Source organism: Lathyrus oleraceus, chromosome 5, assembly GCF_024323335.1.
Source record: "Lathyrus oleraceus cultivar Zhongwan6 chromosome 5, CAAS_Psat_ZW6_1.0, whole genome shotgun sequence".
In the NCBI taxonomy this organism is placed as follows: domain Eukaryota; kingdom Viridiplantae; phylum Streptophyta; class Magnoliopsida; order Fabales; family Fabaceae; genus Lathyrus; species Lathyrus oleraceus.
In genome coordinates this window covers 177,261,244-177,333,332 of record NC_066583.1, presented here as the reverse complement: position 1 = coordinate 177,333,332, position 72,089 = coordinate 177,261,244, and the positions used below count along the sequence as shown (strand labels likewise).

Below are 72,089 nucleotides of genomic sequence, written 5' to 3'. Positions count from 1 at the left end.
TATAAATGGAAAATGCGTACCTTGAGGAGTAATGATTAATGCCACAATGCCATTACCGTATTGATTAACGACTCCATCAAATACCATGCCCCAACGGGAACCAGGTTTTGGCCCTTCTGCAAGCAATGGTTCATCACAGTCTTTCATTTTTAAGTACATGATCTCTTCATCTGGAAAGTCATATTGTATTGTCTGGTAATCTTCAATCGGTTGGTGAGCCAAATGGTCAGCCAAGACACTACCTTTGATTGCTTTCTGAGATCGGTATTCGATATCATACTCTGATAGCAACATCTGCCAACGGGCAATCCTCCCAGTTAAAGAAGGCTTCTCAAAAATATACTTGATTGGATCCATTTTGGATATCAACCATGTAGTATGATTCAACATATACTGACGCAGACGCTTAGCATCCCAAGCCAATGCACAACAAGTCTTCTCAAGCATAGAATACCGAGTCTCACAATCGGTGAATTTCTTACTAAGGTAGTAAGTAGCATATTCTTTCTTTCTAGTCTCATCTTACTGACCTAGAACACAACCCATACTCTCTTCAAGCACAGTCAAATACATGACTAATGGTCTTCCTTTAACAGGCGGAGATAGAATCGGAGGCTCAAGCATATATTCTTTGATACTGTCAAAAACTTTCTGCCAGTCTTCGGTCCAATCACAAGACTGGTCTTTCTGAAGAAGCTTGAATATAGGCACACATGTGGCGGTCATGTGTGATACGAATCTGGAGATGTAATTCAAGCGGCCGAGAAAATCTCTGACTTGCTTCTCAGTCTTGGGCACAAGCATCTCTTGTATTGCTTTGACCTTGGTAGGATCAACTTCAATACCCTTCTCGTGACAATAAAGCCCAACAACTTACCAGAACGAACACCAAAAGTACATTTATTGGGATTCCAACGGAGTTTGTACTTCCTCAAACGCTGGAATAGCTTCAACAAATGCTCAACATGTTCCTCTTCATCAATGGATTTGGCAATCATATCATCAATATAAACTTCTATTTCTTTATGCATCATATCATGAAAAAGAGTAGTCATTGCCCTTTGGTAAGTTGCACCAGCATTCTTTAAACCAAATGACATCACTCTATAACAGAATGTTCCCTAGGGTATAATGAATGTGGTCTTCTCCATATCCCCGGGTGCCATCTTGATTTGATTATATCCGGAAAATCCATCCATAAACGAAAAGACTTTGAATTTAGTTGTATTGTCTACCAACATATCAATGTGTGGCAGAGGGAAATCATCTTTTGGACTGGCTTTATTCAAATCTCTATAATCAACGCATATACGGACTTTTCCATCCTTCTTCAAAACATGCACAATATTGGCCACCCATTACGGATACTCAGCGATAACAAGGAAACCAACTTCAATCTGCTTCTGCACTTCTTCTTTGATCTTTACTGCCATGTTAGGATGAGTCCTCCTCAACTTCTTCTTGACTGGCGGACATTCTGGCTTCAACGGAAATCTATGCTCCACAATCTCAGAATCCAACCCAGGCATATCTTGATAGGACCAGGCAAACACATCTGAATACTCTCGGAGAAGATAAATCAACCCCTTCTTCACTTCTGGACACAGTCGAGACCCAATATTGACTTCCTTCACATCATCCTCGAAACCCAAGTTGACTAACTCAATCTGCTCTTCGAAAGGCTGAATGGATTTTTCCTCGTGCTCAAGTAGACAAGACAATTCATAAGATACTTCTTCATCACTTCCTTCCTCAACTTCAAACACGAGGAATTCAAAATTTGGCGAAGGAGTAGGATTATTGTATTCAATGGGTTTAGCAAACAACCTGCATAATGATTTGATATTATGATTTTAGAGAAGTGATTTGTGACCAAATATTATGCAGATGGACAATTATATTTATTATGTTTTTTGTGATTACCATTTTCCAGAAAAAAGCAAAAAGTAAAAATAAAAACATCATAGATGTGGATGAATAGAATTGAATTTTATTAATGATCAAATTTGAAAATGACAAATAGTGTTCACTTCTCCCTTAGGCATAGGAGAAGGATTTTCAAAAATAATAAAAGCAATTACTTAGAACGATGCATAATAACAGGAACATCAACAACAATCCAATTGTTGCAAGCTTTTCCATGCGTCACAAAATTGGTGCAGTCTTCATCTTCATCACCCTCGACCACGGCAGCTAAGTTTTGTTCATTACCATGAATGAACCCTCCGCTATGGAAACTAGATTTCACATCTTCAGCTTTAAACTCAGATGAACCTTGTTGGAATCCCAAACTGGCTCTGCTCTGGTTCTTGGTGACCTCTACCATTTGGCCCCACTGATCTGAAATGCCGTCTTTGAAAATCTTCTGAGCATCTTTGAAGGAGGACATGGGTTCCCCAACTCTCTTTTCCTCAGCAATAGATAGGGCTTGGAACAAAGTTCCAACCTCATCCTCAGCTTCTACATAAGAGAAAGACGACAAGTGGCTTACCAACAAATCCTTCTCCCCACTGACAATGACATGTTTTCCACTCTTAACAAACTTCAGATTTTGATGTAGCATTGACGTAACGGCTCCTGCCTTACGTGTCCATGGCCTTCCTAAAAATCAGCTATAGGCCGGGTGAATATCTATTACTTGGACAGTAATTTGGAAATCACTCGAACCTATCTTCACAGGAAGGTCCACTTCACCAATCACGGTCTTGCGAGAACCATCAAATGCCTTGACGATCACGCCACTATATCTCATCAGAGCTCCTTGACATGACAATCTAGAAATATTTTATTTGGGAAGAACATTCAATGAAGAACCGGTATCAACCAATACGTTTGACAGAGCGTCCTTCTTGCAATTCGTTAAAATGTGCAATGCCAAATTATGATTTCTACCCTCCTCAGGAAGTTCCTCATCACAGAAGCTCAAGTTGTTGCAGGAAGTGATGTTAGCCACAATATGATCAAACTGATCAACTGTTACATCATGCTTAACATAAGCTTGCTCCAATACCTTTTGCAGTGCTTCTCTGCGCGCTTCAGAATTCAAAGCAGAGACAACACTAAAATTTTGGAAGGATTTTGGAGCAACTGCTCCACCGTATTAAACTCACTCTTCTTAATCAACCGGAGTACCTCATCATCATCATTAGGCTTCAAACCGTTGGATTCACCAGACTGACACTTTGGAGCGCTAATTGGATCAACTACAGGCACTTCAACACTCTTACTGGCAGATACATCTTCTACACTCTTTGGGAACACCGGCCCAAAAACACGACCACTACGGGTCACCTTCGTAACATCAGCAATGCTTACAACAGAACTGGTCATAGGAAAAGGAACCTCTTGACCATTCTCTAACATAGTTGCATTATACTGATACGGGACAACCTTATCGGATGCATACGGGACTGGACCCGCTAACCGTATTACCAACAGTGATACCGATCTATTGCTGACACTATTACTACTATTGTTGTCAAATTGAATCACCACTCTCTCTAGTGTCTTGAACACAGGAACTATTACATTCACATCGTCACCTAAGTGACGGGACTAAAGAATCTGGATCATACCCTTATTCATCAACCTCTAGATGTCTCTCTTCACAACCATACAACCTCTAGAATTGACACTGTAGATTGCACAACCATCATGGTCATGCTCACAATCACTTACCAGACTGATATCCTTGTGCATCGTCACTTAGGACCTTCTAATGAAACAAACATCATATACTTTGAACTCCTCAAGACAACCATCTACCATGTTAATAGAAGGGTTACCATGAGTAGGTAGTGGGTTAGCTTTGACATTCGGCACACGGTCCTGAAAGGACACCATCCCACTTCTAACCATCTTCTGGACTTCATACTTCAGGGGGTAGCAGTTCTCAATATCATGGCCATGAGCCCCTTGGTGAAAGGCATAGTGAAGCTCTAACTTGTACCACTATGGAAGTGGTTCAGGAATCTGTGGAGGATTTCTCGGTTGCAAAAGGTTCTTGAGAACCAAAGATGGATAGAATTCAGTATAAGTCATAGGAATCGGATCAAAAGAGACCTTCTTCCTCTCGAAATTATGTTGTTGATGATTGTTGGTGTTGTTGTTGTTGTTGTTTGTTCTTTGTTGTGGTTGTTGTGTACGTTGTTGTTGAACGGGCATTGATTGATTGTTTGAAAATACATGAATAACAGATGATACTTGATGATGGTGTTGACGGGGTTGTGGACTTCTTCTAATATGAGGCCTCCTCTTCCTCCCAACCGATACTGCATTAGTTTCGCCTTCTTTCTTTCTGGCAAACCCATTGCCATACTTCTTGCTAGACAAACCCTCCTCTTTAGATAATCGTCCTTCTCTGACACTGGTAATCATGTGCTCATAGTAAAATGAGCTCAAGGTCTTGAGAAAAATCTTGGTCATCTCCTTTTCTTCCAAAGAATGGGTAATTTGAGCGGCTAGCTCTCTCCATCGCTGAGCGTATTCCTTGAACGTCTCCTTGTCCTTCTGAGACAACGACCTCAACCAGTCCCTATCCGACGCCATATCCACATTATATTTGTATTGCTTCACGAAAGCCTCACCCAAATCATTGAACGTGCAGACACTCACACTATCCAAACCCATGTACCACCTCAGAGCGGCACCAGTCAGGCTGTCTTGAAAATAATGAATCAGTAATAGATCATTATAAGTTTGCGGCGACATCTTTCTAACATACATGATGAGATGACTGAGTGGATAGGTATTCCCCTTATACTTCTCAAAGTCAGGGACTTTGACTTCATCGGGATCTTGACATTAGGAACCAAGCAAAGCTCTGTAGCACTCTTACCGAACAAATCTTTTCCCCTTAGGGTCTGTAACTCCTTTCGCAGCTCAAGGAATTGATCTTTCATTTCATCCATCTTCTCATAAACATCCGGACCCTAATAAGACTCAGAATGGTAGATGGTATCCTCAACACGAGGCAGAGTGTGAACAATCGGTGGTGGCACGAACACGACCGGGCTAGATGTCGGCATGGAAGCAAAAGTAGGCGCAAAACCTTCAGGCACAAAGTTGGGCGGCATTCCCCACGGGAATCCGGCAGGCATGGCAGGAGCGAAATGAGCGGTAGACATGGTTGAAGAAACAACCTCTGAAATGACAGTCCTCTGAGGAGGAGGAGTTGCAGGCGTTGGAGAAGATTGACTTTGAGCAGCTAGGACTGACTCCATCATGGCAGTCATACGGGCAATCTCGTCCTTCAAGTCTCTGTTCTCTTTCTCTAGATATTCCATGATCCTTGGATGATTGGCGCAGGTATTGTATCGATGAGTCAGCTTGGCTGAAGCACGGGAGAAGAACCAATGAGACATCTAGCGAAAGAGAAACCTGCTTATGCAAATGATGCATGAAATGCAATGCTTGTTTATTTTTATTTTCAAGGAACATACTATTTTATTTGCAAATATATAATAATAACAATTGCAACAATTTGATTGACCATAAAATCTCTTTTTTTATATATAATTGGAAGGATTACACTGAGTACAATTTCATAAACCAAAAATACAAAATACAAGAGAAAGGGAAACTAGTCATCCTAAGGATCCCCTAACAACAGTATCAGACGATCTGGCTGCAGGTGCGTACTTCCTCCGGATGCGTCGAATCTCATACTCAAAAGAAGTCTTCATCTGAGTCTTCTCGAGGTCAAGCTGATCAACAATTTTCTTCCAAGCAATAGAAGGATGAGGCATACTAGAGGAAGATGAAACCTCTGGTTCTCTCTGTCTCTTCACTACTCGGTCTTTAAGAAGCTCAATAAGTGCATCCTTTTCCTTAGACTCAAGCTGCAACGCCTCATGCTTTCTGCTCAAAGCATGGAAACACTCTTCCCACATATCCTTCTCTTGCTTTATCTTGAAGAGTGGGTATTCCAACTCCTCTACATCTTGGTTAGGAAGATTTAATGGCTCAACCACAACCATAGACATAGGACTCTCATAAGCATAAGGCATCTTCAATTCCAAAGCTCTCTTCTTCACCCAAAGAGTATAAGCTTCCAAAGCTACACAATTGCACAGACCAAGCTCGGATCTTCCTTTCCTATGTACATTATGCCAAGCATGCACAAACTTTTGCTTCAAATGTTGGGGATCTTTACCCTCTTGATAGAAAATACCTTTTAACTGTTATTAGGTTTATCTCTCAAGGGGAACCAAGTTGATGACGAGCCAAAGCAGGGTTGTAGTTGATTCCTCCTTGTGTACCAATGAGAGGCACATTAGAGAATTCACCATAATAATCAACAATCTCCAATCTACTCAATAAAGAATCATTCCAAACTATATCATCATTGGTGAGAGACATAAGTCTTTGAGACCACCTTAGACATTGTTTGTTCTCCACAAAAATAGGTGCCTAAGGCAAGTGCGAAGTAAACCACTTGTACAAAAGAGGAACACATCACACAATAGTTCCACCACCTTTAGAATTCCTTAGATTCAAATAGAAGTACATATCACCCAACAAAGTAGGCACGGGATTCCCAATCAAGAAAATTCTAATGGCATTAACATCAATAAAACCGTCAATGTTAGGGAACAAAGCCAACCCATAGAGGAGAAATACGAAGATAGCTTCAAAAGCATCCATACTACCGGCTTGAGCAAAGGTAGTAACTTCCTTGATGAGGAACTCAGAAGTCAATCCAAACAATCCTCCTTTCTTCACCCAATGAGCCTCTATCTTAGACTTCTTCAGATGAAGAGCTTCAGCTAAAATATGAGATCTGGGAATCTCTTCCAATCCACTAAAAGGCACTTTGCCAGAAACAGGTATTCCCAAGAGATGGGCATACTCCTCTAACATAGGCACAAGTTGATAATCAGGAAAAGTGAAGCAACGGTAGAGAGGATCATAAAACTGAACCAACACACTCAAGAGTCCTTCTATCATATCAGCAAACAAGATAGACATGAGCTTCCCATGAGGTTGCTTGAAATCCAATGGATCTAATACAAAGGATGATAGCTTCCTTAACGCTTTCAAATCTGGACATCTAAAACTGTACTTCTTAGTCTTCCTTCGTCCATAATCCCTGGTCTGAAAATATTTTCAATTAAGACCTTAGTTCCTTAAAATTATTTTTGGTGTGATGAATGTTATGATGCGCACGAATGCATGAAAGCAACAATCACAAATAAGGGATCACACACAAGGCAAACAAACAAAGGTCAAGGGATGAATCAAGTCATTGTCAAGATCAATCATCCATTTTGGTGGATTATGGTTTTCACCTTATCAACATCCAAGTTCCATTGATATTGACAAGACTTTATTGGATCAACCAAGAATCAAGGGTTTGTTGTGAGTCATGAGCATGACGTCTGGTTAAGAACCATCCCAAAGGAGCATACTAAGGATAAAACATGTAGATCATGTTCTAAAAAGTTCCCGGAGTCTTAATCCCATCTATCAGATATTACAGGCTATGATGACTGACTCATCAACCCATAATATTCTCAAGAGAAAATCATCTGAGTGTAGTATTGCGTAACAACTGTTATCAAGTCTACACCTGAACAGTCTCCGCACTACATCCTAAATAGGCCAAGATGGGTTAAATGTTCTATGGTCCTCAGCTTCTCGGACCCCTAATCAGAGAGAGTAATGCATAACCACAAATAACTTGTGTGACATTCATAACTCCAAAAGGGTCTCCACTGAGTAGATGGGTCTCAAGCCAACTTGTTAAGGACTACTCCACACAAGTCGAACATGACTATACCATCTTCCTATCTTAATTGCACTCAAGTTTGGGTTAGAACTTATCTCACCACTCAGAGATCACCAAGCACAACAAGCAGATTATATCACACAAACAAATATACATACATCAAATATACAATTATATACACACAAAAAAGTAGGCGAAACCCACTGGAGACTACTCCCTAGTAGAGTCGCCACTTAATTTCTATAGTGGTAAATTCATGACCATTAAGTTATGGATAGACTTAACATCAATTAAACCAGATTCGCCACCGCGCTTTTATTGTTTCCAAGGGAAAAGGGAAAAGTACGAACAAAACCCAAAGATAAGAAGTTTTCAAATCAAAACTAATAAAATGCCAGAGATTACAGGTAAGGGGGTTGGTTATACAGAGGGAAGGTGTTAGCACCCAAAGTGTCCTAAGTACTCCTAGGGAGCCCTTTCTTATGTGCATATGTATTTTTGTACAAAATGATGTTTGCAATAAATAGAGTTGAGGGGTGAGAAAAGAATTCATTAATTATATTTTTATGTTTGACAAGACCTTCGGACTTGTGCCTACGTACCAACATGAAATGAGGGATCAAAACCCCGTAGTTCGTGGTAATAATTTCAAAGTGGATGTATTGCTTTTAACAAAAGTTTAGGTTTGAAATTCTGGTATCAGATATGAGATGTCGAAGGTAATGTTACGACACTGATATCTGAGTAATGCAAACAGAATAAAGGCTACCATTCGAGGTTTCCAATAGTCGTAGTTAGAACCATCCAAAATTTGTGGCCTGTGAACAGATCCTCTATCTCTCTCCATTGTACCAGAAAGTATTGCCCCTAGATCTCACCCAGAATTAGAGCAGGATGCCTGCTCTGATACCAATTGAAATTCTGGTATCAGATATGAGATGTCGAAGGTAATGTTACGACACTGATATCTGAGTAATGCAAACAAAATAAAGATAGAGAAAAGGAATGCAAGATACACACGCAGTCGTTAAGCCAGTTCGGTCCAACTCACCTACATCTGGGGGATACCAAGCCAGGAAGGAAATTCACTAAAATAGAATCAGTTCAAAGACTCTCCGTACACTTCAACAAGTTACAGTCTTTCTCACCTAATCTCTACCCATGCAATTTCTACCTAAGCACTCTTAGATATGAGAACCCACTCACTTCCCTACAATCACACCTGTGATCTTAAACAACAATCCCTTGAGAAAAGAAAACACTTTTCAATAACACACTCTTGATTTTACTTCACAGTTTCAATCAAGAAGACACACTCTTGATCTTGCTTCACAACTTTGATCAAGAAGACACACACTTGATCTTGCTTCACAGCTTTGATCAAGTAGACACGCACTCTTGCTTAACAGCTTTAGAGTGACAAATTACAACCACAAATCAGTCCAATTCAATCATCAAAAGATGACTTGAATGTCTTACAAGTCTTACGACTAAACAGACACAAACCCTAGCTCTCTCACTATATTTCGCTCAGTATTGGTTATGTTGTAAAACAGGTTTTCTAAGTCCCTTTTTATAGAAGCTTTCAGCTGGGCTTGGACATCTTGAAAACCCTAAATCTATTTTCCAATTAAATCTTTTCATAACAGCTGGATAGATCTCCTTGGAAAATAAGTAAATCAGGTTGTAATCCATGATTGAATGCGCCAACTAATCAGATCTTCAATCATACATAGATTGCCATTAATTGTGCAATCACAAAACACCAGACATTCATACTGAATGTTCTGTGTACAGGATGTCATGACATCGGGTCTGACATCCTGGAAAAATCCTGCATAATTCAATAATTCCTTTTATAACTTCCAGCAGGTACAACCATATCAGATGCCATGACCTTGTGTATGACATCTTGAAACAATCCTGCATGAACATGTCTTTCATTTAAGCTCCAGCAAGTACATCCCATATCAGATGCCATGACCTTGTGTATGACATTCTGAAATAATCCTGCATGAACATGTTCTTGAATTCCAGCAGGTACATAGGATATCTTATGTTAAGACATCACACATAACATCTTGTGAACACTCTTTGTTTTACCAAAATTACTGCCAATATTAAGAATCAACAAACTCCCCCTTTGGCAAATTTTGGCTAAAACATATATTTGTCCTTTTTGTTCACAAGGTAAACTATCAGCAGTTAAACAACATAACAGTAGTTTAAACACCAGCAGAAGCAACACAATTACTAGCTTATAGTTACTAGTAATACACACATGCACAAGGGTACTTCTCCTCCCCCTAAATCTGTGCATACATCAAATAACAGTTACTACAACTCCAGCACCTGTACCAGCCAGAATGTCATTCTGACATCTGCTTCAACATCAACACCTGTGCACCATATCAGACATCCTCTTTGACATCTGTAAACAGAACAACATTTTGTTTTAACACCTGTGCACTTTCTTCAATAATAGTTGTCCTTCAGTTCAGCTACATACATCTCACAACTCCACAACTGCTTCCACGTTCCTCATCAACACTATCTTCTCCCCCTTTTTAGTCAAAATTGACCAAAGGTGACCAATTAGACAAAATAAATGTCAATTAGTCTATCAGAGAATGTCAGGACAAATGTTATAACATTAAAAATGTTAAAACATAAAAGTTAGGCAGTACAAACCATCATCATACACAGCTGTGATAGCTGGGATAATGAACGAATCCAAGGAACTCATTAAGAGCCCAAAATATTACAAACAGACATCAATAAGGACTGCCATAAAGACCAGTAAAAACTTCAGCATCCACACATCTTCAGCCACACTAGACCAGTCTTTGCCACAACACACTTCATCCAGTCAGAAATTGTAGGTGTTTAATTGGCTGCATTGTATGGTAAAACACTAGCTGGATTCTAATGTCTTGACTGATGTCATGACATGCTGTGAAGGTGTTTGTGTGACTGCATTGTAGGTTAGAATATCTAGCTGTACTTTGATGTCTTGACTGATGTCATGACACACTTGAGTAGTTTACTGCAGGATTAGCTAATACAGGATTTATTGAATGTCAAATTGGATGTGGTGACATTCATCCCTGTCAGCAGATACTGAGGAATAGAACAGTTGGTGTTCTGTTAGAACTCAGTATTTATTTTCAGTCTGGTGATCAAGGAAATACCAGATCTGACATAAGGCTTACTGTCTGAATGTCAAACTGGATGTTATGACATTCATCATTGACAGCATATACTGAACAATAGACAGAGTGGTGTTCTGCTACACTTCAGTATGTTTATCAGTCTGTTCTTCAAGAGGATAACAGAACTGACTTAAGGCTAAATGTGTAAATGTCAAATTGGATGCTTTGACATTTATTAATGTAAGCTGTTACTGTAGAATGGACAGATTGGTCCTGTACAGTTCAGCAAATTTGTACAGTCTGTTTTCAGGAAAAACAGACTTAGCATATGGACCTTGATGTCAAGCTGAATGTTGTGACATTCATTCCTGACAGCATATGCTAAATTGTAGGTTGTTTAGTTTTTCTGTTTCAGCTTTTTCTCAGGCTATTCTTAAGGGATTCAACAGCTGAGAGAAAATCCAGGAAATCAACAACCAAGCTACATTTAATGAACCTAACAAATAGCTTATTTGTTAGTAACCTAGATATGGAATTTAGGGGAACTCGCATGTCCTTAAATTCAGGAGAATACAAGTACAAGGCCCAAGTACTGCAATATAAAAGGAAGTCATTCCTTCATTCAGAACTGGGGATTTTGAGGCGTGAAGATTTAGTGTGTCCATCATACTTCACTGCTGTATTTTTGTGAGTCTTGTATTAGACATATCTTATAAGCCAAGCTATTATCACATAGATGATTGCATTGGTATAGGTTGTTCATTGAGTTGTAAGTGTTGTGTCACTCTAAGCTTTTAAGCGTGAGTGCTGTGTATCTTGATTAAAGTTGTTAAGCACAATCAAGAGTTGTTTGAAGTGTGTCTTCAAAATTGTCTTTAATATTGATTAAAGGTAGTAATCACTGAGGTGATTGAGGGGGAGTGAGTAGGAACTCTGATCTTCGTGTAAGATTGAAATTGCATTGGGTAGGTATTAAGTGATAGGGTTAAACAGGTGGTTTAAGGTCTGAATTAATACTACTAATAGTGGATTTCCTCCCTGGCTTGGTAGCCCCCAGACGTAGGTCATGTTGGACTGAACTGGGTAAACAATTACTCGTGTTATTTACTGCACTTACTGTTTTCTGCATAATCCTTGTCTGCGCAGAATTGGGTGTCATAACAACCCGCGTGACATCGAAAGTCTGTTAACTAGAATTTCAGAAATAACCTCTGGGATGACCAAACCCAAACTCCTTTGCTTGCTATAGGTTCTCATGAACACAAATCCCCAACTTCCCCCTTAAACATTCAAATTGATTGGCATCCAAAGCTTTAGTGAAAATGTCTGCTAATTGCTTTTCAGTAGTGACATGCTCGAGAGTTATGATCTTTTCTTCTACAAGTTCTCTAATGAAGTGATGACGAATGTCAATGTGCTTTGTCCTGCTATGTTGAATAGGATTTTTGGAAATATTTATGGCACTCAGGTTATCACACTATAATGTCATGACTTCTTGTGTGACATTGTATTCAGACAACATTTGCTTCATCCAGACCAGTTGAGAACAGCTACTCCCAGTTGCTATGTATTCAGCTTCAGCAGTGGATAGAGATACACAATTTTGTTTCTTGCTAAACCATGAAATCAGATTGTTCCCCAAAAAGAAGCATCCTTCAGATGTGCTTTTCTTATCATCAACACTTCCAGCCCATTCAGCATCACAGTAACCAGTCAGCATGGATCCAGATCCATGAGTATACAACATCCCATAGTCACTGGTGCCATTGACATATTTCAGTATTCTCTTCACTTGGTTTATGTGACTGACTTTTGGTTCAGCTTGATACCTAGCACAAACACCTACAGCAAATGTAATGTCAGGTCTGCTTGCTATGAGATATAGCAGACTACCTATCATGCTTCTGTATAGACTCTGATCTACACTGACACCATTTTTGTCTTTGGAGATTTTCACATGAGTAGGAGCAGGTGTCCTTTTATGGCTTGCATTTTCCAGCCAAACTTCTTCACAATGTTCTTGGCATACTTGCTTTGAGATAGAAAGATAGAGTCTTCCATCTGTTTGACTTGTAGCCCAAGAAAGTAGGTCAATTCTCCAACACGGCTCATCTCAAACTCAGATTGCATTTGTCTAACAAAATGTTCAACCATCTGTTCTGACATTCCACTAAGTACAATGTCATTTACATATATTTGTGCCACCATGAGCTTCCCTTATTCATTCTTCACAAACAGAGTTTTGTCAATACCTCCTTTCCTGTATCCATTGTCAGTGAGGAACACTGTGAGTCTCTCATACCAAGCCCTGGGATCTTGCTTCAACCCATAGAGGGCTTTCTTCAATTTGTACACATGTTGTGGAAGATTTGGATCTGTGAATCCTTTAGGTTGTTCAACATATACTTCTTCATTTAAGTAGCCATTCAAGAAGGCACTTTTTACATCCATTTGAAACTGTTTGAATTTCAGAATACATGCCACTCCAAGCAATAATCTAATGGACTCAAGGCGAGCTACAGGAGCAAATGTTTCATCAAACTCTACTCCTTCAACTTGAGTATATCCTTGAGCTACTAATCTAGCTTTGTTTTTAGTAACAACCCCTTGTTCATTAGATTTATTCTTATATACCCACTTTGTACCTATGACATTTACTCCTTCAGGTCTAGGAACCAATTCCCATACTTCATTCCTTTTGAATTGGCCTAACTCCTCTTGCATGGCATTGATCCAGAACTCATCATTCAAGGCTTCCTTGATATTTCTGGGTTCAATCTTTGACACAAAGCAACCATGTGAGATTACTTCCCTTGATCTAATAGTGACTCCTTTATTTGGATCTCCTATAATAAGATCTTTGGGATGATCCTTCTGAATTCTGATAGAGGGTCCCTTGTTGATTTTGACATCTTCAGGTTCATCTTGAGGAGGTTCTTCTTCCTTATTTTTGTCTGAGAAGTCAGCTGGAGAATCATTCAGAGATGTCTCGACATCGTCTGTGACATCAGTCTGTTGGTCATCAACCACAACATTAATGGATTCCATCAATACATTAGTTCTGGAATTAAAGACCATGTAAGCTCTGCTGTTTGTTGAATAGCCCAAAAATATTCCTTCATCACTTTTGGGATCCATCTTCCTTCTTTGCTCACGATCAGCCAAGATATAGCATTTGCTGCTAAATACATGAAAGTATTTGACTGTAGGTTTTCTTCCTTTCCAGACTTCATAAAGGGTTGTGGGAGTCCCTTTCTTTAATGTCACTCTGTTATGAACATAGCAGGTTGTGTTCATGGCTTCAGCCCAAAAATGGTAGGGCAATTTCTTAGCATGAATCATAGCTCTGGCTGATTCTTGAAGAGTCCTATTTTTTCTTTCCAACACACCATTTTGCCGGGGAGTGATGGGAGATGAGAACTCTTGATGTATTCCTTCTGAAGAGCAGAATTCAGCAAATTTGCTATTCTCAAACTCCTTCCCATGATCACTTCTAATTTTGATAACAGAACTTTCTTTTTCCCTTTGAAGTTTCAGACAAAGCTCCTTAAAAACTTCAAATACATCTGATTTTTCTCTTATAAAATTGATCCAGGTGTATTTGGAGAAATCATCCACCACCACATATGCATACTTCTTCCCACCAAGGCTTTATACTTGCATAGGTCCCATCAACTCCATATGAAGGAGTTCCAAGACTTTGGTAGTGGTGTCATGTCTGAGCCTCTGGTGTGACATCCTAGTTTGTTTTCCAATTTGACATTCTCCACAAATTTTTCCTTCATCAATTTTTAAGTTGGGAATTCCTCTAACAGCTTCAACTGATATGATCTTCTTCATACCTTTAAGGTGCAGGTGGCCCAATCGTTGATGCCATATATTTACTTCTTCCTCTTTGGCTAAGGTACACATTGAAGAGTATCCAGTTTCTTGAGAGCTCCACATGTAGCAGTTGTCTTTGGACCTAACTCCCTTCATGATCACTTCATTTTCCTTGTTAGTAATCAGACATTCAGTTCTGGTGAAGTTTACATTTAGACCTTGATCACACAGTTGACTGATGCTTATAAGATTAACAGTTAATCCCTTAACAAGTAGGACATCGTCAAGGTCAGGAACTCCAAGGCAATCCAGTCTACCCATTCCCTTAATTTCACCCTTTGCACCATCACCAAAGGTAACATAACTCATGGCATGAGGGTGAAGTTCAGTTAGCAGATTTTTGTTCCCAGTCATATGTCTGGAGCAACCACTGTCAAAATACCAATCTTCTTTGGCTGAAACTCTGAGGGAAGTGTGGGCTATTAGACTTGTAACCTTTGTCTTAGGTGCCAATATTAAGAATCAACAAGGTTTAACAAAGGCACAAAAGGCCTAAAACATTTTGAATGAGTATTAGTTCTTTTTGTCTTTTGAAATTTTAAGTCAAGTATAGTTAAGTTCATTTACAAATTTGATTAAGAAAAGAATTTAAAAATTCAATGGCATAAGGCCAAAGTTTCTAATTTGCAATATGGTCTAAGTTTAGAAAACTCAAGCAAATAAGATTTTAAAAGGAGGGAGAGATTTGAAATTAAATAAGTGGGGAAGAGATGAAGAGACTAATCCTAAGCAAAAATTTAAAAGTTAAGAGTTGAAAAGATCTGACCAATGGGCTGCAATCCAATAGACAAGAATGTCATATAGAAACTCAAATTTCCCTTGGACTTTAGAATCAAGCAATATCAATACACAAATAGCAAGATGAAGAGCAATGCATCAAATAAAGATAGCCACATCCAAGCTTAGCAACTCCATGATCTTCTTCATAATCTCATGTATCCGATGAATTCCAGGATATGCAATAGACATAGGTTCAAAATAACAACTTCAATAAGACCATGTAGCAGATGAACTCAGATGGGATCACAATACTTGCTTCAGATTAAGTTCCAAATCACAAGCACTTGGTTTCATGAAAGTTGGCATTGGCCAAGTCCTTTTGCATAGGGAGTGTTGCCTAATTCTAAGTCCAATGTCTTAGAGCAAATCCAATTGTCCACACAAATGTCTTTTAGGGTTTGTATTATTATTATGTACATTAAGGTCAAAAGACCACAAACACAAATAAGTATATACAATCACAAAATAATCACAAGATAATGCTCAAATGAGCAAAGTGAAAATGGCATCAAATTAAACAAGTTAAGTGGTATGAATAATGGCAAATGAATAAAGACTAAAAATTAAAGTGCATAAAAGTAAAGAGCTTGAAATTAAATGTTAGTTGTTAGTTGATTAGAAGTTAGTATTGCTTTTGCTTTGTTTTGTTTAAGTCATTCTTTGGAAAACACTCAACCCACTATTCACAAGCATGGATCATTAAACCAAGACATCTTCCAAAGGAAGGAAATACTGCCAAGTTTCCATATAATACCATGAAAGAGGGGAGACTTACAATCTCACTTACTAGAATTCTATGCCTTTTGTGTCAACAATTTAGCGCTATGTGTAAGACCCCAATTTTGACCCTAAGATCCCTCATGGCATCATTACATTGCATTTACATTGCCTCAAGGATCATAAGCATCTTGGATCTTTGCCTTTGGGTGGGATCTCTTGATATTTAGTTTGAGATCACCAAGCATGCTTGAATTGTATATTATTGCTTTTCTCATTTTATTCATTAACCAAAAGCACAAAAATATGTCACTAACATCTTTTGTTTGTAGCTTGAGCAGTCACAAGGTCTAAAGCTTCTAGGAGACCCTATGAGCATTGATATGGCCAAGAGAAGATGAAAGCAAGCATGTCTATGGTTCTCAAAGCTCTCATCCATCAAATATGCCTCCCAAGTATCTCAATTCATTATTTTGATCAAAGCAAATCAAGGGGCTTGAGGCTTGTTTCCCAAGGAAACCCTAATTAATATGTTCATCAACTCCAAGAGAAGATGAAAGCAAGCATGGCTATGGTTCTCAAAGCTCTCATCCATCAAATATGCCTCCCAAATATCTCAATTCATTATTTTGATCAAAGCAAATCAAGGGGCTTGAGACTTGTTTCCCAAGGAAACCCTAATTAATATGTTCATCAATTGTGCCTTGCTCATGAAGCAACCTCAACCTTTAATCAAATGCAATCAAGGTAAGTTCTTTAATTCATCATTCCATGCATATTTGAACTTATTTGAGTGCCCTCAATCATAAATTCATCAAGATATGAGTTTTGGACTTGAGAAGTTGATCAGTCAATTCATCTGACTATTTTGAAATACACTGAGACCTAACTTTTTATGTGTTAGTCAAATGGAGATGACCCCAAGAGCAAAATTGTTCTTAAGTACAATATGAACAACTTTAATGTTCATCAAAATTTTATTTGAATCTTGGAAGGTCATCATCCATTCCCAAAACATTATAGGTCATTTTGACTGAAACCCTAATTTTGGGTCAACTTCCTAAGAACATAACTCATTCATTTTTCATGTTTTTGAGGTGAGACTTAATTAATTGGAAAGATTATTGTGTCTAATTAAAATTTTATGTTGATAAAAATTACAAAATCTCAAAAGAAATACATGTGATAATGCAAAACATTATAGGTCACTTTGGACCAAATGCATTGAAATGTGAAAAAGTCCAACTTCAAGTGCCCATAACTTCTTCATCAAAAATCCAAATGATGCAAAATCTAAGTCCAAATTTATTTCCTTGAAAAGATATACAATTTTCATGTTTAAGGTTTTGTCATTTGGAGCTTTCATCATTGAGACAGAAGGGCTTGAACATTGGCCAATTTTGGAAATTTCACATAGGCATATTTTACACCCTACACTTCAAGCTCAATTTTCATTAATTTCCAAGGCCCAAATGGAGTTTTGATCAACATGACATTTATTCCTTATGCAACAAGCTTTCCAACCATTACTCATAAGGTTGCATTTTGATTTTTTGACATGTCATTTTTGAAGAGGAGAAAGTTTTAGTGCATTTTTGGAAACTCATTAAAAATACATTGCATAAGCTTATGACCTCATTTTTGCACATCCATTTCATCTTAATTTGGTAATAGCTTGCAATTCCAATCAGAATTGGGCCCTCCATGCGCCTGTACAGGCCCATGCATGGAGGCCCTCTTCTCCCATGCACACGATTTTGATCATGCTTGCAGGTCCCTTCATCTATAAATACAATGACTTGGCCTCTCATTTCTTCAACCTGAAGGCGCCCTAAATGCTGTGCAATTGAATCCTCACACCCACACCAAAGAAACTCTCTCTTTTTTCTCTCAAAATTCAGATCTAGAATTCAGTTTCCCCGACTGTTTTTCTTAGATCTAAAGTTCCTAAACCTTCTCAACTTGATCCATACAGCTTTCTGTTTGCAAAAGAATCCAAGGATCTTGACTCAATTCCTCACAATTCAAAGGTTTTCCTCAACTGAATTTTGCTTCGAAACAACTTGTATATGGTTCCATTTGCCTTGTTTTTGTGTGATCTGAAGTCCTCTGCATAGAGGCAACATTATTGTGCTTTCAATTTTTGAAAATCATTGAGTTCACTTGAACACCACAAAACTTCCACCTCTGATTTCTCTCAATCTAGAGATCTAGAGTGGAATTGAGTGGCACAGTGGTGATGTACATCCCCCCACCTTTCGTTTGATACCTGGATCGCGCGTTTTGGTTCACATTTATTTCTCTGTAGTTTTTGGACTTCGCCGGAGCTGGCCGGAGAAGACGGTGGCACTGGCCACCGTCTGGTCTCCAGATTGAATCGTGACCGTGGATTTCCATTTCCATATTTGATCTAGGCCCTTCAATGTTATGACCAAATTAATGGCTAGGTGTGGTTGCATTGACTGAAGCGTTTGGTAGGCACGCATGTGTGATCCGTGTGATCTGCCAGCTCATTTAATGAGCTTCATCCAACGCTTCTCCTTTTTTCTTATTTTTAATTCTGATTTCTATTTTCTTTTATTTCTTTTAATTCCATTTTATTTCTAAAATTCATATCTCTCTCATTATTGGTCCAAAAATTATGGGATAAATTGCATTATTTCTCTTTTAATTTCTAGTTTCTAAAAATGATTTTTAATATTTTTTATTTTATCATTTTCTATTTTTTAGTAATTTTCTCTTTTCTGGTTATTTTTAATTCATTTTAAATAGTTTTTGATATTCAAAAAATACAAAAATATTTTTCCAACCTCTTTGAATGATGATAGATCTATGAAAAATATTCTCATCAATTTATTAATTGATTTGAGATTTATTTGAGATTTTAATTCAATTAGGTTATTTTTATGCATTTTTAATTGATTTAAAATAGTTTCTGACTTTTAAAAATGCTGAAATTTTTTGTCAAACTTTGTTTGACCTTGTTGAACTTGGGATAATTCACTTCGACTTTTCAAAGTTGATTTGAAGTGAATTTGAAGTTTGACCTTTCTTTTATTATTTTTATTCAAGTTTATTTTGAATATTAAAAATGCCAAAAATATTTTTATTTGTTTCTTGACTTCTAATATTCATTTTGTTTCTGTTTTCTATTATTTGACCTTGATCTTCTCTATCTTTGGTCATAACTTGTTGATTGATACATACCATTTCCATTAATGCACTTTAATTCTTCATCTCTTTCTTCTTTTTCTTCTTCTTCTTTTTCTTCTTCTTCTTTTTCTTTTGATCAATGAGTTAAAGATTGGTGGTTAGCATTGACACATGGAGATTTAATCTTCCTTGATTCAAATCTAATTCATCTTGATCATGGATCAAGTGAATGACTTTGCATTAAGAATAGATTGCTTCCTAAATCATGCAAAGGACCTAAATCAATACAAGATCATTTCTCATCTTTCTTTTGGCATGGCAAGTTGTTGGAGTTTGATTTACTAATCAATACCTCTAACTTGTGTTGTTGCCTACATTATTATTGACCGGCCTCAGATAGTTGTGACTTCTACATAAGTCCAATTACGATTGCTTAACATAGCGCTAAATTTGCCTTATGGCACACTAACTATTAACACTAACCATTAACCATTAACATTTACTTTTTGCGCTTTACATTTATGCAATTTACTATTCTTGTACATATTATTCATTTGCTTTTCCCTTTGCTCATTTGAGCACATGTTTATGTTAATGCAATTTGCCTTTTGCTCACTTGAGCACATAATTGTGTATATATTATTGTACTTGTGTTTTGTTTTGATTGTTGTGGACCAAATGCAAAGAAATGTATAAATGGACTTAGTTTCTAGGACTTTCCCTATGCAAATTGGAGTAAAAGGACCTTAATGTTGAAGATGGATTAGAAGGACCAAACCTCTAAACTCACTCTTGTCCATTCTTGATTTGCTTCATAAGACTCTTTGATGTGTGTGGGCTTTTGTGCTAGGGAATCCTATGTGAGCTCAAATTGAAGAACCATTGCCATGTTCATCCAAAGTGAAAGATACAAGGAGCATTGGGGATCTTCTAAGAAGCTTGGTTGGTTATGTTGATGGCTTGAGCTTATTACTTATTTTGCTTGCATATTCCAAAGGATGAGAGCTACTTGGATCATCAATATGATCTCAAGAGATGAACTCCATTTGTGGTCTTGTTTCTTATCCCTTATCTCTTGTATGATTAGGACTTTAGCCATTCTTCTTCTTCCCTCCACTCTAACCCAAGCCAAAAAAAATTATGCAAACATTTAACACTTATTTTCAAACATTAGAAACCTAAGCCTTATGCTTTTGATTTTCAAACTTTCTTTTCATAACACTTATTTTGAATTGAACTTCTAACTCAACTTTGACCATATTTTGTACATACTTTCCATTGGTAAATATAACCCATTCAAATGCTTTTTGTGGTTTCAATGGCCACTTTCTTAATCAAAACTTTTTCATAATCTTTAGCTATTAGGTTTGAGTTATCCTTGAGGTAGATGTAATACTCACCTATATCCTTGGTGATGGACAATGAGTCTTCCATGCTTATTATAGGGTTAACCCCTCACTAGCATGTTGAAGTTATCCTCACATGGTGGATTTGTGGTTTTAGGTTGACTTTTCTCCATTGGATAACAAAAGACCTTAAGGCTTTTGGATCAATCAATTCACCAACTTGTTTTAAGATTTTTATCCCGAACTACGAGGTTTTGATCCTAATCTTTTTTAAGATGGTACGTAGGCAATGGGTTTATCCATCCAAACACAAAATGTAAATAACTTGTATATTCTTCTCTCATCTCTTCAATCATGTTTGCACAAACAAATTTTCACAAAATACCAACCTTACAACAAATGTGAAAAGGGCTCCCTAGGAGTACCTAGGATGTTTTGGGTGCTTAAAACCTTCCCATTGCATAACCAACCCCCTTACCCTGATCTCTGACATTTTTACTAGTTTTTTATTCGATAAAACTTTTAGGTTTTTGTTCGCTTTCTAACCATTCCTTTGGATAAATAGAAGTGCGGTGGCGACTCGACTTGTATGGTTTACCTTAGATTTAGTCAATATCTCTAATGGTAACGAATACCCCGCTACACTATATTAAGCAATCGTAATTGGACTTATGTAGAAGTCACAACTATTTGAGGTCAGGCAATAGAAATTTTAGTGTTAATGCATGTTAGAGATATGGTATTATAAATCATACTCCTAAAGCATACCACACTTAAAAGAATATGCAAAAGGGGTGGACCTAACTCATCCAATGATTTTCACTCAACAAAGTCAAATCAACCTTGACCAAGGCCCAACAACATAATTCAAAGTCAACAAGTCAATATCAAAAGCTCAACACAATTTATTTTGCATTTAAACAATTAAAATCAATTAAATAATGCATTAAATTAAATTATGGTTGGTCAAAATCCTAAAACCTCATCAAAACACCAAATAAATGACCATGAGATTTATCATAGGTCAAACAAGGTCAAAGGACCTTTGAGAAAAAATTCCATTAATTTTGGAAATTTAAAACAAGTTTTAAACAATTAAAAATATTCAGAAAAACAATTAAATCATGAAAAATATTAATAATGATTCAAAAAATAATTTTAATTCAGAAAATGAAAGAGGAATTTATTTAATTTTTTTTTGTGAAACTCTCATATTTTTTGGATCAATATTAAAATTAATATGAATTAATGAAAATAAACCAAATAAAATGAAAATCAGAAAATAGTAAAAAAACGTGGACCACTTGATCTCCCTCATTAATTGAGGTGACATATCAAGTGGTCCTCAGTGTGCGTTCCATCATGGACACGAGTCAAAGTGCTGCAGAGATGGTATGCAAAACCAATGCACGAGATTAAAACATTTCAAATGGGTCATGTGGTTCAGATGAGCGTCAGCACACCACCGGAGCCAAAGCTCCGGTCTCCTTCTCTGATGAGCTTCATCGGACTGATTCACTCACAACCATCACCAAAATTAAAAAGAAGGACATGAATTTAAAGTAAAAATGCTCAGGAGCTCGAATCTGACCTCAATTTTGTCTAACTCCAAGTATATTGAAAGATACAGGGAGTTGAATTTTGAGGATCATGATCTGAGTTGCTTCGATTTTGACCTCAAAGCAACTCAATCTTGTTGCATACATTGGTGGAACTTCTGACAACCAAAGATCAAGAAGAATTATGGAGAGTTGAGTGAGAATCGAAGAGATGAATTTTTTTGGAAAATACCTTCAATGTAGATCTGTATAGACTCGATTTTGCTTCCACTTGCTCTTGATCTTGCTCAGGACACTTGAAGGAATGGAAATGAATCAGCAAAAGGTACAGGACTCTTGGAGATTTGAATCTCAAAACAGTGAGATTCAAACTCAATTTCTAAAGGAAATTATCAAGGTTATCCTTTGAATGAGAGGGTTTTGGAGATTGGGATTCAAAGTTGTCGGGTCCTTAATTCTGATCACAAGGGTCTCTATTTGTAGCCATATGATTGCTAAATGCACACTTGAAATCAAAGCTCCAAAAATAGCATGGGTGCATGGGCGTGTGATAGGCCCATGTAATCATCTCTTCAGGTCCAAAAACAAGTACAAACATTTCTGAAGTCATATTGATAAGCCATGCAATTGTGTATGAAAGTTTCAAGTTCAAGTGTGCCAAATGGTCATCCATGTTCAAGCCATTCGCAAGTCACTCATATCTTGTCCAAATGGGATGAAATTGGACTTTTTGGAAAGGTTAGATCAATATAAACAACTTTCATGTTGAACACTTTTTAGTTTGAAGCTTGGATCATGATTAATTTTGAAGTGGAAGTTGGGAAAATCAAACATGTCAAAAAAAATTCTAAGTGTCAAGCCATATGTTCACTTATTCCATCTTGGCTAACTTTTTATGTGAGCTTCAGATGAAAACAGTTTCTTCATAAAAGTTTTATCTATCTCAAAATAATTAAAAATGTTCAAAAATATGGCCTCATTTGGATTTAATATGAAGGAGTTATGCATTTTTTAAGTTGAGAAAAATCACTTGTTCAATGGCATTGGTCCAAAATGACCTATAATGTATCCACATATCACATGCATATAAAAGTTGATTTTTCTCTTACTCCAAACATCAAAGTTTAAGTAGACATCTTGAATTTGATTTTGAAACTTGGAAATATTTCATCTCATAAAAATTGAGCAAGTTATGGCCTTGGGAAGTTGACCTCCAAATTAGGGTTTAGACAAAATGACCTATAATCTTTCACCATAAAAAATGACTTTACAAGAAAAATTAGATCTAGACCTCAACATTAAAGTTGTTTGGAATGTCATTTAGAGTAATGTTTCTCTTGGAATCATTTTCATATGACAAAAATTGTAGGAGATAGGGTCTAGGGAACCCCAGTTTTGTTCAAATGAATTCCTCTGGTCAACCACCATGAACCAAATTGCTATCTTGCCATTCTCTTGATTTTTGGGACTCATGGAGGATCAAATATGCATAAGATGATGTAATTTTAAGTATCCCTTGAAATATTTGATCAATTGATGGAGAAGTTTGTTGAAGAAGTTACACAAGATACCTAGATGAATAAGGGTTTCCAAGGCAAACCACCTCCAAACTCTTGATTATTTCTTGATCAAAATAAAATGTGAAGATAATGGGTATTCATATATGATGCTTAGAGCCATAGTAAACTAAATCTTGATTGAACTCCTGGCATTGAGGGTCTTAAACCCTAGATGTGAGCTTGATAGATCAAAGGTGAGCACATGCTCTACCTACAAAAAAAGTTAGATTATACAAAGACATATTTTTGGTATTTTGGTTAGTAAAAATGATTAAATACAAAGTATGATACAATCACATGATGCTTGGTGATCTCTCCCAATACAACCCCAATGAATGAGAGGTAAGGAGTATGCCAAGATGTGATCCCAATGCCAATGCATATGATGAGATAGCATGAGGGATCTTAGGGTCAAAATTAGGGTCTTACAATGAGTTGTCTATGATTCCAATGAGAGTCAACAGACTCTGGAAGCACAGGCACAATGTTCAATGTAAGTTCATAGGAGCTAGAAGGAATGATGGTCGTTCTGATTCTTCGTTTGGACATAAGAAGAAAGGTTCTGGTAAAGAGGTTATTTGCTTTGAGTGCAAGGAGCAAGGCCACTATAAAAATGATTGTCCTAAGCTAAAAAAGGACAGAGGGCCTAAGAAGTATTTTTCTAAAGGTAATAAGGGGCTGATGGCTACATGGGACGACTCAGAATCAGAAGAAGAAGAAGAGTCTGACGAGGAACAAGCCAATGTTGCATTGATGGCAACAACAGCTGATCCAGAAGGTTCTGAAGAACCAGAAGGCAAACTGTTGTCATAATCAGACTCCGATTCTGAAGAGGCATTTTCTAACTTATCTCGTTTTGATCTTGAATCATGTCTCTCTGAAATGCTGGAAAAGTACCAGAGTCTTCAAAATAAGTACAAGGACCTTAAACAAGTCCAAGTAGTTGCTTCTGAAAATCATAGTGAGCTTGAGAAAGATATTTCCTCTCTAAATGAAAAAGTATTTTCTTTAGAAAGTAACAATTCTACCTTGAAAAACAAAATTTCAAAACTAGAGGAGGAAATAGTCTCGAAAGCTTCTTATACTGATTACGTCATTAGATATGACAGAGCCTTATAGTACTTTCTAGCTAAAAGCATAGATAAAAGCAAAATGGATTCTTGGATCTATGGAGTTAGCAAAAATGGAAAGAAAGGTTTAGGTTGTACATAAACTATAAAACCTAATGAAAGTCGAAAGGTAGAACCAAAACCTCTCTATGAGCATTTCGTTCTTGTTGGCACTGAGCTTGATGTTTCTGCATAGACACAGAAGCATACAAATAGTAAGAATAGTATTCGGAAACCTAAGTATCATGCATAAATTCCCCATGATTATTCTTCTGCACAAAGACACAAAGTTGTAAGAAACTCTGGGAAAACCAACAAGAGATGACCCAGAAAGGGGGTACCTAAGGATAAAATAATTTATGTTGCAGACATCCTTAGCAACTTAGTTGAAACACCACTTATAGTACTTGGAAATTGGATGCTTGCAACATATGAAGGGCAGAAGGTCTATGTTCCAAGATTTAGAACTTAAGCCTGGAGGCTCTGTTGGTTTCGGAGGAAACCAGAAAGGAAAGATCATTGGCTTTGAAACTATTAGTAACAGTAAACTTCCTTCTATTACTAATGTTCTTTTGGTTGATGGTATGATGCATGACCTTTTATCTATTAGTCAACTTAGTGACAATGGTTATTAATATATTTTTAATCAAAAGTCCTGTAAGGCTGTTAGTCGGAAAGATGGTACAATTATCTTTAACAGGAAGAGAAAGAACAACATTTATAAAATCAGACTCTCTGATCTTGAGGATCAAAATGTAAAATATCTAATGTCTATTAATGAGGAGTAATGGGTATGACATAGACGTTTGGGCCATGTTAGCATGAGAATGATTTCTCGGCTAAATAAGCTTGGATTAGTCAGAGGCTTACCCAACCCGAAGTTCGCTTCAAATCCTCTTTGTGAAGCATGTCATAATGGCAAGTTTTCAAAAACATCTTTCAAAGCGAAAACTGTTGTTTCTACCTCTAGACCGTTAGAACTTTTGCACATTGATTTGTTTGGACCAGTGAAGACCACCTTTATCAATGGAAAGAAGTATGGATTGGTCATCGTTGATGACTATAATTTGTGGAAGACTCCCTATGATTTGTGGGTAAGACTTTTATTCAGAATAAGATTTCTATTATACCTATTTTGTGGAAGACTCCCTATGATTTGTGGAAGAACTGTTGTTATATTCAGAATAAGATTTCTATTATACCTATTTTGGGTAAGACTCCCTATGATTTGTGGAAGAACATAAATCCCAACATCTCTTACTTTCACCCTTTTGGCTGTGAGTGTTTTATGTTGAACACTAAAGAGAATCTTGGAAATTTTTATTTAAAACACAAAAGTGTTTATTGTTAGGATATTCTGAACGCTCTAAAGGCTACAAAATCTTCAATACTGAAACACGAACTGTTGAAGAATCAATTCATGTTAGATTTAATGATAAGCTTGACCTTGAAAAGTCAAAGCTAGTTGAGAAATTTGCAGATTTGAAGATCAATCTTTCAGAATTCAAGGATAATGATTCTGGAGAAAAAAACTCAAAAAGGAAAAGCTAAGGAAACTGAAGCAAATGGATCAGAAGTGACTCAACTAGAAGTTGTCGTGGGTCCAACTATCAGAAGAAGAGTAGACCAAGAACTTCTTATTATGAAGAATTAATTCTAGGAGATAAAGACACTTCAGTCAGAACTAGATCTTCATTCAAACCTTCTGAAGAAACTCTTCTAGGATTGGTATCTTTGATAGAACCCACATCTATTGATGAAGCTCTTCTGGATAATGAATGGATTCTAGCTATGCAAGAGGAATTGAATCAATTCACCAGAAACAATGTTTGGGGTCTTGTTCAAAAACTAAAAAGTTTCCATGTTATTGTTACCATATGAGTTTTCGAAAAACAAGCTCAATGAAAAGGGTGAAGTTGTCAGAAATAAGGCTCTACTGGTAGCACAAGGTTATATTCAGCAAGAAGGTATAGACTATACATAAACCTTTGCTCCAGTTTCTAGGTCAAAGTCTATTTGTCTTTTAATATCGTTTGCAGTCAATCATAACATCATCCTTTATCATATGGATGTTAAGAGTGCATTCTTAAATGGATACATTTCTGAAGAAGTATATGTGCACCAACCTCCTGGATTTGAAAGTTCTCAAAATCCTAACTTTGTTTTTAAATTAAAAAAGTCATTATATAGTCTGAAGAAAGCTCTTAGAGGTTGGTATGATAAACTAAGTAACTTCCTTTTGGAAAATGATTTTACTAGAGGGAAAATAGAAACAACTATCTTTTGAAAAACCTTTAAGAATGATATTCTGGTTGTGCAAATTTATGTTGATGATATTATTTTTGGTTCTGCTAATGTTTCATTGTGTAAGGATTTTGCTAAGTCAATGCAAGCAGAGTTTGGAATGAGTCTGATGCTGATGGGAGAATTCAAGTTCTTTTTGGGAATTCAGATTGGTCAACGATCAGAAGGAACATATATTCATCAAAATAAATATACAAGGGAACTTCTGAAGAAGTTTAAATTGTCAAAATGCAAGCAGGAAAAGACTCCAATTCATCCTACATGTATTCTGAAGAAAGAAGATGTAAGTAGTAAGGTAAATTAGAAGCTATTCAGAGGTATGGTAAACTCCCTCCTTTATCTAACCACTTCTAGATCTGATATTTTATCCAGTGTCTTCTTATATGCTCGCTTCCAATCAGATCCTAAAGAAACTCACTTAACTGATGTTAAGAAAATGTTTAAGTATCTGAAAGGTACTACTAACCTTGGTTTGTTTTATAGAAAATCAAGTGAATATAAATTAGTAGGCTATTGTGATGCTGACTACGCTAGATATAGAATAGAAAGGAAAAGTAATTCTAGATGTTATCAATTTTTGGGAGATAATCTGGTCTCATGGTCCAACAAGAGACAGTCAACAATTGTGATTTCAACAGCCAAAGCTGAATATATTACAGCTTTTGGGTGCAACATTCAGATATTTGAGAGTAACATTCCTATCCTATGTGATAATACTTTTGCTATCTGTTTGTCTAAGAATCCTATCTTGCATTCTAGGGCTAATCATATTGAAATTAAACATCACTTTTTACGTGACTATGTTCAGAAGGGTATTCTTCACTTAAAATTTGTTGATACCGACCATTAATGGGATGATATCGTTATAAAACCCCTTACTGAAGATAGATTCGTTTTCATTCTGAAAAACTTATTTATGGATTTATGTCCAGAATGAAAAGATGAATTTCAGAATGTTTAAGTCTTCATAGCTCTAGATTATAGTCTGAAAATTTATTTGCTTACTCTGAAACATGAGCTTTCTGAAGTAAGGGTGTTTCATGAATCAGAAAGTTTCTGATCAGAAGCAATCTTATCAATTTATCTTCCTGATTTTGAATAGTCATTACATTAAATGTTTTTCATATCGTTTGATATCATGTGGTTCTAAGTGGTGACAGTTGTCCCACTTTCTGAGCATGCGTGATAATAGCGTGCCACATTGGGTTTCACAAATCTTGGAATTAGGTTAAAATCTCTTACGCTTCCCCCATGACTGCATAACTTTTACCTTATCATCATTGAAAAAATTTCTATATAAATCCACTTCACTCACATTTTCAAACTACACGCACAATATTCCCACATTTTTCTTCTTTCAAACCTAAAATACACTCTCTGCAACTGTTCATCCTCTCCTTCAACTTCAATAATGGTTGCTCCTCAAAAATAGTTTCAACAACTACAACTAGCTTATCCTTAATCTCCTCCTAGATCTGTCACCATTGAAAGCACTCCTCCATCCAAAGAAGAAATTAGCGGTAGTAATATCCCGTTGGAAAACTATCTTATCTTCACAAAGATCGATCCATCAAAAGTTTTAGCATAGTACGTGGAGATCTGTATTAAAAATATTAATCCATTGGTGGATCCCTTAAATCTACCCAGATGACTACCCAACTGTACCTTTTTTTGCCTTCTGGCATTCATTAATGAAAATCATGTTTGTTTCTTTTATCTTATTTATTTTGTCTATGTCTTTTTGATTGATGACAAAGGGGGAGAAACATATATAAGGGGAAGAATCATAATTAATTTTGACATACCTATATTCCTTAATAAGAACCCAGACATTCTTTAATGTTTTCTGCTAACAACTACTTCAAAGAATAATTTGTTAATTGTTTTGCAAGGTTAAGTTCAAACATTAGAAGCTATGTTGAAGTTTCAAAGATCAGAATGTAAGTTACCAGTTTCTAAAGAAATAGTCAACTATTTGAGCCCGCAAAAACTTTCATGTTGATGATTAAGAATCAGATCCAAGGACATGAGTCTTCAAGGAATTAATAACCATGTTCTGAACTTGGAACATTAGGTACTTGGCATCAAGTTTTGGAGAATTGAAAATTTCGGCATCAAGCTATGAGGAAGTGTAACTTACATAGTAACCAGACTTGGCAATCAAGATTTTAGGAAGAATTCTTAACCAGGTTCTGAAAGTTCTTTTCAAAGAGATTCATTCTTCAAAGGTAATCTAACTATGAAAGAGAATTTCAAAGAGAACCATAATTCAAGCTTTTGAAGATAACCAGACTCTAGAGCTTCTTCAAAAGAATTAAACCAAGCTTCTGAAGTAAAGTTCATCAGAATGTTTATGTTAACAAACCAGTGCTCTGGACAATATCAAGCAACTCCTAAAGACAAACCAGATTCTGATTGAAGATCATTTTGGTACTTCAAAAAGGTTAATGAGGAAAGTACTCTTTCATTCTGATTTTATCTTTTTAGGATTATACATCTCAGGGGGAGCTTTATGCTTCATTAAGATGCATTCTTTTGTGATTACCCTGTACAAAATTGTTCATCAAAATACATGTTTTGTCATCATCAAAAAGGGGGAGATTGTTAGAATAAGATTTTGTTCTGCATATATACCTTGAGTTTTGATGATAACAATGTTGCATTTGTGTGAGAATAATTTTGGTACCCTGATGGTTTGTCATTGTATAGCTTTAACATCCAATTTTGATTATGAGTATATGATGCACAACGTCATCAGTTTTTGAATGATGAGTTCCAATTCTGCTTTTGCACCAGTCATAAGAAGGTTTGAAAGGTGTTCAAAGTTGTTGTTGCAATGATCTTTATGATTCTGTGATGATTTACTCCTGAGAAGCTTTTGAGGAGACGTTATATTGTTACTGCAACGTTCTCTCAGTTTGTGCTTTTGGACGTGACTCTGATAACTAAGCTTCTGAAGAATGGCAGACTTATGAAGCTGTGTTACTTAGCTGAAGATTCTGAAGATCTCAAGCCATACATTGAGGTTATCAAGGTTCTGAATATAGATTCTGAAGACTCTGAAGATTCTGAAGACACTAAAGATCTCAAGCCAAACTACTGACGTTGTCAAGGTTCTGACCAAAGCTTATGAAGTTTCTGAATTCAGCTTTATATTTCTTCATTTCATGCTTCATCAACTTTCATCAAAAGCTAATGAATTTGAATATAAGATCAAATGGGTACGTGATCAAATAGTACATAGTACAAATCAAATATTCTTTCCACTACCTGATATCATGGGCAAGGATAATACTATACATCACACATGTCACTGAATTTGTGGGCGAAGGATAATATGCAATATCACTCCTTTTACCGTCCAACAGTGGAGAGCCACTATATTTGGTTTCCCCATTTTACCCTCTAACAGCCTCTTTTCTTATGCTATATAAGTGAGACTTGAAGACTTGAAGGAAAAATATGTGAGACATATAGAAGAATGTTAAAGCCCTACAAAACTTGACAAAGTTTAATTGAAAAGCTATCATTTTTTATACATTTTTTCTTTGAGTAATTGTTTTATCATCTGTGTAAAATTTTCTTGTGTAGAAGCAACTTGTAACACACAAAATATTATTCAAACTGTTTATCTGAGTATTTAAAGAGACTAGGATATAGTCGAATCCTTAAGAAGGTAAAGAAGGTTATTCTTTGTGAGTCCTTAAGGAGACTAGGGTATAGTCGGATCCTTGAGAAGACAGAGAAGGTTATTCTTTGTGATTATTGTAATCAGTTGATTATAATGGATTAAGTCCTTGCTTATAAGGCAAAATCACCTTGGCGGGTGGACTGGAGTAGCTTTGAGTTTCAAGTGAACCAAGACAAAAATACTTGTGTTTTTATCTCTTTGTTATTAACATTTAGGTGGTGTTCTTAAGTTGGTAAAAAGCTTTTGTTTTTGGAAAACCCGATCCAAACCCCCCTTTCTTGTGTGTTTCACACCTTCATCTTAAATTGAGACAACCCTAATAGACTCAGAGACATTTTCATCACGTGGAGACTTAAGGAAAAATCTCTCCTTTGATGTCTGAGCTTCAGCGGATAATTCCTCTTGTAGAAGGGTGTTTTATTGATGCGTCTAATCAAGTATAAAGCTAGCCCAAACTTTTGGTTAAAGTCTTCAATGTATCTTTTCTCCCTCTCTATATAAGGAGCAGAAGATCAGAAGAAGAAGACTACCAAGCTTTAATACAACACAATGCTACAGACTCTGAACCTTGACAATAAAAGAGAAGTCACTATGTCAAATTTACTAGATTTAAAACATCTTAACACTTGTATATTTTAGAAGTTATTAAGTCTTAGAGTCTTTTTAAGTGGTATTTTGTCTACACATATGATTGTATACCAAGTGTAGTATTTATCCAAATCTCTTAACAATTTTTAAAGAGTCAGTAGTCTCTTGATTTAGCATTTGAGCATTTGAAGTCTCTTATTGTAGGTTTGAGCAAAGGAAGTATTTAGCTTGTCTGATTGAGCAAGGAAGTCTCAGAGTTGTGTGTCTGAGCAAGGGAGTCTTATACTTATGTGTATAAGAAAAGAAGTCTCTTGCATGTGTGCTTGAGCATTTGTAATCAGTTTAGTTATAATGGATATCCCTTAGAAGTACAAGGGGACTGAACTACTCTCAAGTTGTGAGAGGAGCCGATATAACTACTTGTGTCTCTTGCTTTACTTTACTTGCCTTTGAACTATATTCGATTGTTATTATTTGTTTACCTCTTATTTAGATTTTGTTGTAGAATTTGATAAAGATATTCAAGAGCTCAGACTCTGAGTGACTCTTCTTCGACTCTAAAATGAGTGTTAAGAATCTGATTAATATCAATCATAAGCAAAAGAAGAAAAAGTTTGATAAAAGTCAACACAATTCAACCCCCCTTCTTGTATTTTTCTCGCCTTCAGTTGGTATCAGAGTCTGGTATGTGTTTAACACTTAACGGTAGTGCACAAATGATATTGACAAAAATACATATTCCTTCATGGCCGAAGAATTTGGAATTGGTACAAGTGGGGGCACTCCCAATCCTCTTGGTGATGTTAATCATGATTACAATACCTCTGAGAGAAACAATTATACATCTATACCTCCTATGTTCAGTGGATATTCTATAGAGTTTGAATGGTGGAAAATAAAGATGTATACTCACATCATAGGTCTTAATGATGAGTTATAGGATATCTTGGACGATGGGATTGCCATTCAAGTAAACGGTGTTGGAATGGTGTCTGACAGAAAAATCTCTCACACCTGCTCAGATTTTTTTATACAAAAAACACCATAGAGTTAGAGGCATCCTGTTTAATGCTCTACCTCATTATGAGTATATTAAAATCATTGATAAATATACTTCTCATACCATCTTCAAATCCTTGTCTGCTACTTATAAAGGGAATTAACAAGTTCGGGAAGCTAAGGATAACCTTCTAGTTCAGTAGTATGAGCTGTTCAGAATGAAGGAGATGAAGATATTGAAACCATGTTTCCTAGGTTTCAAATTCTTGTGTTTGGACTTCAGGTTCTGAACAAGAGCTATACTACCTTTGATCGTGTCAAGATGATTCTTAGAAGTCTTCATGTTAGATACAAACCTAAGGTAACAACAACCCTAAAGGCTAAAAATTTAAACACATTAAGTCTTGAAAGTCTTGTTAGCAATCTCTAAAGCCATGAGATGGAGGTGAATGGATATGAGCCTGTAAAGAAATATAAATCATTGGCTTTGAAGTTAGTGGTAGAGAAATCTGGTGATAAAGCAGCAGATCCTCAAAAATATGGAAACCAGAAGAAGCCATATTTTTGAAAGATATTTTGGTTTCCATATTTTTTAGGATCTCCAAAAATATTTAAACCAAAAATATGGGAAATCTAGTAGAGAATGTTGAAACCAAAAATATTGATGGAGAAGATTCTGATGGTGACATTGATGATAAGGAAATGGTATTTATCATCAAGAGGTTTCAACATCTGGCTAACAAGAACAAGAGGTTCTCTGATAGAAGATATGGCCTTAGAGGAAAGAGCTCTAGAGTTAACAAAGTTGATCAGAAAGGGTGCTTCAATTGTCAGAAGCTTGTTCATTTTATATCTGATTTTCTAGAGCTTCAGAAAGACAAAGCTAAAAGGGAAGCTTCCAAAAGAATAACTTGAGACGTAAGTTCAAGAAGATTCTCATGCCAATATTGGATGAACTTGATAATGAAGAAATAACTTATGAAAATAAAGAAAAAGCCAATCTAGCTTTGGTGGCTTCAACATTCTCAAACTCAAAATCAAAAGTTGATTCTGACTCAGATTCAGAGGATGCAAATGAGGTATTCTCTAAACTTTCTAGATCTGATTTAATTACCTTTTGTTAAGATCTTATGGATATATGTCAGCAGAAAGCCAGACACATGAAAATATTGAAAAGCAATATGATCTTTTGAAAGATGAATTAAAAACATCTCAAAAGAAAACTAGATATCTTGAAAGAGATTATATTTCTCAAATAAATAAAGTGTCTGATAAACCCTTGAGTGAGCATGAAATAACTCTTCAAGAATTTATCATAACTAGTTTTGAAAGAACTAAACTTGCTTCCATGATCTATGGAGTAAGTAAGAGGAAATGAGAAGGTCTTTGTTATCAACAAAATCATTTTAATTCAAGGAATGAAACCTTGATTAAACCATCAGATCCTTCTTCTTCAAGCTTTGCTAAAAAAGGGTTGTACTCTCATTTTGTGCCTGCTACTAATTCTAAGGTTCTAAACCAATCAGAACCTATGTAGAGTCAGAGGTTCCAAAGAAAATAGAACCCGAGACCTCAAGGTCAAAAGTTCTGAAGAAATAAGAAGCAATGACTCTTAAGTCAAAGGTTCTAAAAGAATCAGAACCCAAGACCTTAAAGTCAAAGGTTCTGAAAAAGATAGAACCTAAGACATTTAGTTACAAGGTTCTGAAAGGTCCATAACCTAAGGATAAAATTCATTCAAGAGAACAAATCTTTAAATATAAAGTTTTGAATAATATAAAGCCTTATTACAAATAAAAGGCTCAAAATAAGAAGAAGCCTACAAAAACTAACCTCAAAGTACCCGTAAGAGCATGGGTACCAAAAAGTGAGATTAGTTTTGCTGCAGATATGCTGAAAGGAAAGAACAAAGCAACAATTTCAGTTATAAGACAATGGATGCTTACAATATATAACAACATGAAAGCCTATATTCTAAATCCCAACTCAAAAGGAGGAATAAAGTGTGGAGTCTGGAAGAAACCAATAAGGAAAGGTTATTGGTACTAGGAGGACTGAAATTGATTTATCATGAGCTATTACTTCATATGCTTAACCAACCTCTGAAGCTCATTCATATGTAATGGTCTCTAAAAATACCCATGATGGTTATGAGAAGAGCATTGTTGTAACAAAGTGGTTCCTCAAAAACAATCTCATTGGCATATCAGAAGTTATACAAAGAAAGGTATGCCAATTTCTTTGTTTTTACTCAACAATTTCCAAACCTGATATTCTAAATATCAGTTAGTAGAATTTCATATTTATGAAAGTAGAATCACATTTCACTGTGATAATACTACTTCTATACGAGTTCAAAGAGTACTATCCTATCTTGGAGTCAAGCATCCTAAAAATCTTCTACAGTTTGTGTTTGCATCTGATTAGAGAAGCAAAGTCTGATGATAACCAGAAGCTACTATGATCAGAAGCTCTGAACTAGCTTATGGTGAACAATAACCTCTAAAGCATCTCAGCTTATGAAACTCAGAATGAGACTAATTGCCTCTGATATGCACACAAGTGGATAAAACTTTTTAACTGCCTCTAACACATGTCCACTTACGTGTCATGAATCTAAAATATCTTCTAACATGTGGCTTTTAACTACAGGGTAAAAAACCCTTCAGATTATGATGATTTGTCTTTGAAATTGTGTATCCCTCCTTCTTTGTCTTTAAGTTTTATTTTGATCAAAGATTATTTTTTCACTTAAAACATGTTACTTAGTCAGACACACATGCACACACACTTTTCTCTCTCTCTCTCTCTCTCTCTCTCTCTCTCTCTCTCTCTCTCTCTCTCTCTCTCTCTCTCTCTCTCTCTCACTCACTCACTCTTCCCACACTTTTGTTTCTCAACCTTTCTCTTAAAACTAATCATTTCAAAATAAACCTTAAAACCCATTTTGCATTAGCATCATCATCTTCTCAACAAGCACCCATGAATGTCAGTTATGGTAAAAGTCTTCACATCAAACCTAAAATCATGGATATCAATAAGGAGGATCTGAAGCTGATTGCAGAGCAGATTGTGGATTTTGACTCCTTCAATCTAAAAGGTTTCTCCCTTTTTAGTTTCTTAAGAGTGCAATAATGGTCTTCATTCTTTGATATATTGAATGTTATAACTTATCCTCATCTACTTAGGGATTTCTGGATAAGCGTTGAAGTTTATGATGAGTTTTTTGGCTCTATGGAAGGAAATTAGATGGTGCTGAAAAACAAATCCTTTAAAGTGAAGAGTAGAAAGGAAATGGGTCTAAAGGAGTTTGAAGAAGTGGAGATTAGCTCAGCTATAATGGGTGTTGATGTCATCATCACTCAGAAGATAATTTCTAAGCTTCTTGGTGTGTCAAACATAGGAAGATTCATTTTGAACACCAAAGAAAGCAGTCCAGAAGCTGATGTGATTAAGGAAAGATTGTTCGAGCTGACATAAAATACAAGTTCTTCTTCAGACTATGGAAAGGTGAAAGAACATGAAGACTCCTTACAAGCTTCTGTTCAAGATCCTCATTGGATGTCTAATCCCTATAGAGGGGTAGCATTGATCAAATCTCCTAGGACCATAAACACTTCATATGGTATTTGTTCAATGAAGAGAACATCAATCTTCTTTGTTACATATTCCATCATATTTATGAGGCTATCAAGGATAGAAATAAGCATCTGAAGAAGAATGAAATGATGTTATCAAAAGAACCTCTTAGAGTTAGAAATGAAAAAACTGACTATCTTAAGGAGTATCATGTAATTACCAAGCATGACAATCCTAAGGTAATTAGGATGTACATTGAGATGGCAAGAGAAGAAGCTGGTGTGGTTTTGAGATATGAAGCCTTATTAGATGAACCAACTGACTTGCACAAACCTTATAGGAAAATAAAACAACTGGCTTTCGATGCTAAGAAGATAGTTCAAAATCCTCATAGGAAGAAGGTTGTGCAACAGAAGGAGATTGAGAAGGAAATTAAAGAGGTAGTTAGATCCACTGTCTTGATGCCCTATAAGAAAAGAAATGAAAAGACTACTCAGAAGATATCTTTATCTTCTATCACTATTGATAAACCTATGAAGAAGAGGAAGTTAGGAAATATGATTCTTCCTTTTGAAATTGCAGAGGAAGCGGAAGAAAAGGAAGTTGGGGTATCTTTAGTCAGGAGGACAAAGGTTGAAGATGTTGGAGCCTAGAAGGTTGTAGAAAAATCTATTCACAAGGAAGATCAACTGATTTTCTCTGCTCTGTTGGAACAAGCAGAGAAATAACATGAAATTTTGGATGCTCATTTGGAAGAAGTTGTTGCTGGAGGAGAAGTTCTAGAGACTGTTAAAGTCCAAGTTGCTAAAGTCATAGCTGGGTTGAAATCTACTAAGGGTACCTCTAAAGATGGAGCTTCTGTTGTACCAAAAGAATTTATATCAGAAGATGCTACCAACATTGCTTCTGAAGTTATTGGTATAGAGGATCAAGCTACTTCAGATGCTATGGAGACTGATATGATAGGTAACAATCTGAACTATATCTTTGAGGATTGTTTTGATTCTTCCACTTTAAACCACATATCACTAACGCCCGCACCCAAACCTTCACCCAAACCATCTCTAAAACATACTTCATCACTTGTTCAATAATCATAAGTTGTAATGGATTCCCCTAACCTAACACCCATCATTCAGATTCTAGATAATGTTATGAATCTAGTTAATTCTGAACATCCTGCCGGTGAAACCACTGATGATCAAAAACTACTAACATACTTTTCTGATTCTTAATAACCTTCACCTTTGAACACTACATTTGGATCCCCCATAGATGTTTCTAGTGGGAAAGCTTCATCAAGCTATAACTCAGAATCTGATTCTGATCCACTTGCTGGTCTTAATCTCAAACTTGTAACTATCTCACTTGTATTTATCAAATAAACATATCCAAGCTATTTCTCTTCGAACCTTCATCCCACAATACCTACAAAATTACCAAGCAAGTTCTACTGAAATAACTTCTGAATAAAGTAATTTATCTATTTAGTTTGAAGCTGAACATGTAACCCTAGATCAATTAAAACCTAAACATTCACCCAAGCCCCAACTCGAAACTCAACAAGTACCCCAACCTACACCCCAACCCTTACCTAAAACTACACCCAACCCTCACCTAAAACTACACCCCAAACCTCATGTTAACCTACACCCCAACCTTCACCTGAACCTATACCTCAACTAGAACCTAGTCATGTTTAGAGTCAATCTGAAGTTCAAATTACATTTGAACCTCAGATTGAAACTAAACAAGTTTCTTTGGAACAACCTCTACTTGAAACTAACCTTAACCAAACTATTCAAGAAAACCAACCATCTCACCACCCTTCCTCCACCAAAAGAACAGACGGTGTATCAGAATCTGGCACAAAAATTCTATATATTCCCTCACAGTATGGAATTCCACAAACAGACGTTCCACCTCCTCTACCTTATATCCAAGCCCAATTGGAAGAATACAAAACTATTATCTTTTATAGATTGTAGAATTTGGTTGATGAGAGAACTACAACCTCTGACCCAATAACTTATGCTACAAAATGGGATTCTCTCACAGCCTCCGTGGTATCAGTTCTTCAAAGTTTGAAGTACATATCCTCAGAGTTTGTTGCTTCTTCTAGTCATAGGCAAGATCTTTTAGAAGTAAAGATGGCTTCTATTGTTATTAACTAGGAAACCATTGGTAATAAGCAAAAGGAGATAGATGATAAGATGAAGGCTATGTATGTCAGACAAGATGACATGGGTGCTGATCTAAAAGATGTTATGAAGCTTCTGAGGAAGAAACCTTAGGCTATAGTATTTAGTCAACCTTTGATTTTTTATCTTTTCTGAACATTATGTTATGCGTTTTTTTTGGTTAAATGAAAATTTTTCTTCGCTATCTTTTATGTTCCCTTTTTTTTTATCTTTTTGTTGATGACAAAAGAGGGAGAGATAAAAGAGTATTTAAGAACCTGAATCTGATTATTATTTTGCTAATTCTTAATATTTTTTCTGAAGATTAATGTTACTCTGTTGTTAAAGGAATTTAATTAACCTAGATAGGACTTGGGGGGGGGGCTTACAAACCTCACCCTCTAGACTATCACACTTAGGGGGAGCTTACAAAACCCATACCCTGAAGTCAACATATTAATTAAAATAACAATCATTGTTCTTAACTAATATTGTTTGTCATCATCATAAAGGGGGATATTGTTGGAACAAAATTGGTTGATACCATATCCCTTGAGTTTTGATGATAACAAAGTATTTAAAGAACAATTGGGAGTTTTAGCATCTTTTCGAGTATGTAGGATTATATGATTAAGAACAGATAAAGAGAAGCCTGAGGAATCTGCATATGAAGATCACTTCTGAAGACCCTGTCTTTGATGGAAGATCCAAACTCTAAAGAAGTCAACTTTAAAAAAAGACAACCTCTGGTGATCCAGACTGTGAAGCTTCAGAACCCAAGAAGTGGAATCTGATGTGACAGCCTCTAAAGAGTGAAATTTGAAGAAAGTCAACCTCTGAAGCAGAGTCTCTTCAATCGAAGCAACCCTAACAGACTCAGAGACCTTTTGATCACATGAAGACTTAAGGAAAAATCTCTCATTTGACGTCTGAGCTTCAACAGATAATTCCTCTTGCAGAATGGTGCTTTATTGATGTGTATAATCAAGTACATAGTTAGTCGAACCTTTTGGTGAAAGTCTTCAACATCTCTTTTCTCCCTTTCTATATAAGAAGCATAAGATCAGAAGAAGAAGAAGACTACCAAGCTTTAATACAACATATTGCTACAGACTATGAACCTTTACAACCAAGGAGAAGTCACTCTGTCAAATTTACTAGACTTAGAACATCTTAACACTTGTATATTTTAGAAGTTCTTAAGTCTTAAAGTCTTTTTAAGTTGTATTTTTTCTACACCTGTGATTGTATGTCAAGTGTAGTATTTATCCAAATCTCTTAATAATTTGTTAAAGAGATTAGAAGTCTCTTGATTTAGTGTTTGAGAATTTGAAATCTCTTACTTGTAGGATTAATCAAAGGAAGTCTTTAGCTTGGGTGCTAGAACAAGGAAGTATTAAGCTTGTGTGCTTAAGCAAGGAAGTCTCAGACTTGTGTGTTTGAGCAAAGAAGTCTTATATTTATGTGTATAAGAAAAGAAGACTCTTGCTTGTATGCTTGAGAATTTGTAACCAATTTGATTATAATGGAAATCCCTTTGAAGTACAATGGGACTGGACCACTCTCAAGTTGTTAGAGGAGTCAACATAACTGCTTATGTAACTTGTTTTACTTTACTTGCTTCTGAACTATATTCTATTGCTATCATTTGTTTACCTCTTAGTCAGATTCTGTTACAGAATCTGATAAAGATATTCAAGAGTTCAGAATTTGAGTGACTCTGATTTAGACTCTGAACTGAGTGTTCAGAATTTGATTAATATTAATAAGAAGTAATAGACAAAAAAGTATGAGAAAATCCAACACAACTCTACCCCCCTTCTTGTGTTTTTCTCACCTTCACTCATCTCTGGTAACCACTTTTGCCAATGACAATGTTGTCTTCTGGTCGGGGGATTCATTGAAATGTTCCACCTTAAGTCTATTTTAGAATGCCCCCCGTAAACATTTATTAGTTTGGTGGACCCTGATGGTGGCTTTATTAAAGCGGGTGAGATAATCCTTCAGTGCTTCTGATGGATCTTAGGGTATGTTAAACAAGCTGGTAGTGGATATCTTCCAGCGGCGGTTGGCGATGAATTGGTGTACTAGCTTCCTAATCAGCTCCTGGTAGCTGTTAATGAAAACACGGGGTAAACCCATATACCATCTGAGGGGAGCGTCCCTGAAAGTGCTAGATATCGGCTTGAATTCCAGGGAGTCATGCATTCTAATGATGACCATATGTGTATTGATGGAGTAAACATGCTCGTAGGGATTGTTGCACCCATCAGACTTAGCTAAGGCGACAGGTTTTAAATCCTCTAGAACAAGCACCCCCCGTATCTCGTCTGGGAGTGGTTGGGGTCCAACAATTCCATCTCCTCAGGAGGGTTGGAATCCTATTGGCGTTGTCTGATGCTATGGATGTCGTCTTTCAACGTTTGATTATGGAGGCTTAGCTTGTCCATGATGACACACATCTCCGTTAATGCATCGTCATCACTGCTATCACTAGTATCTTCCAGCATACAGAATGAAAAATTCATATTAACCATAACTGAAGGTGGCTAAGAAAATATATCCTTATATTAATGACCTAATATTATTAGTGAATGACAATTTAAGTAATGATATGTTAGTAATTGTGTTATCTCTTTTACATGATAAAAAAATACTTAACCATCATTTTTAATAAACGTTAAAATTATTTTTGTATAAGTAAGGTCGGAGTAATACATAAAAAATAAAAGACATAAGTAAAATATAACAATTACTTATATGTTAAAAAGTAAAAATGAAATTTATTTTAAAATAAATTTATTGTTTAAAGTAACACTCATTTTATTTTCTTACATTTTTTAGAAAAAACATTTCATTCACGTTACAAACAATTGTAGTAAGTTAAATTTGTATTGACAACTTTGTAATATGAATAAACTACGAGGGCAGTTTTATAGTCGGATGGGAATTGGTGAAGATTTATAAGTAGGCACATACTTGATCACTACCATCAACCACAAAGTGATGAGATTATAAGTCCCTCAAGTGAGGCGTTGGACCATTCATGGACTAAATCTCTTAGGAAAATTCCAGGTTTTGGGTAAGAGCGGTCCTTTAAGCTTCTGCAACTTGTACACCCTGTGAGGAAGCTTCCGGAATATGTGATATGGTCTCTCCAAGTTAAATTATAGCTTTCACTATTGTGCGGGTAGAACCACTTGCTTCAATAGTAGGTCACCCTCTTGCATCTCCCTCGACTTGACTTTGGAGTTATACTTTCTTAAGGCTCTATGCTTGGCTGTGAACTCTCGGACACATGCAACTTTTATCAATTCATCGACCGGGTTTGCAGTATATTTCCATTCCAAACTTGTTTGCTTGTTCATTAATATTGGGATCGTTGCCATGAAGGCGTGTCAATCTCGACCAGTAACCTGGCATCTACTCCATGCACCATGGAAAATATATTCTCCTTGGTGGTGGAGTATGGGGTAGTATGGTAACACCACAATATCTCATGGGGTAATTTTTCTCATAAGCCTTTGTCGTTGTCGAACTTCTTCTTTATAACCTTCATAATTACTTTGTTCACCGATTCAGCCTGCCCATTGACTTGCGGGTGTACAATGGATACAAACTTCATTTGCACTCTCAAATTTCTGCAAAAGTCGATGGCCATAGTACTGGAAAACTAAGTTCCATTTTTGGAAATGATAGCTCCAGGGAGTCCATACCTGCACGTAGTTTTCTTCCAATAGAAACTACAAATCCTCTCGGCTGTGATTTTAACGACAACTTCTGCCTATATCTATTTGGTGAAATAATCAACCCTTAATATCAAGAATTTCAATTGGCCTGACGCTAGGGGTAATGGTCCCAAGATGTCCATACCCCACTGATAATAGGGTCATGGCAAACTCATTGATTGAATAAGTTCACTTAGGGCGTGCTGAAGGTCAACATGTCTCTGGAATTTATCACACTCTTTGACAAAGTCGATGTTATCCCTCATCAGAGTAGGCCAATAATATCATGCCATTAACAACTTATGGGCGAGGGCCTTTCCTCCAATGTGACTACTGTGGGCCCCCTGTTGTATTTCTGTCAGCACTAGGCCAGTTTCATGCTCGCCTACGCACCACAACATGAGAGAAGCCCTTCCTATTTTATATTTTTTTTTCAGAAATGAGGGTGTACTTGGAAGCTTATTTTGGGAACCTACTTGCTTTCCCCTCGTCCAATGGAAGTCCGTGCACCTGGAAGTAACGTAATATGGGCGACATCCAACTAGGCTCGAGGATAATTTCCAAGGAGTAAATCTCGCCTACTTCAATGCTGGAAGAGATGAGGGTTTTCTAAATTACTATTCTATTGGAACCTGTTGTCTTTGAGGTAGAAAGCTTAGGTAGAAGGTCTTCCTTGAAGTTTTGCTCACGGGGAACATGCTCTATCTCAAAAGAAGTAAAGTGAAAGGATAAATTGTGTACCTTTTACAAATACTTCATCAACTAGGGATATTTCGTCTGATACTGTCTGGAGACTTGATTAGCGACTAATTGGGAGTCACTATTGGGCTTAAATTTGGAGCCTCCTGTATCCAAGGCAAGGATTGTGCTGACAATAAAGGCTTTGTATTCTGCTTGGTTGTTATTGACCTTGAACTCGAATTTCAACGCTTGCTCTATGAGTATGTCAGGGGCATTCTAAGTATTTCCTAACACATGTCCCCTTCATATTTGAGGCGCCATCCACCGATAGCTCCCACTCTATGGGAGCCTCCTAGTTCACAAGCAAACTAAACTCTGTAACAAAATCTGCCAAAGCCAAGGATTTGATGCTCCCTCTAGGGGATGTATTGGATATCATATTCTAAGTGTTCAACAAATCTAGATACCATTCTACCTGCTAGATCCATATTTTTCAAGACCAGGCGAACATGATAGTTGATTTTAACAAGGATTTTATGACCTTGAAAATAGGGTCTCAACTTTCTCTCTGCAATGACAACTGTTATTTCTAACCTTTTGATCTTCTAGTAGCGTATTTCGGCGCCTCTAAACACCTTGCTTATGAAATACACATGTCTTTCTGCCTTGTTCGTCTCATGGAAAATCACTGAGCTCACCTTTTGATATGTAACTGAAAAATATAGTAGTAGTGAAGATCCCTCTCTCATATGAGTGAAAATCAGTGGTGATGCGAGGAAAGCCTTTGCCTTCGTAAAATCTTTTTCACGTTATAAAATACATTCAAACCTCTATTTTTTCTTTAGGGCGGCAAAGAAGAGGAATAAATTGTCACTTGTAGAAGAGAGGAAACAAGACATGGCAACAAGGTGACCCGTAAGTTATTGCACCACTTTCACATTGGTGGGGCTCCTCATGGAAATGACTTTCTAACACTTATTAGGGTTGACTTCAATGTCTATCTTTGTCAGCACGAACCCTAGAAACTTCCCATCCTGGACTCTGAAGGACCACTTGGCGGGATTCAAACACATGTCATACTTCCTAACTGATTACAAGCATCTTCTAGGTCTTCAGTACGGTTGTGCCATTCAGCTTTCTACATTATCATGTTTTCCATATAGACTTATATGTTCCTCCTGTAGGGGCCTATTTAGACCTCCTTCAAATCCTCTATGGACGTGAGTCTGTCGTGTTGGTGTCAATCATAGGATCCCAACCTTCAAGGTTTATGCTTAGGACTTCAGAGAGGGGGCACCCACAAGGGAGAGCTCTTCCTTTTTCGTCACTAAGTTGTCGTGATAACACTCTTTGGAGAACTGTTTGTCACCTTTGATCGCTCCGACTTGCCCACCAGGCAACGAGTATTTCAGGATTAGGTACCGGGTGGAAATGACCGCTCCTAATGCATTGATGACTTGGCAGCCTAAAATGATGTTGTAGGGAAACAGGGCGTTGACGTTAAGGTAGCTGACATCAATCCCCTTTGTGTATTCTCCCTCTCCATATATTGTCTCCATGGTTACATGACCTCTTACTTTTACATATTCACCTGAAAACCCTATTAACTGGCCACTGAACAATTTGACGTTGTTAGAATCGAGTCAGAATTTTTGGAAGGCTTCCCAGAACAAGGCGTCAACGGAAATGTTAGGATCTACTAAGACTCACTTGATATCCCAATTGCCATGATGCACGGTGATGACCAGAGGATCACTCATTATCATAAGGGCTGACTCCAACGACATCCCTATTGGAGAAAGTGATGTTAACCTCTGTCTCTCCTTGTGCGCCTCTAGGAGAGGCAGGAGAAAGCATGTTCACTACAAGTACTTGCCTTGCATATCTCCTTCTGGGAGATTTAGAACTACCCTCGTAGGCGAAACCTCTAGCTATGAAACCTGCTTCGAAGTGTAGAGTTCAGTTACCCATCTTTAGGGAGAAGATAGAGAGAGCGATAGTGAGAAAGATGTAGCCCAAGTTAGTTTTATCGGAGCCCCATGGTGGACGCCACTATTTTGGTCAAAAAGTACAAGTGTATGTGTTTCATTTACAAGGGAAGAGGGACATAGGGTCTTTGTAGGTATATTACGATGTATGGTGGTTAGGATTTGCGCACGATGGTGAGAAGCCATGTACGATGGTGTTTTATGATGGTTTAGAATACATTCTCACGTGAGGTGAGATGCTCTATATCAGCGTGATGCTTTGTCTCAGTTGAGCTCTGAGTTATGGTCTGTCCTTTCTCCCCTTGGGTGATGAATCACTACTATGGAAAACACCTATAACAATGATTGGGAAAGGGATATCACCATGCTGAACAAACCGTTGTGAGGTAATATGTGATTGTATGTACGGTGCTTTCCACCATGGTCGTGCGATCGTGATTATAAGCTATGTAGTGTGCGATCTACCACAACGGTTAATTTAAACAACTGTTGTGATATTCTTCAATGCATAACGTTTAACAATGGTTGGTTTAAACAGCCGTTGTGATATATACAACTGAGTTTATTATAAATTATGTGGAATGCTTATTTCTCCAATGCTCACTAAATATATAACCTTTCAATTTGATCTAGAACATTATAATATGACAAGTTAAGTTATATTAGAAGAACAAGTTCACGTTCAGTGCTTGACAAGAGTTCTTCAACTCCTTATCCATATTTTGCTCTTTAAGAGTTAAAACTTTATTTAATGATTGTAGATCTTCAACCTTCCATTCCTTCACCTCTAGTTCATTTCACAAAATATTATTTACTTTGTAAACAAAATTAGAGGTGGAGAGAGAGACCGTTAAAGATCTACATTCATTAAATAAAGTTCTAACAACTAAAGAACAATATGCATATAACAAATTAGAGAGTTCTTGTCAAGAATTGAACATATACTTGTTTTCTAATATAATTTTATCTATCATATTATAATTTTTTAATGCAATCTAAAAAGTTATATATTCTCTAAGGGATTAGAGAAACACTCAGACCACATAATATATAATAAAATCGTCTTTTAAATAAACATTAACAACAACATTCATCTACAACAAACCATAAATAACATACATGAAGAATATTTCATAAACTTACATGTCCTATAATAACATCCACAATGAAATAATGATGAAGCTGAAGTCAGAGCCGCAAACTTGTGTTTATTTTGAATGGATGTCATTCTTTATCTTTCACACAAATTTGCAACGCTCACTTTAGCTCCGTCTTCGTTATTGAAACAATCATCCCTACCTACAAAGGAATACTTCGAAGAAGACAATTTGGTTGGATAAGTTTGGGATTTCCAAATGAGAGAGACAAGTGAGAGAGATGTTAGATATATAAGGTCAAGCTCATTATGTCACGATAAATGGTTGCAACTTACACCATAGTTGATGAAATGATTGCAACTTACACCATAGTTGATTATAAAAATCGTTGTGATATATAAGGTCAAGCTCATTATGTCACGATAAATGGAAAATTGTTGGTGCTGGGATTCGAACCGTTTCACTCTAAGTACCTTTCACAACGGTTGATATTAATGACCGTTGTGCAATGTCCTTTAGTAAATACAAAAAAAAAGTGCCAAAAAAATAACTATTACAACGGTTAACAGGAAGACCGTTGTAAAATTGATGTTACGAAATCTCTATTTTGTAGTAGTGAGTATTTATAGAGGCCTTTTAGGCCTAGTTTTTTTGGAAGAACCATTGCCCACCTGGTCAATGGTCAGTTACTAAACATGACTTCTCTCTACCCAAGAATGTCATATCTCACGTTTTCCACGGCTAGGCGACAGGGAAGTATCTGGGGAGCGAGGGGGTACCTCCCTGAGGGTGTCGTAATAGTGTTGCCTCTCTTGAGGGTGTCTTATGACCATCGCCCTAGAGAGAACCTTTACAAAATAATATATATATATATATATATATATATATATATATATATATATATATATAGGATTAACTTACTCAAAGAGTAAATTTTTTTAACTTACTCTAAATCACAGTCTTTGAATTGAATCTAATATAATAATTAAATTATCTTTTTTACTTAATTAACCCTAAAATTAGATTCAATTTAAAGAATATAATTTGGAGTAAACTAAAAAAACTTACTCTTGAAATAAGTTGATCCCCACTTTTATATATATTATTGACTTTCAAATTGATTATTTTTTTTCTTATATTAACGTTAATTTTATTTCTTTAAAAATTATATTCTTTTTAAAATAAATTTTAGGTTAAAATAGTCTATTGATTCCTTTAAATTAGCGAATGTTTGATTTTAATCTTTATGATTTTTTTTGTTGGAGTTTTTATATCTTATTTTTAAAGATTTTTGTTCGAATTTTCCTATAAATTTTATCTTAATAAACTAAAATCAACCGAAAAATAAAATATAGAAATTCATAAGAAAAAAGAATAAAGAAACAAAAATAAAAAACTATCTCACTTCTAGAGAACAAAGACTTTCTAGAGAACAAAGAGTATTTAAACCTAAACTTTATTACTTAAAGTAACACTCATTTTATTGTTTTACGATTTTTTGAAGAAAACATTTCTTTCACGTCACAAACAATTATAGTAGTAAATGAAATTTATATTGGCAATTTTGTAATACGAATAAACCACAAGGGCAATTTTATAGCCAAATGAAATTGGTGAAGATTTATAAGTAGGCACATGCTTAATCGCCAACCACCACCACCCGAGTGAAGAGATTTGACACTCCAGAATCTGCCAAGAACCGGAAGTGGTAACTCTTTTTGACTCTTCACAATCTCTTTTCCCTCTGCGCTTTTCACGATCCATTTTTAACAATTCTCTATCATGCTTTTTCTTTTTTGATTCTGTTTATTGATTTATTTTTTTCTGTAATGAATGATTTGATTTGATGTTCCCTTTCGATTGAAATTGATTTGGGGGTTTGACTATAATTTTTCTGGGTTTTATTTTTGCTTTGAATTATTGGCAGTGAAAGAATTAAAAAATGGCTTCAGATCCAAAAGTTCACACTTTCGAAGAGGTTGCAAAGCATAGCAAGACCAAAGATTGTTGGCTTATTCTTTCTGGAAAGGTCTGTTTTTTTCTTCTCATGAATGGTTTATTTTGGTAATTGAATGCTTCGTTTGGTTATTTTTGTTGAAGATGAAGTTTGATAGGGTTCATGCATGTCTGAGTTTATTTTCTGGATCTTGTGCATCTTATTTTATGCAACATGTTTGACTGAATAATAATTGTTTATTTATTTATTTTTTTGTAAGATTTGATAAAGATTGTAAGATTCCATATCATCAAACAACAAAAACTAGAAAACTAAAGAACAAAAAATCTAAAGTAGATATTCACATAAATGTCAAACAAAGGCGACATGAAAAGAGGAATCTCCCTACCAAACGGTCCTCCCAGAACTTAACGAGGACTGTCACCTACCCTTAAAATGAAGCAGCCAAGAACCTAAATGTGGAAATCAAATTCCCTGCATTCATAAGTTGCCGCATTCACACATTCGGAGTATCTGCGTTTGTTGGATCAAGATCCAATGGTTTAAATTTAAATGTAAAATTTAATTTGTTTCTAACAAAAAGATTGAACTTCAAATTTTGACCATTTAATCTCAATCCAACAACCAAGAATACACTGAATGCGTGAATGCAGCTAAATTGTGACTTTAAGGAACCATACCGCGCTACTAGGGAAAATGCCATACCCACTTAGCTATAGGGAAAATGCCATAGCAACAATCAAATATAAAGTTTATATACATTAGAGAACTAATTGGGAATCAGTTTCGGCGATATTAGCTTAGAATTTAGATGCTTTTATTGGCTATGGTATTCATATATACCCCAATCGTCCTTGTGATGTGCTTTAATGCTGCTTTCCCCTAAACCATCTTCCTACAATACATTAGCTAGTTGGAAATCTAGCAGAAGGAAACCACTTTGACTATTTTAAACATTACCTGCTCCCAATTTTGAAGCTATTCAAATTCCCTACAAAATGCGGGCCTGAATGGTCAACATTAGGCCAAAGACAAAATATTTTACTGCATAGTTTTAGCATGTGATAATGTTAATTTTAATTTTAATTTCTATCTTGGTAACAAATTTATGTTCTTCAACCATGTTAGGTGTATGATGTCACCCCTTTTATGGAGGATCATCCTGGAGGCGACGAGGTTCTGTTGTCTGCAACAGGTATGAATATAATTTATAGCATTCGAAGGGTATATCACTAAAGCACCCAGGATAACCATATTGATTGTACTGTATTGTTTGGATTACAGGGAAAGATGCAACCAATGATTTTGAAGATGTGGGACACAGTGATTCTGCTAGAGAAATGATGGACAAATACTACATCGGCGAGATTGATCCAGCAACTGTGCCACTAAAGCGCTCCTACACTCCGCCTCAGCAATCTCAGTACAATCCTGACAAGACTTCAGAATTCGTGATCAAGATTTTGCAGTTCCTGGTGCCTCTCCTGATTTTGGGCTTAGCCTTTGTTGTCAGAAACTACACCAAAGAGTAGTTCCTTCTTTATCATCATGATGCACCCTTGTGAAGGGGGTTTGTTAGCTATTTATAGTGGGTCATTTAAAAGACAGTGTTTAGTTTCTTCTTGGTGTCTTGAGCAATAACTAGATGATAATGTTTTACCACTTTTTGGTAAATGGTACTGGTGTCATTGTGACAGAGGAACCTAATAATGTTGAATGGTGAATTTCATATCTCTTCATTTAGCATCTGTTTCGATAATATTTTCTCAAGCCTTTATTCAAGGATCACTCTAGGAGGAGGATCCTCTGACTTTAGTGTGGGAACTGCACTCTGCCTTTCCCTCTATCTCTAAAATGACGGTACTTTTCATGTTTTCCTCCTTATTTTTTTCTTGTTTATGGACATGAAAAGAGCAAGATACTTTTGAGCAATTAGATCTATGCTTTTAGTTACATTCATTATGCACTTCCGCCATTAGAGCCACTGCAGCAATGTTGCAGAGCCCACTAACCAATATTTCACAAGTGTTCCTTATACAATTTGACAATTAGTCTTCTATGTTGTCCCAAACCTTGGCGACGAAAAGTAAAAAAATGCCCTCAGTTTTGAGATGTATCTCTGGATGTATCTATTTTCTAAAAAAAAAGAACACCAATGAACCAACGAGTGAGACACTTCAATTATATCTAATTTTAGTAGAACACTAACGAACCAACGAGTGAGACACTTCAATTATATCTAATTTTAGTTCGGAGATGTATCTCCCTATGTTTTCTAAATATATTTTGGAGATGTATATTCAAAAGTAGCTAAGAGATTTCAAACCAAAAACAAAGATAATATGAGTAAGATCTAGAAACAAAATCAACTTGACATTAAATTATAGGTAGTTGTTAAAATAAATTTAACATTACATATTGTTATAAACGGATAATTCAGGACGTTGCAACATATTGATTATATTGTCGGTGGATCTTTCAATCTTCGCATCCACTTCAATCAGACTCTTTGACGTATAACGGTAAAATGTACTCCTCATATGACATGTATATCTTCATGCGTCCTAAGATCAAAGTTGGTGAACTGTATAATTCCTTCGCTGTCATGCGATGGTGAACGATACTCCAGCTTGACAATTCTCCAATATCGCAGGAGAGTATTCAGTTTGGTTTTTAGATCGACGAGAAGTATGTCGTCGCATATCTGAAATTGAAATTGGGGTTTTGCACCATTGAAATACACATATGCAAGGCGGGGATATGCATTCGTTCTCTAGTTGTTGTGTGTTTTGTAGAGAGTATGGGTTAAGAGACATCCTATTTATACAAGCATTGAGTTATTTTGGACCTTAGAAACCTTATCATGACACCAGTTCTCTAGTTGTTGTGTGTTTTGTAGAGAGTATGGGTTAAGAGACATCCTATTTATACAAGTATTGAGTTATTTTGGACCTTAGAAACCTTATCATGACACCAGGTCACTTTTCAGAGATGCATCTCTGGTTAAACTCTGAAACCGATTCATACTAAAACCTGTGTATGCAAAAACAATAAATACAAACCATAAAATTTATAAATTATATATATATATATATAATATATATATATATATATATATATATATATATATATATATATATATATATATATTATTTAATAATTAAATCGTATCAAGACGCCAATACATTCAGAAAAATGTATCGGCTATAATCTAAAATGTTTTAAAAGATGTCACTGCATAAATCTAATACCGGTTCTTCCTTCAATTTTTTCTTATTTAATTCTCTTTCAAACTCGTTCAATTTAGTGAACTCTTCCATTCTTTCCATAATGTATCTTCGCAAATGCATCTATGAACTAAATTTTGGTAAAAATAGGTTTTGGAACGTTCGAAGATACATCTCCAAAAAAATTTGAAGACATTTTTGAAGTTTCAAAGGTGCGACCCACACAGAGTGTGAGAATTTTCCTAGAAATTGATGTTGCTCATGTTCTTTGATATGGATCATTAATGCCTTTTTAGTACTCTCTGCAACTTCAATAACCAGTCTCAGCCTATTAAATGGGTTCAACTATGTAGATTAACTCCAATTATAATGTTCTATTCAGGCTATAAGACTATATAGATTAACTCTTGTTATAATGTTATATCCAGGCTATAGGACTATACAGATTAACTCATGTTATAATGTTTTATCCAAACATTCAAGCTATAGGACTATATAGGTTAACTCCCGTTATAATGTTTTATCCAGACTAAAGGTGTTCAAATTAATTGGTTATTTGGATTATCTATATCTGATTATTAAAAATCGACTAATTATTAGTTTAGTTTTAACTAAATCCATATTTTGAAACGTTATTAATAAGATTTTAACAAAATCTATATTTTAGACATCCATATTCAAAATAAAAAATTAAATTAATATATTTTTAAAAAATCACAAAAAGTGTCTTAAATTAATTCTTTTGTAAAAACAAATTTTCAAAAAAAGTTTTTTTCCTAATTTATTTTTTAAAATTTCTTTCTTAAAATAAAATATAAAAAAAGGATTTAGAAAAAAATTCAAGTAACAAAACATACGATTTTTTTAAATTTTGTTTCTGAAAATAATTTTTTTTCTAAATTTAAACAAATTTATTTTTTGAAAAACAAAATATATGATTTTTTTTATTTATGGAAAAAGTTTTCTTTTAAAAAAAAATTGTTTCAAATAAATAAATGGTTTACTTTTTTTTTTATTTTAGAAAAAAATTCTAAAAATAAAATGTTCTTGAAAATAAATTATTTTAAATAAAATTTAAATCAAAACTAATTATAATTAGTTTAAAATGTAATATACTAATAACTTAATTATAACTATTTAAAAAAATAAAACTCAGTTATGATTAATAACCAATTATAATATATGAATTATATATAATTATGAATTGGTTATGGAAATTAACTTTTTATCCAAAATGTATAAGCTCCTACATGCCATAATTCTTGTTTCTTTGTCTATTGTATCTTTGTTTCAATTCAAAATATAATTTAGCCCATAATGCCCCGTTATAATAAGAAGGGGTGCTTATTCTACTCTTAAGGGTGCGTCACACATCCTTAGAAATTCAAATATTCTTCATGCATCCAAAGATGCATTTTCGAACTTACACAAAATCATCTCAGACTTCGTTTTTATGAGATCCATCTCATATTGAATAAAATATGGTTCAAAGATGCATTTTCGCATATTATTTGGATGTATTCGGAGATGCGTATCTGAAATAACCTCTGTACTAATTAATGGTTTTTTATTCACTGAGCTGATTTAATTATCGACTCAGTGATATTTTCAGAGATGTGTATCCATAAATGTCAAGCAAAAAATTAGATAAAACACCACCTTGCATGATCGTCATCTTCGTACTGAAAATAAACTCCATTTTTTAAAACACTTAAAAATTTTCTCTCATTCTCAATCAACTTTTCAACACTAAAACATGACTGTTGTACTTCATCACATCAAAGGGAGAAAAAGAAGCTGGAATTACAGGTAAAGTTCATTCATTTCATCCCTTATTCCTTGAATTAATCTGGTTTTTGAGCTGTAAAAAAGAATGTGAGTCTGGATATATGATCGGTCACCATTTCCATTGAATTCCCGCCGCTAATCCGACATATTTTCATCACCTTGGTAAGATTTATGTTTGTTTTTAGTTGCATTTGAGTCAATTAGCATGTTTAGTTGGTATGGTATTGCATTGCATTCGATTATGAGTTTATGTCAAAAAAGATCTCGTTTATGCTTCGTTTGGTAGTGTCATTGTTACAGGTTTAAAAGCAAGAATGATGAAGTTCTGGACACTCTGAAGGACAAAAATATGAAAAAACAGCAAGTCAACATGGGCACCCGTGTGCCACAATACTGCCCGTGTTGTTGATCAAGCAGAGCAGAGAGGGAGCAGAAAACAGAGATCAACACGGCCACCCGTGTGCCACCACACGGTCGTGTTGATTAAAATAGTGCATTAACACGGGCACCCGTGTGTAGGGACACGGCCCGTGTTGTTGCCACTGTAACTTATGCTGAAAATAATTAATGCTGAAGAACAACACGGCCACCCGTGTGCCACCACACGGCCGTGTTGATTGAACGTAGTTTGGAAAATCTAATTTTTGTTGTGTGAACCGATTTTGCTCATTAAGGGTAGTTTGGACCTTTAGCTTGGAAGAGAATCATCTGAAGCTATAAGAAGGCTTGGAAGAGAAAGAAGAAGGGACCTTTTGACAGACGAACGAAAGCATTGCATTGGAGAAGATAGCGAATACGACGGATTTGAAGACGACGAGATTCAAGGGTATCAACCATTGAAGATCAAACTCTCATAATTCTTTGTAATGTCTAATCTTTACTTTATGAGTTCTTTAAGTACTATGAGAGGCTAAACCCCCTGATGCTAGGGGGTGGTCCTAATGTTATCGTATGCTATGAATTTGAACCAATGATTTCTTGATTACTATGTTACGTATTTCAATTCAATTGTGTGATGTTATTATGCTTTTGTATCGGACAAATACAAATTAATCTATGACTTCCAATAACAGGATTGTGATTGGTAGGGTTTTCACACAATTGGGTTTATGAATGCATCATCTAGGACTAGTAACTTTCGTAAATCACCGTAAACCTTGATATTTTGTATGATTAAAACCAATGATTAATTGAATGGACATTTGAGTAAGAATTGGTAGTTTAATAGTTTCTTCCTTAAGGACTTAAGTAAGAACATTCTGAGGTTAGGTGATTAAATGTTTCATATGTATTAAGGAAATCGGGACTGAATTCATAACCGGTTAACTCAACCACTCACCCTAGCATCTTTTATCTTAATCAATTATTTTTACTATTTTTGTGTTTACTATTATAAATTCCAAAACAACCAAACCATTATCTTTTTGTTCTGATAGAATCAAATTAAAATAAGTATTTCCTATGTAATCCTTGAGATCGATACTTGGAAATAAAACTCCTTATTACTACATCGGTAAAAATAGTACACTTGCTATTTTTCCGATCAATATACATCTCAGACAAAGTTTGGCGTGGTCCGGATATGCATCTCCGAATTTGACTGATACTTTGAATTTTAAATTTGTTTTCCGGTTATTTGTGGTATCAAGTCAACCAAACATTAGAAAGCCACGTATGTATATCAAAGCAAATACATAAAAGATATTCTGAAGAAATTTGACATGTCAGAAAGCAAACCAGCCAAGACTCCCATGCATCCTACTTGCATTCTGGAGAAAGAAGAGGTAAGTCAAAAGGTTTGTCAGAAACTCCATCGTGGTATGATAGGTTCTCTCCTCTATCTAACTGTTACGCGTCCAGATATATTATTCAGCGTATGTCTTTGTGCTAGATTTCAGTCAGATCCAAGGGAATCTCACTTAACTGCTGTTAAGAGGATCCTTAGGTATCTGAAAGGAACATCTAACCTTGGCCTGATGTATAAGAAAACATCAGAGTATAGGCTTTCTGGGTATTGTGATGCAGATTTCGCTAGAGACAGGTTGGAATGCAAAATCACATCTGGGAAACATCAGTTTCTGGGAGGAAACCTCATCTCATGGACAAGCAAAAGACAATCAACCATTGCACTTGCAATTGCAGAAGCAGAATACATTTCAGCTTCACTGTGCAACACTCAGATTCTCTGGATGAAGAATCAGCTTGAAGACTTTCAGATTTATGAGAGTAACATCCCTATCTTTTGACAATACTGTTACTATATGTTTAAGTAAGAATCCAATTTTACATTCTAGAGCGAAACACATAAAAATTAAACATCAATTTATCAGAGACTATATTCAGAAAGGGATAATCATTTTAAAATTTATAGATACAGACCATCAATGTGCTGATATCTTTACAAAACTCTTAGCTGAAGATAGATTTCTCTTCATTCTGAAACATTTGAATATGGCAGATTGCCCAGAATGAATCTGAACATGCGATTATCCTCTCTAATGTTAACTAGACTCTGACTCAAACATATGTTCTTTATCTGATTCTAGTTCCGATACTACTACAAGTTAGAAGATATCTGGATCAGAAACCTCTGAGTCAGAAACCTGTTGGTATTCCTGACTCCAGAAATATCAACGCGTGGTCTCTCAAACGCGTGGCTTTGGATCTTCTAGACACCTGTCTAGCTCAGAACTCAAGAGCCAAACTATTGAGATCCCCCCGAGCAGTGTGCATATTTTTGAGATTAGACAACCATCATTAGCTACATTTAATTCTCCTCATGCTTGCCAACTCAGATTTTAGCAATCATAATTACTTTTGTCCTCTCTTAATCTAACACTGTTGTTTTGCATGTGTTTTGAACTATGTATATCTATTACCACGATTCCCACATTCACACTTTTCACTCTCACAACCTACATAAACCCTTACCTTCAACTTCTCTGCAACTTCTTTTCAAACTTCATCTCCTTCAACAAACAACATGAATCCTCAACAACAACAAGTGTTTGAATACTCACAAGAAATGAATATTGTTGAGCAACAAGTTAAAGCATCACAACAAGTTGCAACCCAAACTGCTACGCCTTCAACAACCACCTATCAAGACAAATTTTGAAATTAGGGGAGAAAGACACAAACTTATACGAATTCATTTGAATGTATCATCTACGTTGAAACAGTTCTGAAATCAAAGTTATCAGATTTCAAATTTACAAACAATTTGAGTTGTTTTTGATAATTTACGTTTTAAATTGCAGAGTTTGAATATGTGGAGCATTTAACTTGTCACCCCAATAAAACCGGGCACCCCTACATTTAGAGCAATTGTATCGTTATACCTTTTTATCAAATACCGGGATTTTTTAAATATACTAAGTTTTATCAGAAATATTGAGTCTGTATCGAAAATTTTCAAAAATTACATTTTTTATTGCAATAAAATCAAAAGTATCATCAATTTCAAAAATTTCTGAGAATTACAACAAAATTCCGGAAATTATGGAATTTTTGGTATTTGTCACAGAATTTTGGAAATTGAGACATTTTCGGTATACAATGAATGAAACTTGTTCATTTTTTTCCTGCATAGCTAATTCGATACAAAAATTAACCGATAAAATACATACATATAATAAAAAATGTGATACGTACAAGAATACAAAATAAATTAGGATGAGTTCATAACTTCATCTTCTCAATGCCTAATACGTCATGCATATGTTGATTCTCATGCTTTTGCATTTTTAGTATAGTATTGTCTTCAATGATCACTGGCAGGAGGCAATGGACAATCAGGTTTCAACTTAACCTGGACCCAATGATTGTCGTTGAAAAAATCGACAATGATTTTATGCCTGCTCTTATACATATGTGGAGCTAAGGTAAGAAAGAGAAAATGTGATGTTAAGTCTCTTTGATAGGGATACAAATACGACATTGTATCTACAATCAATAGGGTAACGCATATTAGAAATCGTCATCATTTATCAATACCTTGGACACCAAAGTGGTCTACTTGTAACACATTCCTAACTATAAAGACCATGTCATATAACAAATTGGAAAACAATTGAGGGTGTTGATGAACTTGAGTATCTAACTGTGTCCAAGTCAAAGACCATGACTCTTCACCCCATTCAAGGAAAACTGCAATAGCCCGAAAACCACAATTTCCATCGTCACCCACATCAACAATGTCATCACTGTATAGATGTAAGGAAACTGAGACAAGTAAACATCTCTCGAAGATGCAATGGACAATTGACTTCTAGTCGGCATACTTGACGGTTGACTTCCGTTGATTTCGTGCATGATCTCTTTGTAGTCTGACTCCCCTGCGAGCCCTCACCATACTCCCACTCTTAAGGATCACGATGCACGCCATTATTTTCACCCTTTCTTATCTTCTTAAATCCCCATTTTGGCATGTATTTCACTGGAGGTGGATACATAGAATTTATGATTGAATGTGTTAGTTCTCATACTTTTTTCTTCAACACTCTCTGCCCTATAATATCCAAAGTACTGAAATATGTCTTCAACTCTTCACACTATGCTTCTAAATCTAATTGTGTACCACTTCTTCATGACTAACATCAAACTCTTCAATGTTTAATTTCTTTAACAAAAAATATGAATTGGTTCTAAAGGAAGAGGATTGCCTTGTATCTGGAAACTGGCAAGTTGATAAGCACACGGTAATCTATGTGTTGTTCTAATGAAGCAACCACATGCATCTTGGCTTGCACCAATAAATTTTACCCTTTCTAATTCCTTTTCAATATGTTGTATACACTGTCTTGAAACAAAATCGTGCAAGTTGATATAGAATGGAGTGTTATACCGATGCTCAATATTGACAATACTTTTTAAAACGAGACCCTGATTGATCCTAGTTGTAACTTCAACATGGTGTTCATAGCATCTCAACTTCGGACTAAATCTCTTTAGCTTGTAGCCAACAAGTTTTTTAGTCTCCAATGAGCAGACTTCATCCTAAAAACCATAAATAGAAATATATGTTTAGTAATGTAATAACATCGAAATGACGTTCGTGTACCTGTTCGCTATTGTGTTCTCTAAATGAGTCACTTTGTTAGTCCAAGCAGCAACAAACATTTCTTTATAAGGTTTCAACCATGTTTCACTCACATACGTAACAAATAAAGGAATATCAGCACAAACAGTCTCAAAGTGCTTTAAGTGTTTGATAAACTCGATTTCTCTATTAGCATACATGATATTGTTCCATAGATCCATGACATGTTCTTGTCTTTCTGATTTAAATACTTTTTGAAATATGAAACGAACACAACAGATGAGTTGAATTTGTAAACACAAGTTCCATGGCATTCATCAACGCAAGTTCCAGGTCCTTCGCCACAACCTCATCAACACAAGTTCCCGGTCCGTCACCACACCCTTCGGTAGCAAATTCTTGAAAAAGAACAACTCTTTGAGCTTCTCCAATGCCCATTTGAAGTTTTCAGCTCCTTTATGTTCCAAATACGCAAAGCCTACCGAAAACGTCAACTTTATTTACGTAACACCAACAATCTCAAGCAGTGGTAGTCGGTACCTATATAATCACGATGCACATGATAAAAAATCTGATAAATCAAAATATGTCCAAAAGATATCAAAAATTAACATTTGACCATTACCTATTTGTATTGTATGTACAATCAAAAATCAACACCAAATAAAATATATTCAACAACTTCACTGAATCAGGATGTGTCTGAAAGATATCAACAACAACATTTGTCTTCCCTATTTCTAGTTCAGCACGTGTATTTTTCTCTATGAATAAGATTCGACAACATTTGCATTTTTGTCAATGGACTTCTCTTGCCCGCATTGTATGTAGATCTAGCTTTAAACACCTGGGTAACACTGGTGAAGTTTTCTCGGTCTTTGTCTTTCAAAGTAACAACTATGTACCTTGGGGCCAATGATTTCTTGATTTTGAACCAATGAATTTGAACCAATGATTTCTTGATTACTATGTTACGTATTTCAATTCAATTGTGTGATGTTATTATGCTTTTGTATCGGACAAATACAAATTAATCTATGACTTCCAATAACAGGATTGTGATTGGTAGGGTTTTCACACAATTGAGTTTATGAATGCATCATCTAGGACTAGTAACTTTCGTAAATCACCGTAAACCTTGATATTTTGTATGATTAAAACCAATGATTAATTGAATGGACATTTGAGTAAGAATTGGTAGTTTAATAGTTTCTTCCTTAAGGACTTAAGTAAGAACATTCTGAGGTTAGGTGATTGAATGTTTCATATGTATTAAGGAAATCGGGACTGAATTCATAACCGGTTAACTCAACCACTCACCCTAGCATCTTTTATCTTAATCAATTATTTTTACTATTTTTGTGTTTACTATTATAAATTCCAAAACAACCAAACCAATATCTTTTTGTTCTGATAGAATCAAATTAAAATAAGTATTTCCTACGCAATCCTTGAGATCGATACTTGGAAATAAAACTCCTTATTACTACATCGGTAAAAATAGTACACTTGCTATTTTTCCAATCAAGTTTTTGGCGCCGTTGCCGGGGATTGCCAAACTACATATTTTAATTTCTATTCTATCGAAATTTTGTTGCTTGCCAACCAAAATTTTATCTGTGACAATTTTGTTATTCAATTCTAATTTTTGTCTAACTTGTTTATGCGAGGTAAGGCCTCAGCGGATTTTCCTTTTGACGCAGATCCATAAAGAACTCTTTGCACTCGACTCCGACAAGCTAAGAGAAAGAAACTGGAATTAGCAGAGAAAGCGGAGGAAGAAGTTGTTTCAGTGCACTCAGAGAATTCGGATTCAGACACGGAAACAGTTCCTGAAATCATGGCTGCTAATCCACCACCACCAGAGAGACTCCTCGGTGACTATGGTGGAACCAACACCCCGGGTGGTCGTATGACAATTGTCAACCAACCAGTTACTGTGGAACAATTCCAGCTGCATCCCAGCACCATTAATCAACTCGAAAGAAGGTCCTTCTCTGGAAGAGTGAATGAAGATGCCAACAAGCATCTGCAAAGATTTTTAACCATGAGCACAACACTGAAAATGCCTGGACATAATGAAGAAGCAGTCCGACTTCGTATGTTCCCATTCACTTTAGCAGATGAGGCTGAAGAGTGGTTCTATTCCTTACCTGCGGGTAGTATCACTACATGGGAGCACATGGAAACAACATTCTTGCAAGAGTATTTTCCCGCATCTGTGTCATTGCGGAAAAGATATGAGATCCTAAACTTCAAACAGAAGGAGCGTGAGTCACTAGGAGATGCCTACAAACGATTCAAGGGAATCCTAGTGGCTTGTCCTACTCACAACATGGATGAAACTGAACAAATGCAAATGTTCGTCAATGGTCTTCGAATTCAAACAAGACAAATCCTTGATTCAGCAGCTGGTGGCTCAGCCAACTTTGCAACAGCCACCGGTATGAAGAAGATAATTGAAGTTATTGCCTCGAACGAGCATTTAGAGTTCTATGACAGGGTATCAAGCAAATCTGCAGTTATTGACTTGAAGCTTGAGACAAATAAACAGGTGAAAATTGAAGAAGTTGTTGCTGTAGAGGTAGAGAAAAGGTTGAGAGCACTAAACATAGGTGCTCAGAAGGTGGCTCAAGTGCAACAGGCACCGAGTGAAGTGTGTGACATTTGCAATGGACCACACAATATTGTTCATTGTTTTGCAACACCGCAACAGATCGAAGATATAAAAATTTTAAAGCAGAACAATCCCTACTCCAACACATACAATCCGGGGTGGAAAAATCATCCAAATTTTGCATGGAAAGACCAAAGAGGGAACCAGCAACAGCAGGCACAGGGTCAATATCAAAATCAATATCAGCAGCAGCAACAACAGGTACCTAAGAAGGCAGATTGGGAGATCGCAATTGAAAAAATGGCTGCTCATAACATCCAATTCCAAGAGGAGACTCGAAATAATCAGAAAAACACTACAGCATCCATAAAAAATCTTGAAATTCAGATGGGTCAAATTGCCCAACAGTTAGCTTCAAACTCCCATGCACCTGGCACACTTCCTAGTGGGACAATCGTTAATCCCCGTGATCAAAGTCACATTAAAGTTGTGGTCACCAGAAAAGGAAAGGCTAAGGAACCACAAGTTGACGAACAGGTTGAAGAAGAAGGATTGTTGGAAGTTGACTTGGAGATTAGAGAAGAGCCAAAACAATATGAAGAAGTGGTAGTCAAGCCGACAAGCCCGCAAGAGAAACAAAAACCAAAGATCATTCTTCCTTTTCCGACAAGAACAAAGAAGAAAAATCGCCATGAATTTTTTTTTTTGAGAAATTCTTGGAATTATTCAAGAAGCTCGAGATCAACATACCTTTTGCTGAAGCTCTGGAACAGATGCCGATCTACGCCAAATTCATGAAAGACATCATATCAAAGAAAAGGCCGATCGACAGCGAGCCAGTCATGCTAACTGAAACTTGTAGTGCTATTTTGCAGGGCCTAAAAATTCCGATGAAGAAAAAAGATAGAGGTGCAGTCACTATTCCTTGTAGCATTGGAGATAGATCCTTCAAAAAGGCACTGATCGATTTGGGAGCAAGTGTGAGTCTAATGCCCCTCTCAATTTACAAAAAACTTGAGTTAGGGGAGGTGCAGGATACTCGCATAACACTGCAATTTGCGGATCATTCTATGAAGAGGCCCTATGGTATAGCAACAGATGTTCTGGTGAAGATTGATAAATTTGTATTCCCGGTGGATTTTGTGATACTCGAGATGCCGGAAGATGAGGAGATTCCTCTCATATTGGGAAGACCTTTCCTGGAAACGGGAATATGCATGATAGATATTGAGGAAGGAACCATGACCCCCAAAGTTTATGATGAAAAGCTCAAAATTGATGTGAGGGATACTATGAAATTCAAGGAGGACGAAGGGGCGAGTAAAAGTATTGAAGTGTTAGATACAGTTTTTGCTCAATCTATGCAGATTACAACACCCAGGCTTCCTTTGGAGAGAGTTTTGAGTTTATCTATTGTGGAGGATACTGAAGGAATTGATGAGGAAGAATCCGAAGTGGTAGCAACGTTAAAGGAACAACCGCCTTGGGTTCGTTCCCGACCGCAACGGTGGGAGGAGCTTCGACCTAAAACATCTTCAGAATCAAAACAGGATAATAAAAAGGGGATAGAGTTGAAACAATTACCAGAACATCTCAAATATGTTTTTCTGGACAATGAGGAAAAATGTCCAGCAATCATCAATTCAGGCTTGAGAGAGACCCAAGAAGGAGAGCTAATCAAAGTCCTAAAGAAATACAAGGGTGCTATTGGGTGGGCGATGGACGATTTGAAAGGAATCAGCCCGACAATGTGTATGCACAAGATTTTGATGGAGGATGATCAGAAACCGGTCGTCCAACCTCAAAGAAGATTGAATCCGGCTATGAAAGAAGTTGTTCGCAAGGAGGTTGTGAAACTTTTAGATGCGGGGTTAATTTACCCAATATCTGATAGTTCGTGGGTGAGTCCAGTTCATGTGGTACCAAAGAAGGGAGGGACAACTGTGATAAAAAATGAGAAAAATGAGTTGATCCTCACCCGTACTGTTACAGGATGGAGAGTTTGCATAGACTATAGAAGACTGAACACTGCTACAAGGAAGGACCATTTTCCTTTACCTTTTATCGATCAGATGTTGGAAAGATTGGCAGGTCATGATTTCTACTGTTTTCTGGATGGGTACTCAGGGTACAACCAAATTGCGGTGGCACCTGAGGATCAAGAAAAAACAGCATTCACATGCCCTTACGGAATCTTTGCTTATAGAAGAATGTCATTTGGGTTATGCAACGCACCTGCAACATTTCAGAGGTGCATGACATCCATATTTTCCGATATGCTTGAAAAGCACATGGAAGTGTGTATGGATGATTTTTCGGTTTTTGGATCTTCCTTCGAAAATTGTTTGTATAATCTGTCACTTGTACTGGAAAGGTGTCAACAAACCAATCTAATTCTGAATTGGGAAAAGTGTCACTTCATGGTGAGAGAAGGGATAGTACTGGGCCATAAAATTTCCCATCAAGGGATAGAAGTTGACAAGGCAAAAGTGGAAGTGATCGCCAATCTACCTCACCCTGTGAATGAGAAAGGTATACGGAGTTTCTTGGGACATGCAGGATTCTATCGTAGGTTCATCAAAGATTTCTCCAAGATCGCAAAACCTTTGACTAGCCTGCTTGTGAAGGATACTCCGTTTCTGTTTGACAAAAAGTGCAACGAAGCCTTCGAGATTCTGAAAAATAAATTGGTGTCTGCTCCTATAGTGATCTCGCCTGACTGGTCTCTACCCTTTGAGATAATGTGCGATGCGAGCGATATAGCAGTAGGGGCTATCTTGGGGCAAAGAAAAGACAAATGCCTCCACGTCATCTACTATGCTAGCCATGTGTTGAATCCAACCCAGATGAATTATGCAACCATAGAGAAGGAGTTACTGGCTGTGGTTTATGCCTTTGACAAATTTCGGCAATACTTGTTGGGAACAAAGGTAATTGTTTATACTGACCATGCTGCGTTGAAATATCTTTTTTCTAAATAGGACTCGAAGCCAAGGCTGCTCAAATGGATATTGCTGTTGCAAGAATTTGACCTTGAAATTCGAGACAAAAAGGGGTGTGAAAACACCGTTACTGACCATCTGTCCCGAATGTCTCCGATTGAAGAGACGGAAGAGGAACATCCCATAAAGGACGAGTTTATAGATGAAAGAATCCTCGCGGTGGTGGGTGTTCCTTGGTTTGCTGACTATGCAAACTACCTGGTAGGTGGTATAATTCCTGACGATTTTGATTATAACAAAAAGAAAAAGTTTCTTCAAGATTGCAGGTTTTATTTGTGGGACGAACCATTCTTGTACAAGAAAGGGGTAGACGGGCTAATTTGTCGATGTGTCCCTGAGGAAGAACAAAATGAAGTCTTGAAGGCTTGTCATGACTCAGATTATGGGGGACACTTTAGTGGAGACAGGACAGCCGCAAAAGTCCTCCAATCCGGGTTGTACTGGCCCACGTTGTTTAAGGATGCCCAAGTCGTGGTGAAGGAATGTGGCAGATGCCAACGGACAGGAAATATCTCTAGAAAGAATCAGATGCCTCAAAAGGGCATGCTTGAAGTGGAATTATTTGATGTTTGGGGAATAGACTTTATGGGACCATTTCCACCCTCATTTGGGAAAAATTATATTCTGGTGGTTGTGGACTACGTCTCCAAATGGGTGGAAGCCGTAGCTCTCCCCTCTAATGACGCTAGAGCAGTGGCAAGCTTCCTTAAACAAAATATCTTCTCAAGGTTTGGTGTGCCTCGAGCACTTATCAGTGATGAAGGAACACATTTCTTGAATAAGCTCATGGAGAACTTATTGAAGAAATATAATGTGAAGCACAAGATTGCCACACCATATCATCCCCAAACGAGTGGGCAAGTTGAAGTGTCTAATCGGCAAATTAAAAAGATTTTGGAAAAAACAGTCAGTGCTTCACGGAAAGATTGGGCAATCAAATTGGATGACGCGCTATGGGCGTACCGAACCGCTTTCAAAACACCAATTGGCATGTCTCCGTATCAGCTGATTTATGGTAAGGCTTGTCATCTTCCTTTGGAATTGGAGCACAAAGCCTTTTGGGCATCCAAGTTCTTAAATTGTGATCTTGCAAAAGCCGGTGAATCCCGAATTCTTCAACTTCACGAGTTAGAAGAATTTCGTAATCAGGCATATGAGAATGCAAAGATGTACAAGGAGCAAACACGGAAGTGGCATGATCAGAGAATCATCAGGAAAGATTTCTGGGAAGGACAACTGGTATTGCTGTTCAATTCGCGGCTGAAGTTGTTTCCTGGGAAATTATAGTCCAGATGGTCCGGGCCATTTGTCGTGCATAAGGTTTTTCCACACGGAGCAATAGAGATTAAGAACCAAGACAATGGAGATATATTTAAGGTGAATGGCCAGAGGCTGAAGCCATACTACAGAGGCCAACAACCGGGTTTGATTGACCATATGCGCCTCGCCTAATGAGATGGGCAACCGTCGAGCCATGCGATGTTAAACGAAGCGCTTCGTGGGAGGCAACCCACGTGTTCGATTGCTAACTTATTTTGTTTTTTTTTCTTTTCTTTTCTGTATGGGTGTGAAATGTTGTTGCAGGTAAGGAGAAAGGATACCATAATCACGTCGCAGTGACAGGATGCCAGACCAAAGAAGCATTTCCAAATTCAGAAAATGTGAAAAACAGGGGCATCCACACGGCCACCCGTGTGCTGACACACGGCCGTGTTAAGTAAAACAGTGAGTTAACACGGGCGCCCGTGTGCTGACACACGGCCGTGTTAAGTAAAACAGTGAGTTAACACGGGCACCCGTGTGCTGACACACGACCGTGTTAATTAAAACAGAAGATTAACACGGGTGCCCGTGTGCTGACACACGGCCGTGTTGTTTGTAACGGGTAAAATTTTCAAATTTTTTGATTTTGGGTATTTTAAGTAATGGGCCCCACTTGCTATTATCTCTCTTCCTCACCACTCATTCTCACTTTTTCTGATTTTGGCAACCTCTCTCTCCCACTTCCTCCATTGTTAACCTAGCCTCCATCAAGCTAAGCTTCAATTTTCTCCTAGCTCCACTCACTTTCACATCCACTCACCTTCACAAAAAGTGTTCCCCTCGCCGTCCTCTACACAGTGACGGTTGCAGTTTTTACTAACCTTTTTGTTGGATTTTGAGAAATTTTTGTCAGGTACGTTATGCCTCCAAAGCGTGCAAGCAAGGAGAAGGAGGTAGCCACGTCTTCTCGACCAAAGCAACGGGTTAGACGCTCTACAAACAATCATGGCATTTTGTTTGACCAACCGGAGCATCAAGAGAGGTATGTCATTCTAGCAAAACGTAAGCTTATTCCGACCAGATATATGTGTGATGCCACCCTGGATGAGTTAGGTTTGAAAGAAGAGGTGCACCGCATGTTCCACAACATTGGTATGTTGGAATACATGCAATTTGAGGCACCGACCTTCGCTCGGATAACCCTTGAATTCTTGAGTACGGTTGAGTTCAAGATGAGGAGAAGGTGGACAGGGTCGGAGTTGGAGTTTTATGGGCAAATTACTTTCCGCCTGTTTGATGAAGATCATGAGTTATCGGTTGCGGAACTGGGGAGTATTCTGAAACTCCCGGTATCTGGACCCGGATCCCCTCCGGACACTTTTTCTGCTGTTGATTTCTGGCAAGCTATTACAGGTAAAACTGGGTATAACCCCAGCTCGGGAAAGGCTTCTGGAATTCACAACCCGTGCTTTAGGTATGCACAAAAAGGGTTAGCATACACCTTGTTCGGACGGGGTGATAGTACTGGGGTTGCGGCAAAGAGAGAATTATATTTTCTGTATTGCATGGCTCACAATGAGCGAATCAATGCAACGGCTTTCGCCGCCAATCATCTGAAACAGGTTGGCCATGCAACTACTGGGGATATTTCTGTAGGTGGTATGATCACGCAGATTGCGGGCCACTTCGGGTATGATCAACTGCTGATGGAAGAGACTGCAGTAATGGGCAAGAATAGGATTGACATGCACACGCTAGTCAATCAACAAATGATTGCCATCAGGCCGACTCATTATGCTCTGATGATTCACAATGTGGAAATGCTCGCACTTCCGGCAACTGGGTCCATTTGCATTGCCAATGCTGCTAATTGGTTGTACACAGGTTCAGCCCAAGCGGTAGGGGAAGATACATAGTTTGACCATGACCTTTCAGGTGAGGACATGGAAGAAGACGAGAGGCAAGCTACCCACGGTATGCCACCCCCACATGAGTCGAGCCTACCGGGTGAAGGCTCCTCTTTTATGTCTCAGGATCAGTGGGGTTGGATCCAGACGGAGATGGGAACTCTCTGCACCGAGCAAACCAGGCAAGGTGCGGAACTTGATAGACAGAGTGTGGAACTGTTCCGGCAAGGGATAGTCATGGATGACATGCAGGCCATGATGCAACGTCTGATGTTGCATTTCCCGCACGATCCTCCGCCTCCTCCTCAACAGTGAGCACTGTAAGTCCCCTTCGTGTTTGAATTTAAACATCGAGGTCAATGTTTAGTTCAAGTGTGGGGGGTTTTTCTCCTTTCATGTTTTATTTTCTTTCAAATTGTTTTATTTTTGTTATGTTATCACTATATTAGTATGTTTGTTTGTTTTGTTTGTTTTCTGTTCTTTTGGACCTAATGTGTGTACAGGGTGATGAGAAACGGTTGGACGAGCCCGGAATCAATGGTAGTGGATGAATGCCACTCCTCAAACTTAGGCTGATAAGGCACCCCAGAAGTTGATGCAACCTTGAGAAAAGAAGTCGGACACATTTTGGGGACACCGGACCAAGAAAGCGGTATGGAAAGACCAAGTCAGGAAAGAACCACATAACACGAAGAGATTTCAAAGCTTGCAAGCTAACCAACATGGTGAGATCACAAACAGCCAAACACGAAATATCAACATGAGAGTTCAGCCAGGTATGACTTTATCACTCTGATTTTGCGTATGTCCTGTCGACACGTCACAGCATGACAACACACACTGAGGCAAGTTGTTTGTTTAGCCAGGGCCTTTCTAGCCACCCCTATATGTATGTTTTCCTTCGTAAACCCCGTTGAGCCTTAGCCATTTTATTCATTGTAAACCCCATGTTAACGTTTAAGCATTATTCATCATGAACCCCCTGTTAACTTTTAATCATCAATTTCCTTTTGTGTCATAACTCGGTATGATTGTGTGAATTGCAAGATGTGCAATAAAACTAAGTTTGGGGTGGAAATCTTGAAAGAGAAGGCAAGTGCATAAGATGAGAATACAAAAATAAAAATAGTATGTATTTTCTTTTTAAAAAAAAAGAAAAAAAAAGAAAAGAAAAACAAAAGAGAAAAATGCACTTGCCGAGACCTTAGATTCTAACAGATATAAAATGCTCGGAAAATTTGAGTAGAAAAAGAGTCAAAAGAGTCAAAAGAGTCAAAAGAGTGAAATTAACCCCCAGAGTATATGTGATGCACAGAAAAAAAAGAAAGAAAAATCACACAACATGACTACCGAGTTCAAAACCCTTTGTTATCCAATTTTTTTTGTTTATCCCACTGTACCCAAGCCCCGTTACAACCTAAAAAGACCTCAAAAAGTGTGTGGAATCTGCTGTGGTATTGACATTAGAATGTATTCAAAGTTAAGAGTTTGGTATTGCATACTGTGCTGTGAGTGTACACACCTAACCCTGAGAGAAATTGTGAGTGTGTGAAAAGCTTGCAAGTGAAGAGGTTTCGAATGTGGAAATGTGGTAAACTGCCTGAATCGGAGAGACCTGAAACTCGATTGGAAAGGAAGAACATAAATGGTGAAAGACTAGGTTGCATTGTGGAAAACGAATTCGGGGATGACCTTTGTTTGGACTCAATACATCACTTGAGGACAAGCAATGAGACAAGTTTGGGGTTGTGATCGGTCACCATTTCCATTGAATTCCCGCCGCTAATCCAACATATTTTCATCACCTTGGTAAGATTTATGTTTGTTTTTAGTTGCATTTGAGTCAATTAGCATGTTTAGTTGGTATGGTATTGCATTGCATTCGATTATGAGTTTATGTCAAAAAAGATCTCGTTTATGCTTCGTTTGGTAGTGTCATTGTTACAGGTTTAAAAGCAAGAATGGTGAAGTTCTGGACACTCTGAAGGACAAAAATATGAAAAAAACAGCAGGTCAACACGGGCACCCGTGTGCCACAACACTGCCTGTGTTGTTGATCAAGCAGAGCAGCGAGGGAGCAGAAAACAGAGATCAACACGGCCACCCGTGTGCCACCACACGGCCGTGTTGATTAAAACAGTGCATTAACACGGCACCCGTGTGTAGGGACATGGCCCGTGTTGTTGCCACTGTAACTTATGCTGAAAATAATTAATGCTGAAGAACAACACGGCCACCCGTGTGCCACCACACGGCCGTGTTGATTGAACGCAGTTTGGAAAACCTAATTTTTGCTGTGTGAACCGATTCTGCTCATTAAGGGTAGTTTGGACCTTTAGCTTGGAAGAGAGTCATCTGAAGCTATAAGAAGGCTTGGAAGAGAAAGAAGAAGGGACCTTTTGACAGACGAACGAAAGCATTGCATTGGAGAAGATAGCGAATACGACGGATTTGAAGACGGCGAGATTCAAGGGTATCAACCATTGAAGATCAAACTCTCCTAATTCTTTGTAATGTCTAATCTTTACTTTATGAGTTCTTTAAGTACTATGAGAGGCTAAACCCCCTGATGCTAGGGGGGTGGTCCTGATGTTATCGTATGCTATGAATTTGAACCAATGATTTCATGATTACTATGTTACGTATTTCAATTCAATTGTGTGATGTTATTATGCTTTTGTATCGGACAAATACAAATTAATCTATGACTTCCAATAACAGGATTGTGATTGGTAGGGTTTTCACACAATTGGGTTTATGAATGCATCATATAGGACTAGTAACTTTCGTAAATCACCGTAAACCTTGATATTTTGTATGATTAAAATCAATGATTAATTGAATGGACATTTGAGTAAGAATTGGTAGTTTAATAGTTTCTTCCTTAAGGACTTAAGTAAGAACATTCTGAGGTTAGGTGATTGAATGTTTCATATGTATTAAGGAAATCGGGACTGAATTCATAACCGGTTAACTCAACCACTCACCCTAGCATCTTTTATCTTAATCAATTATTTTTACTATTTTTGTGTTTAGTATTATAAATTCCAAAACAACCAAACCATTATCTTTTTGTTATGATAGAATCAAATTAAAATAAGTATTTCCTACGCAATCCTTGAGATCGATACTTGGAAATAAAACTCCTTATTACTACATCGGTAAAAATAGTACACTTGCTATTTTTCCGATCAATATACATCTCAGACAAAGTTTGGCGTGGTCCGGATATGCATCTCCAAATTTGACTGATACTTTGAATTTTAAATATGTTTTCCGGTTATTTATGGTATCAAGTCAACCAAACATCAGAAAGCCACGTATGTATATCAAAGCAAATACATAAAAGATATTCTGAAGAAATTTGACATGTCAGAAAGCAAACCAGCCAAGACTCCCATGCATCCTACTTGCATTCTGGAGAAAGAAGAGGTAAGTCAAAAGGTTTGTCAGAAACTCCATCGTGGTATGATAGGTTCTCTCCTCTATCTAACTGCTACGCGTCCAGATATATTATTCAGCGTATGTCTTTGTGCTAGATTTCAGTCAGATCCAAGGGAATCTCACTTAACTGCTGTTAAGAGGATCCTTAGGTATCTGAAAGGAACATCTAACCTTGGCCTGATGTATAAGAAAACATCAGAGTATAGGCTTTCTGGGTATTGTGATGCAGATTTCGCTAGAGACAGGTTGGAATGCAAAATCACATCTGGGAAATATCAGTTTCTGGGAGGAAACCTCATCTCATAGACAAGCAAAAGACAATCAACCATTGCACTGGCAATTGCAGAAGCAGAATACATTTCAGCTTCACTGTGCAACACTCAGATTCTCTGGATGAAGAATCAGCTTGAAGACTTTCAGATTTATGAGAGTAACATCCCTATCTTTTGACAATACTGTTACTATATGTTTAAGTAAGAATCCAATTTTACATTCTAGAGCGAAGCACATAAAAATTAAACATCAATTTATCAGAGACTATATTCAGAAAGGGATAATCATTTTAAAATTTATAGATACAAACCATCAATGTGCTGATATCTTTACAAAACTCTTAGCTGAAGATAGATTTCTCTTCATTCTGAAACATTTGAATATGGCAGATTGCCCAGAATGAATTTGAACATGCGATTATCCTCTCTAATGTTAACTAGACTCTGACTCAAACATATGTTCTTTATCTGATTCTAGTTCCGATACTACTACAAGTTAGAAGATATCTGGATCAGAAACCTCTGAGTCAGAAACCTGTTGGTATTCCTGACTCCAGAAATATCAACGCATGGTCTCTCAAACGCGTGGCTTTGGATCTTCTAGACACCTGTCTAGCTCAGAACTCAAGGGCCCAACTATTGCGATCCCCCGAGCAGTGTGCAGATTTTTGAGATTAGACAACCATCATTAGCTACATTTAATTCTCCTCACGCTTGCCAACTCAGATTTTAGCAATCATAATTACTTTTGTCCTCTCTTAATCTAACACTGTTGTTTTGCATGTGTTTTGAACTATGTATATCTATTACCACGATTCCCACATTCACACTTTTCACTCTCACAACCTACATAAACCCTTACCTTCAACTTCTCTGCAACTTCTTTTCAAACTTCATCTCCTTCAACAAACAACATGAATCCTCAACAACAACAAGTGTTTGAATACTCACAAGAAATGAATATTGTTGAGCAACAAGTTAAAGCCTCACAACAAGTTGCAACCCAAACTGCTACGCCTTCAACAACCACCTATCAAGACAAATTTTGAAATTAGGGGAGAAAGACACAAACTTATACGAATTCATTTGAATGTATCATCTACGTTGAAACAGTTCTGAAATCAAAGTTATCAGATTTCAAATTTACAAACAATTTGAGTTGTTTTTGATAATTTACGTTTTAAATTGCAGAGTTTGAATATGTGGAGCATTTAACTTGTCACCCCAATAAAACCGGGCACCCCTACATTTAGAGCAATTGTATCGTTATACCTTTTATCAAATACCGGGATTTTTTAAATATACTAAGTTTTATCAGAAATATTGAGTCTGTATCAAAAATTTTCAAAAATTACATTTTTTTATTGCAATAAAATCAAAAGTATCGTCAATTTCAAAAATTTCTGAGAATTACAACAAAATTCCGGAAATTATGGAATTTCTGGTATTTGTCACAGAATTTTGGAAATTGAGACATTTTCGGTATACAATGAATGAAACTTGTTCATTTTTTTCCTGCATAGCTAATTCGATACAAAAATCAACCGATAAAATATATACATATAATAAAAAATGTGATACGTACAAGAATACAAAATAAACTAGGATGAGTTCATAACTTCATCTTCTCAATGCCTAATACGTCATGCATATGTTGATTCTCATGCTTTTGCATTTTTAGTATAGTATTGTCTTCAATGATCACTGGCAGGAGGCAATGGACAATCAGGTTTCAACTTAACCTGGACCC

General features: G+C 36.6%; 1 protein-coding gene across 1 annotated transcript; it reads left to right on the top strand.

Moving 5' to 3' along the window:
• The first annotated feature begins 47,384 nt into the window (after nt 1–47,384).
• Nucleotides 47,385–49,521, top strand: LOC127081600 (cytochrome b5). The gene is made up of 4 exons (XM_051021844.1): nt 47,385–47,529; nt 47,749–47,850; nt 48,907–48,973; nt 49,063–49,521. Exons 2-4 carry the CDS (start codon nt 47,764–47,766, stop codon nt 49,308–49,310), a joined length of 402 nt encoding a protein of 133 aa, XP_050877801.1. The 5' UTR covers nt 47,385–47,529; nt 47,749–47,763; the 3' UTR covers nt 49,311–49,521.
• The last annotated feature ends 22,568 nt before the right edge of the window (nt 49,522–72,089 follow it).

Excerpts from the sequence above, each read along its gene's own strand:
- LOC127081600 (XM_051021844.1), top strand. The coding sequence starts at position 47,764 with ATGGCTTCAGATCCAAAAGTTCACACTTTCGAAGAGGTTGCAAAGCAT. Across the intron at positions 47,851-48,906 it reads GGCTTATTCTTTCTGGAAAG|GTGTATGATGTCACCCCTTT; the intron begins GTCTGTTTTTTT and ends CAACCATGTTAG. Across the intron at positions 48,974-49,062 it reads GGTTCTGTTGTCTGCAACAG|GGAAAGATGCAACCAATGAT; the intron begins GTATGAATATAA and ends TTTGGATTACAG.